Source organism: Centroberyx gerrardi, chromosome 22, assembly GCF_048128805.1.
Source record: "Centroberyx gerrardi isolate f3 chromosome 22, fCenGer3.hap1.cur.20231027, whole genome shotgun sequence".
Taxonomy (NCBI): Eukaryota; Metazoa; Chordata; class Actinopteri; order Beryciformes; family Berycidae; genus Centroberyx; species Centroberyx gerrardi.
Window position 1 is genome coordinate 10,625,859 of NC_136018.1, and position 70,417 is coordinate 10,696,275.

The window sequence follows — 70,417 nt, forward strand, 5'->3', positions numbered from 1 at the left end:
TTACCACACCATACATGTGTTTTTCACTCCAGGGTTTTCATTAAATCCTTATTCTGCAGGTGTCCAAGTTGTATCATCAAATCCTGTCCTTCATTTAGAGTTCAGTCCTAGAGGTTCCAAGTCATTAAATAAGTAATCCAGTTTTAATCCTCCTTACATCAAACGATCAGGTGTCATACTGAGATCTGCTTTGGCCTTCTGTGACCTTTGACCTACACCAATATCACTCAGTATAGTTTCCAACAACATGCACATATCAGCCTCATTCAAAAGTGTTTCAGAAAGACCAGCTATATTGTGGGTTTAGACAGATATCGTTATTCAATATCTCTAATTAAAGCAGTGTGAGTGTGCAGACAGTAAGTCCCAGTAATGGAAATTTATTGCGTAGCAATTCATTCATTTAACAGCAAATACCACGGCGCACTGAATAAATTGGAATATGAATTAAATAAAAGTTTCTAAGATTGTGAATAGATGGGTTTCATTAATGAATCCATCTCTCCCAGGCCATAGTTTTGTACTATGTTATGGTTTGTGCATTATATAAATACTGAGAATATTAAAGCTGTTAAAGAATGGCAATATTAGATAGATTTCTAATACCTTTCAAGTTCATTGTTAAAATTACAAAACAGGATTTCTCGTTAGCAAAGGATTAAGATAGAATTCTTTGAGATTTTGTTTTATTTCTGGACGAGCCCCTGAAGCCCTCCTGTAAATATCAGATGCTTTGCCTTTGTTGCCATTTATAGCCACTAGTTTGCAGATGTTGACATAGTTGTGCCATTAGGTGTAAAGCATGCAGAGTATTTGTCAGCATTTTTATGCCTATCGGGCTTTCAGAAAGGAAATTTAGGGTTGCAACCCAGAGACAATTGCGACATCTCTTTCATTGCTCATTACCATCAGAGCTCTTAGTAACGTAATTAATCCACAGTTCCATCAATCCTGGTACAATGAAAATGAATTAAATGATCAGCCTCAGATGTATTCCTCATTTGCAGGGATTAACCTCTTTTATCCTAATTGGCAGCAGCTCCTGCTGTTGAGAGGCTGCCCTCCCTCCCGTAACAAATAGGCTTAACAGCATGGGTGGTCCTGCTGAAATGTTTATGGACCGTATGTCTCACATTTCTCTCCCTCCTCAGAGAGCCTCCTCTGCTGTTGCATGTTAATAGAACAGCAGCACTGTTGTTATTGACAAATGTATGCCTCACAGCTCGGGGAATTAAATGAATACACAGACATCCATTTTCCCAGATGATGTACAGTAATTCAGCACTCGGTACCATTTCCATTTCTTTATATGAAACCCTGACAGCTCTATAAACTGTATGTGTGAAATTATCATATTGTGAAACTGATGGAATCTCAAGGCACTTTGTAGCCATCAAATGTCATTTTTCAGTGTAAAATGGAGATTGCACATAAATAGGCCTTTTTCAATTCAGTCTCTTTGCTATGTGTTGTTGCTGACTGACAGTTGCTGAGTTACAGGCAGTCATATACTATGACAGCCTGTCTGCATCAACAGCAGTCAAACTCAGCGTAAACATTTGACAGTGATGCTGACCTATGGCTGTTTTACCGGGTCTCATCAGAGTGAGAAAGTTAAGCTGTAGGTTTGACAGTATAGGCTGCTGTGTGATGACAACCTTTTACATAAGGGGTCACAGTCTTCTACGGTTGACCGGAAAATGACTGTAACTGCAGCACAGGCCCACCAACCAGCCATTTCCCAACACATTCAGAATGTCAAAGCTCTTCTCTGGGTGATATTTTAGTGTAATGGCAGGCAGTCTTCAGAGATTCTCTCCAGGACTCTATGAAATTATCCTGAGCTGTGGCTGATTTAATCAAGGTGAGTCACTCTGGCACTGTCAGCCCACTCTTATCTATTTAATCTCTGCCTTGGGTTCAGTGCCCATGCCACACTTTAGCATTTTCCATTAATTTCAAACGCATCATTCATCTATCTTTCCCAGTGCCATGAGTGTGGCAGTCTCTCTGAAGAGGGGTCCAGTATCAAAAAGTGGTGAATTTCCACACAGCAAAGTTTTTTCCTCTCTAATTTTACAGCAGTGTGCCCAAAGTTTTGAACCAGAAAAACATTAGTATTTGATTTAGATGGGCAGTGGACAGCTAATTTTTTATCCAACAACTTAATCCAATAATCAATGCATCATCATAATAGACAACAGAATGTATCTGTACTGAACTTAATTGCACTATGATTAGGTATGGCATTCCTAAATATGGTATGCAGTTTGGCATTCTTGACACTTTAGATGCCTTTTGTGTGCTGCCATAGCTGTGGCATAATAAATGGCAGAGTTTGCACATTCACTTTATGTTCCTATTTTGATGTTTTGATTCCCAGACGACCCCCGGACCTTAAGGCTACGTCCCTTTAAGCTCATTAGGATGTTTAACAATTGATAAGCTTAGGGCCTTTGATGTTCTCTGCTCACTGGCTTGACTGAACCAATGCATGAAATCTCAAAGCCAAGAGAACAGATAAACCGATAAACTACTTAAAAAACTTTTCTTGCCTTCTGCAGTCATCTCTCCACAGCACACCATTGGTTATCTGTGCAGCTCAAAGTGGGCTTGCTGCCGTTCCGAGTTCCTGTCCCTGCATCACTTCTAAAATATGCTTGATGAATAACTCATGTAATAGTGACATTTAAACCTACTTGTGTTCAAAATCAAAGCTATGTAGCTATGTATCCCCGTTTCAAATTAAGAAGAATTTGTATTGGATTTTGATGATGTTGGCTGTTGGAGATGAGTGGCATTTGGAATCAAGTGACCTCATTGATTTTTCTTTTTTTTTTCTTCTTCAGTCATTCAAAGCCAAACAGGCCTCTCATCATTTGACACTTAACCATATAAAGAGATAATAACTAAGGCCAAAGACTATATCATATTGCCATTAATGTCAGCCTATGCTATTTCAATTACTGTATAATTCGGCAACAATAGCATATTGATGGACAGAATAACCACTTTTTTTTTTTTCAAATATGTTTAATATAATTGTTTGTTGAATGTTTCCACTTTCTGAGAGTTAAAAAGTGTCATATATTTAAAGGAATAAACATACAAAACAAGTAGTTGGGCAAAAAGTGGTGCTAAATTTTGATTTGAGCATGGGCCTTTAAATCCATATAAAGCATATGCTCACTTGAATTGTTCTGTTGGACTCTGTTTGATGTTTGTAGTCAAAGCTCAATATATTAAGCTCAATAAAATTCTTCCATAATTGAATTTATGCTTCATTTTCCTTTCATCCAAGTCCGCTGCTGCTATGACATTCAGAGAACATAGAGATAGCCTGAAATTGAGTCTGCTATCAGTCCAGTGCTAACCATTCCTTTGAGAGCTATCTATAAAGCTCCTGTACTGGAGTATTAGTGAGGCAATCAACGGAAAGCAAAGTCAAGGATATTTTCATAAGTCAGTTCAACATCAATACATGATGACTCCATCCTCTCTCTAAAATGGCTAGATTTGAATGAATGGCTAGATTAAATGTTCAATGAAAGTCCAATGGAAGTTTTTGAAAGGAAGTATATCAATATAGAATCTACAGGAACTGCCTTTGGTTGCTAATCATATTAACTCTTAATTGTGACACATTAGCTGTGACACATCTGCTATACATCATTGGTATTAGCTGGTTGGGCTAATGCATAGCTTTACAGGCGACTAATTGAAGGCAACGTTTTACTCTGAAAATCACACACTGGGAGTGTTCTTTGCCAAATTGATTTTCTTTCTGTCATTTTTCTAATGCATAGATATCATTTAGAAAGTAAAACAGATTTTCCACAAGCAGATTGAATATTTGGCCCAAATATAAAGTATTTATAGGAAATAGTTTTGTTATTCAATCTGTGATTAGTCACAGTATGTTGGTCTCATGCAAAATAGATACAGTATTGGTGCAGTAAATGAAGATTAGGTTTTAGACACACCAGCTGCCACACTGGATGTGAGAAAAGAAGCAACATGTAGTATAGTAGACAAGGCAGCTCCTTGTTAAGGCAAAACACAAAAAAACACAGTGACCTAGGCTATTTGCTTCAGTACAATACACATCAGCCCCAAACTCAGTGAGAACTCACCCAGCCAAACCAGACCAGACCTAAATACAATGCAATCACTTAACCCAGACGGGGCGGCATGCTTTAAATACTACATGAGTCATATTTTCCCTAACTGAAAAGAAACGTTGGCTGTGAATTATGTATTTATGTCAAAAGTGAGATCAAGCATCCTGTCATTGTATAAATGTGTGGAACAATTTCCTAAGCCTGTTTACACCAAGGTTAAATATGCATCACCAACATAGCTTTATAACAGCCTCTTACTTAGTGCGTGTTGCATTTGACAGATTACTGTACAGTACATATTACTGTATACACATAGTACTGTACAGTACAGCGCATATGTAATTTGTGTAGGAGACTAGCTTTATCATAAATACTGCATGGGACAATAAAAAAATATATATATAAAGGGAAGCACAGTCAAGTGCAGGTAGAGGATATTGAGGATATATACAGTATATACACTGTATATACTGTATATATATATGTATATATACAGATACTGATGTGGATCACAGGTACAGCATTCTAAAGCATGATTTCTTCCTCGTCCGCTGCAAGGAGGGAAGTGCGATGGTACCTCACCATATTATCAGACAACTGCGGTTAACATCAAGTTAATTTATGCAGTGAAACCCAGGTCGCTGCCACACAGGTGTCCTGAACAGAAACCTCCTTGAAAAAGAGGCAAGATGTGTCCATCCCCTGAGTGCAGTGAGCTCTAAGGAGCACCGGAGGCCTCAGCCCTTTGCTCCTATAAGTCAAAGCCTCCACTATCCAGTGGGAGAGGCACTTATGAGAAATGGGAATTCAGGCTTTGCTCCCGGAGAGGAGAATGCCATCGGCTCTGTAGTATAGCACAGTGTCAGGATGAACTAATCACCTTTGGCACAAATGCAGGTTTAGGCAGGCACAACTTGGAGACCCCAACAGTGATCTGCATGCAGGCAGGATGCACTGAAAGAGCTTGTAATTCATCAGTCCGCATAGCAGAAACTAGAGCTAGGAGCAAGCCTGTCTTTAGAGATAGTAGTGTCAATTCATTGTGCCCCAAGGGGTCAAATGGCTGCCAGAGTCCAACACAACAGACAGAAGCCATAATGGAACCAGGGGTCTTGAGACCGGGAGCATGCAGCACGCTCCCTTCAAGAAACAAAACACAAATAAACAAAAGAGTCTGTCTCATGGAGGTGATGTGAAGAGCGCCAAATGCCACAAATTAATTTCATTTCAGTTCATTTGGTAGCACTAGAACTAACATCAGTGCAACAAGTATCAGTTCTGCAAACATCAACGCACAATGTCATATTGTTGCCACTTCTAGCTGCCTTCAAGTGATGTTGGAAATATTGTAATCATGAGTTGAGTGCACATGGACGATACAAAGCAAGACATTTGAGATTTTCGATGATCCTCAAGTTACTGAGATGTCATGTTTAGGGGGCAGAGCATGGAAGCCTTAAAAATTATGTATCATTTTAAAGATTTTCTAAAAACAATAGGCTATATCTAGTAAGACTTCGCTCTATGTGTCCATATTGTGAGGAGCAGGGCAGTGGATGGAGTGTCTGTGGGTCATTTGTGGTGGGCCAGTTTGGGTTAAAAGTCCAGGGCCATTTTTTTGTTTTATCCCAGTCCGCCCCTGTTGTCAGTAGTGGTTGGCATGCTAATTTGTCGAATGATCATAACCATGAGGTTCAAGGCAAGAGGGTTGCTTTGACATTCTGTATTATATGCAAATGAAGAGATCAGAGCCAGGTAAGCTGTCCTCGCCGTAAGCCTTTGTGTAGAATAGACAGTCAAGCATTCATCATCATTTATTCATTCAAGTAGTCACTGTTGTGAATTGCAACCAGGGAAAATAATGTAAACTCAGTCTGTTCCACAGCATGATCAAAGCGGCTGTTGAAACAGTGATACATGATGACTTATTCCTACAGCTCTGCCTCTGAAAAGCAGGAAATCTTCTGATCTTGATCAGCATGGCCCCGGGCCAGAGCTCAGATCAAATCTGGCAGACAGCCTCTTTTTAAAGCAGGAGTCTGGATCACAACAGTGTGAGGCACTGTGGCCAGTTCAGAATAGACTGTTAGCAGCGTAGTCAGAGCGCTCCAGTTTGTTCAATCGCTGCCTTTCCCAACTTTCCCTTATTGTCGCATGAATGTTTAACCAGTGGCATGAATATTGGAAGATGCTTTAAGGCAAGACACCTGTCTCACATTTTAAGTTCCACCAGGAATCTGAAATAACTTCATTCATTTTCTCTCTAGTCTGCATCTCACTGCCATTCTTATGAATTCTGACAGGTGAAAAGACAGTCTGGGAACATGTAGTTTTAAATTATTTGACACATTTGCAGCATATAGCCAGACAGTATCTATGACGGTAGACGTGCATTTAACAGAACAAACCATATTTGAATATGATACAATATGTGATCAGCATATTTCTACACATGGCCCTTAGGGTTGATCATTTTAATATATGTACACCCAGGCAATTTAATGCGGCAACCTTTGACCCTGAAATTCCCTCTATTTACAATCATTACAATTCCAATGAATGCCTAATCATATAATATGCATCCTCATTTCCACCCCATGGATAGAGCTAATGAAACATTAGACCCAAGGGCAGCTGGGCAGAGAAGCCAGGCACGGCCGAATGTGTTTGCTAATCATTTGTACGGCGCAGGGTGTCTTACTTTCCTTCTTATTCAAGGTGTTCAACACAGCAAGAGGTCAGTGAATGAACTGATGAACCTGAGGGACAACATTAGGATTAAACAGCTAGAGTTTCATTACACCAAAGCAAAACTCAGCTTGTCAGTCATACCTGTTAAATATTGTAATTGAAGTGCATCTAACACTGGGAGAAATCGGAGCGTGGAATGCCTCTAATAATTTCGATCTTCAATTTTTCTGAGTGGTTTTATGTAAATGAGATCTTTCTCAGTAATTTGGTTATATTGAATTTGTCATAGTGAAAATCTGAAGCCCTGAAATAGCAAAGTATTTGCTGAGTTATTCACTTGCAGGAGAACTCACAGACAAGTGGTCATTGCTCTTGTCTAGAAAGGGCATTATGACCTGCAGTAGCACACATTCAAGAGAAACAGTTGGTGGCACATGTTGATTTTTTGGGATGTATTACTTTTTGTGTGAGTTGGAAAGAGTTTTTCCAACCGTTTGAGCTGGTGTCTTTACTATCACAGTTTTTGCTAATTAAAAGAGTATCATGTGCTGTTTTCACTGAGCGTTGGGTTGGCTCGTTTCCACCATTTAGACTACATCTTTGTAAAGGGCTGGCTGTGATGACTGCAGTATGATCATATGGTATCACTTATTCATAATGCCTTGGACAACAAGCTATCTGCTCAGGCATATTGAAAGTGTGGACATTTGAACGAGTCATCCCTCTGTTCTGTGAAATTGTTCAACCAAGCCAGCGAAGACCACAACAGAACGGTACTTTAACGGTATTTCTTGCATGCATTTTGACTCAGATGGGATTACAATTGATAGGGAAATATTCAAAACAAAAATGACCTCCATGGAGCTTGTTGAATTGTGCCACACATCTTTTTCTAAAACAGACACCAGCAGATTCGCATGAACACACTCAAGTCTGAAGCTTCCCTAAATGAGCAACTTTGGGCCGTGAGCTTGCCAAGTGACAAAGAGCACTTATGAATAGAGACTCCAATTAGGCAACCATATGTAATGTATTAGTTAGGGATGACATACTACGTGTTTTCATACTCACTTCTCACTCCAGTTTTCATCTTCTCTTTATCTTTTCATCTAATGGTGAAATCATGAGTTTCCCCTTAAGAAAATGTATAAACATTTCATCAAGGACATCGTTGCAAAATATGAAAGGGGGGCTTGATCTCCATAGCACACTTTCCACTGAATGTTTGAAAACATTTAAACATTCAAACATTTAAACATTCTTAAATCAACAGCATATTTTTCAAGTCACTCGGTATTTTTAAATAATTTATTTCATATGCTTTGAGTGGAACACTGCAAAACCTTTATGGCAAATGAAATTTCCTGCAAAGATAACAAACAATTTCCATACACTATACAACAAAATGAAGAACAAATTAATTGAAAGATATAATATAAAACTAAGAAGTGGATTTGTGTGTGCACAAATGTGAACTTAAGTTAATAAACACTTATAGCACATTTGTAGTTTCACGATGGTATGCATTGTACTAGTGCTACACGCATCACACCAACAAATTTAACAAACCAACTCAAACCTCAATATATACACAACACAATATCCAGTTTGAACATAAATTGAATATTGCAAATAAACTCATCAAAATTACACATACTTTAATATTGAACAGTTACGTGTGCATTTATAATGCTTGTTGAATCAATATCCCTTTGGGCACTTTAATATTATTTCACTGATACACAATAACCATGCCAGGAGACAGTCACTAAAATACTATAAATAATTTGGAGCAACACTTGTGACTGAAAACATTGTATATTTAGGTTGGTTATTTCTATGAACCAAACAATGCACATTCATCATTATGACGCTGCATGAGAGGTACTTTGGCAGATTCACGATTACATTATACTCTACTGACAACAAAAGACAGGCACCAAACAGTGAGGGATAATGAATTGAGGCTTTAAGCTTTTGTTACCATCAAAACATCCAATGTGAAAGCATTTCAGTATCATCCTTTTCTTTAGCATCTATATAAGATCAGCATGAGTATGGATTGTTCTTTAGCCTTTGCCTGGTGCTCTTGGAGGTCCAACTCTTCAAACCAGCAGTGGATTGAGATGACGGCTTTTTTCAAGTGAGGCTGGACTTTCTGGATTATCTTTCTCAGAAGAACATGCAAGTGACTTTAAAGTCTAACCTTGTAAGCTGAAAAGCACGACGACAGCATCATTGTGACAGGGCTATTCACCCTTGTCACTTTGCTTTGCTTTACACGGCTCCAGCAGTCTCGCCTGACTTGGCAGGTTCAAAAGCTAACTCCTCCATTGTACAAACAGATGTACTGCCATTGTGCTAAAGCAACATCATGAAAGTTGCTTCTCATATCTAAACATGAATTACTCTTAATCCTGATGGCTGCTGTAAGGTCAAGTGCAATGCCGGCCTTCTTCTTAGCAATTCTGCTTAACAATGAGCCACAGACTGCTTAGTAAACTTAGTAAAAGAACGGTATGTTCTTGCCGACGCTGTAAATTCCACGCATTGCACTTACTTGAACAAATACATTTTACAATTACACATTACTGATACTGTAACCCCAATGCAATCAGTATGGCACAGAGATCCATTGAATTACACAATATTAGAAGATCCTGTCTTTACTGTGTTAAATGACTGCTCCCGAGTGAATGTAAACATTCAAGGAATGAATTGTTTAAAGGCATTTCCTCCTCATACTTGCTCTAAAGCCTGGCAGCCAGTAAAGATGAATGCCTTCTAAACACTGAAACCAGGCACTCTTCAGTTATTGTTACATAATGGCCAGAGTGCCTGAAATGAAAAAAAAAGTCTAGCATATGCTCAAAATCACACAATACAAGAGGGAAAGCTGCATTGATAAAAGAGAAGGCAAGGGCAATGGTCTCCTATGAGATTGATAGTGCAGAGAAGGGCATTTGTACTCCAAACCCATCATTTTGAGTCAGCATCACACTGGCTGCCCAGTCTGAAGCCTCATCCCTATGGCATTTATATAAATAAAGTGTCCTGTTGGGTATCATTCAGTCTTTCTTTTTCTGTCTTCCCACACACTGATTGTGCCAGGCAAACGTAATTGTACACAGTTTTATTCTTTTTGGTTATCTGAAAATATGCTTTAAACACATTTCCTATCACCATTCACAATTAGCACTCAAACAAATTCCCATGATGCACATCTGATACGTCTCTTATGTGATTTCCTGTTACGAAATCACAGTTCCTTGTCTTCCTACGGCTGTGTCTTGGCACCAGACTTATTCATTTGAGTGTTCAAGCAGTAGCAATCCACTAAGTGATTTTAAATCAGTTCATAAATCAAATTGCATGGCTGGTGATGCACTTCACAAATGGATCCCCAACCAGAACCCATTAATATGTGACATCTTGCTTTGCCCAGTGTCTGAGCATTTGAAGGAACTTAATAGCGACTGATCAGAAGATCCATTATAATATGACTAACACAGCTACCTGTACATAAGGAAAAAAGTGAATGGTCCAGGTTTTGACCATCAACTCAAATGTGCAAGAGGTGTGCTTGTGAAACAATGCACTGATGTCTTTGTCAATAACCCTATTTGAGCTTGAAGAAGTGCTGAAGTCGCTCATTAAAGCATGGAGATGAAGAGTTGAAGTCCTTCCCTACATGTGATTTTTTCTTCTTCTCTGCCCTCTCATCGCTCCAAAGATTGTCCAAGTCGCATTCCAGCAGCACGTCCTTCAAGAGCGCGTGTGCTCATGTGCGAGTGTGTATTTGTTTGAATTTGAGAGCTTACATGTACTGTGTATATTAATGCCAAATGTTTTGCATGAACGCATGTATTTTAGTATAGGATGTGTGTTTGTATCTCTGTTTATGCGGTGTGTGTTTGTGTGGGCGTTTATCAAAGTCATATGCTGGACAAGTCCTCGTGGCAGGAGGACGAGGCTCGGCGGGTCTTGGGGCTGCACTGTGTCAGCATGGAGATCTGGGTGCTGAAATTGTTGCCGTTGCTGCCCATAGACGGGTGCTGGTACTTGGTGTCGGAGCCCATGTATCGCTGCAGGTGCCACCTCCGCCACTTCCTCTTGATCTCCCCCTGCACCTGGGATGCATTAGAGAGGTTAAAGTAGTACCTTTTCATATAAATACATTTCCTCAATCACTGACTGATATAACACAACAGTAATTCAACCTATACCCAGTTCATGAAAGCTTTGAGATTTGCTGTTCTACACACCTGTGAGCGGGTCCCTCTTTCCCGGGAATGAGTTTTATATTTACGGAAGCAACAATAGTTTGTTTGGAATAAACAGAAGAACTTGGTACCTACACTGCAAAAATGACAAGCTGTCCAGTGATTTTAACTCGTTTCAGACCCATCAAGCTTATTTTGTGATATTTTTAGTCAAATTATCTCACTGCACTGGCAGATAATCTTGCTGGTTTTGACTTGATTTCACTTGATACATGTCAATATGACAATAAGACAGTTACACTCTTACAAAGTAAATGTCCTGCAACAAGTTGCATTATCCTGAAAGTCAAATTTGTTGAAACTGGTAAAATTATTATTAAGATGATGTCACTAAAAAAATCCTAAAATAAGCTTGATAAGTCTGGATACAAGATAAAAAAACTTAACAAGTTTGTTAGTTTTTGCAGTGTAGCTTGACCACCACTAGCCACCAAGTCTAAACAGACAAAGAAAAAGCGGCACCTGCAGAAACTGCATCAACAGAGAATTTGTGGAAAAAAATTATTGCCTCTCATTGAGATTGCACGTCTTAACACTAAATAACCCATGTATAAAAGACTACAAATCACAAGTGATTAAAATTCAGCTTGCATCGAGCCTCGCCTCGCCTTGCAGCCCACCTCTGTGATTTAATAATCTGGCTCAGCACTGGGAACATAACTAAGCTCCCCACAGAGAGCCTCTGCAGACATCGCTGAATGGTTCCCTGCCAAGGAGGCTGTGCTTTTTACTGCCCTCCCACCCTGCAGGCAGAGGAGACAGAGTATGCTGAGACGAGGTCCAAGGGAGGAGACGGTAGCCACGGCCAGCGCCGGTGACTCATACTCACGGCTCCCACCGCCCTCCAACTTTCAGGATCCTGTGTGTGTGTGTGTGTGTGTGTGTGTGTGTGTGTGTGTGCATGTGCGTCTGCCTGTGCTTATGCGTGTATGTAAATGTTGCGCCAAGGGAGCCATGGACAAACTGCAGACAAACCACATTTTCTGAGAATCGCCAGAGCACTGTGCTTTCTTTTAACTGTGTGTTTGTACAAACAGTGTTTACATCATGGCGAGGTGGTACCTACCTCTCCGTTGAGGAAGCAGTACAGGACCGCAACCACAAAGCCCTGCAGGGAAGAAAATAAGAGATAAGAGTGTAATAACAGTTTGTGTTGTGGTCAAATATCCAACTTGTCTTGTCTATTCAAAGGAACGCTATGTTAATATGAGCATCAAATGTGTGTGGCATTTAGAGATTATAAACTGATTACACAAAGGCCAAACAGTGGTAAAAAAAAAAAAAAAAGATAGATGGATGCATGCTGTAAGATGGCTAACTCTTTAGGAATGTTGAGAAAGAGGGATGAGAAGAATGATAAGAAAGAATGCGATGGGAAGGTTTTCTTGGTGTCCAAGCTGTTTGTGATGCAGCTGTGCTGCCTGGCTGCTTTCTCCATCATTTCTCATGATGAGATGGACTGAAATAACACCAGGGTTTAAGACTGTAACACTGCGGGTGAATCAGCCAGCAAAAGTGCCTGGAGAGCTGCCACAGTTTCTTCCTAAATAGAAACACTCCCTGGTCGCCGCTGACAGTGGGTGCTAAATTATCACTTCAGACCTTGAATAAACCCCAATATAAGAATTAATCAAGTTCACCTTGGTGTTCTGGAAAAAACAATTTTACATAATGCATCAAGTGCAAATAAATAAATAAATAAGAGTTCTGTACGTATGTAAAATGTAGATTGTTTGATTTTGTTCCATATAGTTGATTACTGCCATGTGTGCAAACATGTTTTACCTGAAATGACCCCAGAATCAAGTCAAAAACTAGCCGTAGCTCTGTCTTCACTTGCTCTGGGATGAATGCAAATACGATGAAATTGATTCCAAACAGCGGAATCAAAAGCAGCGTCGATTTTGCCAATCTCCTGGAATGAGAAAGCAAAAATGGCTTCAATTTCCCTATATATGGCAATAAGGAAATGCAACTCCACAGTACTTCCATTTTATAGTTGAGCTTTGGGGGTCAGAGATGGAAAAAAAAACACCATCAAAAGTGTCATTGGGAAAAAATGGCTCACACTAAAGCATTACGGCAGGCTTATGAGCTGCTCTCCATCTTCAGAAAATCACTTACACTCACAGAGCGCTGAATGACAGTGTAAAATAAAGTTTGCCAAGGAAAGACTGTGCGGAGCATCATATGTTATGGTGATGATTTCCTTATCTGTGGCCCAAAGGGACTGCTCATCCTACTGTAGCATTGTTTGGGGCATAAAAGCTTTTGCATAAAGTGCAGTTGCTTGGAGCCAGAGGAGGAGCAGAATTCAAAGCACCAATTTTACTTACAGGACAGATATACAGTATATTGCTTACTCTTCGCTTTCTGAGCTCAACGTAAATAACCTGTACTCACGCTGGTAAATGTAGTTAACCAAATTTAGCCCAGGACAGAAGCTACGAAAATAGTGCAGCTTTTTCACACGTTCCTCATGGGGATCATTAAAGTTTCATCTTAGCTTATGAATAGTAAGAATTTACAACATGATAAAGACATTGCATCATACTCACGAGTACTGGTTGGACTCATTTCTTCCAATGTCTGGGCAGTTGATCTTCTGACGAAGTATTCGAATGATGCAGATGAATAGAATGAAGTTCATCTGTAGGGGGTTTAAAGAGGCTTTAGTTTTTTTTAAGATTTAGTGCTAGTGCTTTAGTGCAATATTCATTGAAAAATATCTTAAGTTTTGAGTATGTATGCAATATGAAGTTCCAAGATGGAGAAAATCTTGTTCTAAAGAAAGGTCTTGCATTATTAGTTTATTAGTTTACTTCCACACTGTTTCATGTGTTTGACTCATGGAGGGGCTTTTTAGAAATGCATCTCATAATGAAAGTGTGAAGATGAATTTCCTCATGCTCTGGTCAGATCATCCTGTTGCCCTGTGGGAAAATCAACGTCTCTAAACTGTGTGGTATTGAACCTCTGAGCCAGCAAGTCACAGAGATCCTGCCCCACTTAAGCCCGTTGATCCCGATCCTAGGTGGCAGGGGAAACGTGAAATAACACAACGAAAGCTGCTTTGTCAACACCTGCTGCCAAGTAATGAATGAGCGCTGAAATGATGCTGCCAGGACATCAACAGACATCAATAATGAAGGAGAGTTTTATCTCAAACACTGCCGGTTTTGTGCACACCATACTGTTTATATAAAATCTGATGCTAGTGCCGAGACTGAATAAAGTGCAAAAATGCCAAGATGAAAGCATTTCCTTTACTTTTAACAATTTTCCCTACCTCTTAACAGACTCTACCTTCTGTCATGCTTGTTGAACTCATCCTTACCCTCTTTACTCTCTTTTCACGCCTCTCTAAATGTCTTCGTTCCTGCCTCACACACCCACAAATTAGCTTTTTCTCACTTTCATCCTGAAAACTTCACACTCACACACACACATAACCCAAATGACTGTTTTTCTCTCACTTGCCCTGTACATAAGAGGTTGAAGCTGTGTGTCAGCTGTGAAAGTGTTCTTCACACCTTTGCTTTTATTGATATGTGGTGTTTGATCCATGCCCTGGAGAGAAAGATTCATTTTTAATACATAGGGCAGGTCAAATGTCTGCCTTTCTTTCTGGAGCAGGCCCAGCGCATCTGGACACTATGAACCACTACAGAAACACACGTACACATGCATGCACACACACACACACGCACAACTCACACCTCACACAGATCCGATACAAAGCCATCTCTGAACAAGAAACTACTGCTGCTGCTGAAAGGATGTTCCTGTATGCTTCTGTATATAGATGCTTCTGTATATGGCAATAGTCTGCTCAGCTGAAATGGAAGAAGAAAAAAAAACAGCCATATAAAAGTGGCTGGATGGCAATATAAAGTGGATGATAACCTGCCAATCAAGGAAGGCAAATTGATAGTGAGTATCAACCATTCCTGTCAACTTGAAACACTCAAATGAGAACTTGAAGGTCATACTGACCTATTATACTGACATACAGTATATACTGACATACTGACATACAGAAATCTTCACACAAATTACATTGGCACAGAAGCCACACTGCTTGAGGTGGACTGATGATAACTGACAAATGGTGGTAGAAGTTTCCTCTTTCAATGGCAATTACCATAGAAAAAATGATCAGGCTACATCATGGTGTTAATATGGCTTTAGTTAGGCGGAATCAGACTTAGGAGTGTCAACAGCTTAGTGTGTAATGTTGATGTAATGAAATATGAATGATGGAAAGTGCATAAGGCCTGGGAACCTACCAGGATCGATGCCAATATGGGAGTTTTGATGATCCACCAGAACACATCAGTGTTCTCAATGATATCCCAGCACCTGGTGAGGCATAAATCAGCATTAATGTAAATTGCAAATCAGTGCAGTCCAACAATAGCACCTGTCAAGGACTTAGGTTTTATGCTGGATTCTAGTCTAGCACTTTCCGTGTTTTTCTTACCCCACATCATTATAGTAGGCTTTAGCTGTGCTCCAAGCTGTGATGAAAATCGTCGGACCTCCTGAGGACAAACAACATAAAAGTGCACAACAAAGTTGACACTGTATCCCTGTCAAGCAGCAACTGTCACAGCCTGTTCTTCCTCCGAAATTGAAGTTGCACCCCAGGTCAGCAGACTTTCATAAAGGCATAAAGGAAGACATACTCACCCCAACCGATCAGAATGTAAGCCCAGAAGTACTTCCTCTCGGAGAAGAAAGAGACAGCCAGAAGTGCGTGAAGATAGAGGCCCTCCACCAGCAGCCAGAAGAAGCTGGCCATTATACAGTACTGGAAAAATACAATCACTGCCTTGCAGCCAATCTGGTAATGGACACAGAACACAAAAACACATTCTTACAATGATGTTCTGAGATAGACAAGTGGATACATATTGGACAGGGACAAGCGGAGACATTATTTTGTCATTTCTTTGCCACAGTGGGATACCATTACATACAGGACAAAGAAGAAGAAGCACACATAGATTTTTATTTTCTTTCAGGAACAGGCTGGCTCGGTTCAGACATACAATGAGCATCGAATTTTTAAACAAATCTCTATCAAATTGTTTACTGCATGCGGCAATCACATTATGTTTCAACTTTGATTCCAGAAGTTTTCATAAAGAGGACAAAAAGTGCCATGAACCATGATGTCTCATGTAGCAAACTGAGGCAGCTCTGTGCTTTTGGGTACATCCACCTCTAAGCCCTCGGTGACTCAGAACTGATGATAGGCTAATGGTATCAGATGATAAGAAGGTTGTTCTGAATTGCAAAAAGTAGTCATTTTACAGTCTACTATTAGCAGCTCCATTGCCTTAAAATATACCTAATAAAGATACTCCTCCTGGGAACCATTTAGGTGAGGCAGGGGATGACAAATATAAAGGCACACCACAGGAGTTTTAGTCTTTCTTTGGCATGTTTGTCTTTAAAACACATTTGACATTTACTATTCTTGCACTGGTTCTCCATGGCTACAATAGGCTAGAAAATAATTTTTAGTTATCAGAGAATTTGATCATTTATAAGTGCAGAATTTCAGATCCTTGCAGTCTGTGTCCTCTCCATCATACATTTTGCATTGATATTAGGCACCACAGGATCATAACAAGATATATTGCCAGCTTGTAAGGTCCGTCTCTCTGCAACTGGAGGTGACTTGTTAGGAAATTGCAGCCAGCAAAGTGCCGATATGATGCCTGTGATGCTGAATGAACACTGTTTCAGCGGATGTGTTCCAGTAAGCAAGGGAGAGGAAAGGACACAGGAGCGCTGAGCACTGAAACAGCCAAGCAGCATAACAACACAACAACACTTCCATCAGGGAGGCTGAATTCATTCAAAACTCAGTTTGCTCCTGCTGAAAGCTGAGCAGAGAGGCTGCTATTGACCTCATCGCACACAGGCACGTAAAAGGTTCATTTTCCTAATGGTGTGGGTGGTTTGAACTAATCTGTGCAGTGCAGCTCTTTTACATGCTGCTCAATTCATGGAAACACATATTCACACTGTGGGTCAGAGGCTGATACACACTGTTTTTGAGATGAGCAACCCCAAGAACCAGCACAGAGCCTAAAAACCTCAATATGTTGTACCCATTTAGTAACAACCCCATGACAGAGTGAAAGCTTTGGGCACTCACAGATGTAGTAGATGTGAGACGTGGGATGAATGACATGAAAAAAACATACAGGGTGTGATTGGGAATGGACTGAACCACATTATGGACAGAGGAGCACAGATAGAGAGTAAGGCAGCAGGGTAAAGAGAGCAGGAGGGAGGACTGCAAACGTTTTTTTTCTTTTCAGAGACACAGCTCAAGCCATGGTCATTAGAGCAGAAACAGACACCCCCCACCCCAAAACAAGCACAAACAAGATATGATGTAATGCTGAAAATGCCATGCCTCTCACATAACAACCTCAGTTGCTATGAATGATGAATGAGTTTGGAAGTTTCACATTAAATATTAACAGAACTGTAATGTCTGAACCCCTGCAGAAGAGCCATACTCCTCTCTTGGATACCTGAGCATCCTTAATCATCATCAAAGACTTCCCCAGAGTCTCAGCTCACAAAGTGAAGGCCAAACAGCTCCTTATTAATAGTTAACAGGCTCATTCTGATTGATTTGAACTACTATGGGATTTAGTACGGGATTTTGGTGCTGGGATACACTTCCTCTTTTAGATGGAGGTAAAGTTTCAGACAGCTCATCAAAGCAGGTATCTGCCTGGCAGTGAAACTGACAGGGATTTGGTATACAAATTGATTCCCGCTTGGCGCATTGAGGAGAGCAAAATGGATCCAGATGGTCCGTCTGAATCTTTGTACTAGTCCTAAGGTGTGCAAATTGGTACAAATTGCTTGCTGGCGCTCCATATTAAAAATCGAGGATGAATGGGATATATGCTACTGGACAAACACAGGAAAGAGATGGTGCTGACTTATCAAACATGCAGAGACACACACACACACACACACACACACACACACTCACACACACACATATGTAGTTACATACAAAGTAACCCAGTGATTAATTAATGGATATGCTACAAGCCTCCTTATTGAATCATCAAGTTACAAATATCAGACAGTAGAAGAGTATTGTACCAAGCATGCATAACACATACGAATGTACATACACACACACACACACACATACGCACAGGCAAAGCTGAGAGCCAACAGTTTTAATCAGAGTGGTACCAGGGTCCCGATGTGCACTGCAGCACCAAGCCCACGGCAGCAGCTGGCTCCTGTCAACCCAGTGCTTCCATTAACACACTGGAGCCAGAGAGCATATTAAACCAATAAATAGGCAAACCAAAAGCTCCAAGGCTCCTCTCGTAGTGTGGCCGCATCATGTAACATAAACGTCACGTTCGCAGGCCTAACTCCGGCCTCAGCGGGCCCTGGTCTCTGTCTGGCTCTGCGGTATGTGGTGGAAAGCGGGTGTTAGAGAGCTGGGGGAAGAGATCCAAATATTATGGTTTGATGTGACTCTAAAGCATAAATGGCCAGTAAGCGTGACATTATTTAAAGCCAGTCTTGTGCCATAGCATGCAGTGATATAGAACATTTACTAGTCTACTGTGTGATGTGTTTTGTGTTTTGTCCAGTGTTTTAATATTTTGCCGTTTGAGAGGATATTCAAAGTCAAGTTTATTTTAAGGGCAATTCACAGTCAGATTGTCTTTTAGAGTAGAAAACATTACATTTTACTCATGTTTGATGCTGACATAAAAGCTGCTTTGACTTGGTTATGTGCTGGGGATAATGGGAGTGGACTTTTGACAGAACCACTTAAGTTCCCTCCCTGATTTCTGCCAAAAGTCTGCACTAGTGAAATCTATCTTTGCATCCCCGTTCGGGCTCAGGAGATCTCTCATTAAGTGCTTTAATGTGGGTAATTAGCCAACCAACGCTGCATCAGTGCAGAGCAGAGCGCCATGAGCACCATGAGTGTCACGTTCACCTGCTGAGCTCCATTTAGAATTTGGCTTTTTAAAGACCTAAGGACATCAAATATCCCTCCTCCCTTGAAACCTGGAGCCGTTCAGCCGCTCACACTCACAGTCCACACCGCTGCCTCGGACAATTAGCACGACTTACGGATCCCGAGGAGCAGTTGTCCACCTCTCCAACCTCGTAGAGGACCACATCCTTGATGAACACAGCGATGGCCTTCAGGATGAACGACACAAACAGATGCATGTGGATGTAGTTCCTGGTGCAGTGGAGCTTCCTAGGGTGCAGAGAAAGAGATACAAGAATACAGATTGATGCAAACACAGACACCACACACACACACACACACACACACACACATAAATTTAATAAAGGGGCCTCCATGCTAATTATCCAATGTCCTTGGAGTTAATTGGTAAAAATGGCTGCAAATCACAGAGTGAATCAACTCTTAATTAAGCTGTCTAGGTCCTTTTGTGGGTGTGGGTGGATCTACTTTGGAGTACAATTAATATATTTTCAGTGGGCTTTCACACTCCTCAGTAATAAAGGCAAGAGAGGCGGATTTCAAAAAGGCTAATCCAGAACATTGTGAAATTCAGTTTATAAATCAGTGTAATTCTTGACTTCCTAATTACATTATGAGACTTCTGAAGATGAAATGATTAGGGAGTAAGTCAGTCAGGCACAAATGTCTGTGGTGGAGGGAAGGCTGCAACAAGCTCCAGTCTATAAAGTCATTTGGTTATGCCTACGGTGCCTGTTCAGCTGTGAGGCGGCACATGACCAATCACCCAATTTCAATCATTAAAGTCTCATCTTACCTTATCTCATAGCCAGGAGATGTTTTTTTTATCATTCTGTCATAGCTGTTTAAACCTTGAGTTGTTAGATACAGTGTTTTCCTCATGTTGGATCACTGCAAAATGCCAACTTTAATTCAACTTTAAATGTATGCTAGTTTTCTTCAGTTTAAACTACTGTAAACACCACATGTGAGTGGTTGTGACCAGTTTCAGACTGGTATCATTCAGATAATTTATGTGCCTGAGTGTAATTCTAATCTGACTGGTTGGGCACATATTAATCTCAACACATGAGTGGGAAATGCCCAGCAATATGAAAGTGATGAAATGCCAGACGCATAATCACTTGATTTTGTGTTTCAAATTGTGAGATCTAATTTCCATCACTGTTGTGTCAAGAGGCCACAATCAATATTTATTAGCATAGACTGTAATATTCAGTACAAAAGAAACTGTTCTCGATTTTGATACATCATAATTTCTTCCAAAAAGACAGAGCACTTGAAGTATTCATGGTTCCTTTTATGTATAGAATAAACTATTTTCTTCAAAGGCAGCATCGCTGAAAGCTCAGACATGGTGGTTATTGTCTTTTTGCTCAGTACCTGTGATCTCTTTCAGGAACAGGTGTGACACACACACACACACACACACACAGGACACCCCTCCCTACACCCCTCAACCACAGCCACCCACTGCCCGTTCATAACATTCCTTCTGGTTCAACACTCTTGGTTACCATGATCTCACACTTTCACGCTTTCTCAGACAGCAGCACCCTGTTGTACGCTGTCTTGACCATGGCCTGTCTCGTGGCAGTAGATGCCAACAGGGTCCCACAAAACCCTCAGGTGGAAACACTTTCACACCTAGTGCAGGTCTTTGTGAAAAATACAAAAAGTATCTGTCATCGGTAACTAACTCAATAATAGCAAGGACCTGCCAGGAAAATGCTGCATAACAGACTCTATAGCGAAAAAGCACTTCCCCTCCACAAGAAAAAGCTGCGAAAAAAATACAGTATACAAAAATGAATTTGTATTTCATTGTGAACCATCCATCTACTTTTTTTTAATTTCCTTGTAACATTCTTGGATGTTAAATGTTTACATCTCATACATGTGAGGTCAAATGCCAAACAATAAATAGGACTTTAGGGATCTATTATGTCATTTGAACATATATATTGTCAATTCATTGCCCTCTTGGATGAAAACTCTGTCATCTAGAGCTGTGATCTGAGGCATCTTTGATATTGGACTGCAATTGTATTTGAGAAGCTTACAATCAATCCCTGAGTCGTCAGGAGGGAGATATATCACTGTCTTTTTAAATCCCTCCATACTTCAACCATATCATCCATAACCCTGGAGACACAAGATGTATGCCATTAAAAGGCCAAGGAACTGAAATGCTGAAGACCAACATGAAGCACTCACGTTTTGAGTGATAATTCATTTCATCCAGCAAGTATTTGTATCCCTTTCCTCCTCTCCTATAGTTTAACATAAGCCTTCCGTTTCTGCGTCAAGCGGCATTGATCAGAGATGATTAAAGCGTTTACTTGTTTGATGTTTTCCTTTGACAGTGGAATGGTATAAACTGCTCCCCTCCCTCCATCATATCTGCCAGCAGGCTCCATGGGGATGATCACATGAGAGGTCAACGTGCTTTATGGTAAATTGCTCTTACTAATGCTCTGCCCAGGGGTCCTGCAAAGCTAATTGTTTTTTTTTATTCTCAAAGATTTGGCCATGTGAGATTAGAAAACAGTAGCTCAGTCAGATTCATCTATTCTGGAATAATGCAAATTCTGGAATAATGGGAATGATGGCAAGGGTAAATATCTTTTTTTTCAGTTTTTCTCTTCACCAGTGAAGAGTGGCTCTTGATGAAGAGAACAGTGAGACTCTACTAAGAAGGGCAACATTCAGATGTGTATTCTGAGTCGTTAGTGTGTGTGCTGTATGGCTGAGGCCGTATATCTACCTGAAGATGCAGAGGATCACGATGGCTGTGATAAGGGAGATAAGGGAAACACTGTGGCCAATGGTGTAGCCAATCTTCACTTGCCAAAAGAACTTCCCCTGCAGAAAAAAACAACAGCATGAAATCAAGTCAGAATTGATATAAAATGTCATTGATGAGGGGCAACAAACTACAGACATAAAAGAAATTTGGGCATTTGAAATACTTTGTACTTAAATCAATACCTGAAATCAGAGGGGTTTTTCAAATGTCTTATATACTACTATAATTTAGAGCATCCTGAGAGCTGCAGCGGGAAACACTTCCTCTTTCTGAAGCTCCATAAAACATCATTGTAACTGAGAGACATCTGCCTGCAAATCCATAAACACTGTTCTACAAATAGCACTGACAACAGCAGGGACCAGTGGGATTTACCTGTCACACTGAGCTTAATTTATGATTCCAGCGTTGGAGAGAACAAAGGTGCGTGTCCACAAGTCAAAGACAAGCAAAAGTGTCAAATGATTGACCTTTTGAGTGTTTAAGAATAGATTTCCGCAATCTTGAACCACAATCTTGTGCCTCTTTCCTTGTCTGGGAGACACTGACTTGCGGTCGCTGTCTAATAAAGTAGCATACCGTATTTTACGAAGCGTCAGCCTCTGGCATATATAGTATTCCTCGAACATTTAGAGCCTTTCACAGTAGGTTTTCACAATGTTACTGCCATGGCATTGAATGTTTTTTGCTTGATGAAAATGAGATTAAGAGCTCTGTGTCCTGTGACATACGGAGGTATCAAGTATGCAGAAAGATGGACATCAAATTCCTTTTAGAGTCCTTTTAGCCAGGTCCCTCCTGAGTTTCCTATGTGGCATACTAATGAGGCAGCCTCTGTGACTCAGAGAGGAGAGCACCCACTGAGAAAGCTTTTACCACCCTGTAGTGCACATTCACTCTTCACCCAGCTGCACCCTTGTCAACATTGGCAAGATGAGCTCTCTCCTACAGTATGCAAAGCCTCCGATGTGTTTAAACTAAACTCAAAGGGGAAAACTAGGTAAAACCAACAAGCAATGTATTCATTCCCATCCTGACCCTAAAGACAACATGAGTAATTTCTAATGATTCATAATGCCTGACAATAGAGGCAGAAATGACTAATTGACCTGGCCTAGTCAATGAAGATCAAATGTGTTCTGCATGTTCAGCATGCATTTGCTTCAACAAACAAAAATGGATGTTGACATACTGGTATATTTAGTTTCTATGTAGTCAGAATATTTCTGCTATTTGTTTCAGTCATTAATATTTTATAAGAGCTTAATAAAACTCAGCAGCGGGAAAACAAACATTTATGGAAATACTGAGTTCCCCTCATTTGACCCCTTCCTGGAATTTCTGAAGATGTCCAGAGAAGTCAGATTGGGAAATTGACTCATATTCCACCAATGATACAACAATTTAATTTTCATCCTTATCCATTGTCACCACGGCAATACAATTCTAAAAAAAAATGTCTCCGAAAATCAGCCCAGAGATAGACATTTGAGTCGTTTTAGAGCTATTTTCCAACTAAGATATAACCTTTACACATTCAGCCAGTGTTGCCTGTGAGTCTGTGAGGGCGAATCATAACAAAGTCACCATGTATAGCATTGAATAAAGGCATAGAACAAAGACAGGGAAAACACTGGAGTCGTGACACCAACATCATCATTGCCATTTACCCACCCACAGAGAAAAGAAAAAAAGTATTCTCATTCGAGTCTCTCTGCCCACTGACTTTTGAGATTATTTCCTACTGTGCTGCTGAGTTCATTCACACTGGGATCATTGGATATTTGCACTTGTGTCTCTAAGTTATAGATTGGTTATACATTGGTTTACTCACATCATCACCAGTGCTGTTGAGATTGTACCCACAGTTCAGAGCAATGTCAATAGGATGCATCTCCGTCCAGCCATCTGCTGTGCAGGTTTTGGAGAGGTTACCTGCCATGGAATAAGACATCAATAGGTCACAGCCACCCAGTCACTATATGTCTCTCCCTATCTGACCAAGTTAGTTTAAAATCGATCCAACAATCAAAGGCACTGTTATCAGACCTTCTGTCATTAACTCATAATAGATTGTGCTGAAGGACAGATCACTGTACAGATCACCGCAATCAAGTCTCCAGGCAGGGCAAGACCTGGAGTGCTGCACTTGCTATATGTGATGCTCCCAATAATGTGTGGCATTATTGACTTGTGCATTATCAGCGGATACAGAAATGCAGTTTGCTGTTACAGCTATTGACATTGTGATCCTACTTGTCAATCATCTGAAACCAAATGCGAATAAGCATACTGGATATGGATCTAATGGCATCAATGCTGATTTTATATGCACAGAGAATTCTGTTTTTAACCCGGTTAGTTAAGTAACCTGGTTATGGGTTGATGCATGTAAATGTCATACACAGGTAAACTCATACTAAAATTATGAGAAACACGGTTAAGATGCCTGGCTTACTCCCATATTAATCACTATGGTTACTGTGGCAGGTAATTCTTACTCCTTTCACTTTTGGTTTTCGCCCTCAGTGCAAACTCTGACTCACACAGCATTATGGGTACATTTTGATATCAACCTGGAAGGGTATAATTTCTTGTGACATCAGGTTATTTGTCAGGAGCGTTAAGAAGATTGCGCAGGTCATCATTTCTTTCCCATGTAGAGGGAGGTGAGGAAGAGGAAGGTGGTAGCTGGCATGCACATCTTTTCATACTTTTTTGCAGGCAGACTATGTTCTATCTGTGGGCAGGAATACTCTGTTGGAATAGTTTAATGTTTATTGATGGCAACAGGGATCAATCTCAATCTCGATCATAGTGTATCAAAGGTTCATGTAAAGAACTTAAATGAGACTTTAAGAGGAATAAGGCCAATAGCCAGGTTACAGCATGATGTTGTCATATGAAGGAAATGAGCTGCGATGGAATGCATGTGCAGTGGAAGGTTGGTATCTCGAAATGCTGTTTATTCAGAGGGAGGTCATGTGATTGAATGGCGCATTTTACATTGTTGGTAGCGATATGGTGCTGTATCAGCACAACGCTGGGCTCATGCTTCAACTGTCTCTGTTTTCTCTCTTTCTTGTACTCAATCTATTCTTCTATTAAGTCATGAGCAAAAACATTTGCATGGATGTGTGAGTTCCCCGTGTGACTGCATAGACACACACACATGCACAAAGACGCAGACACGCACACACACACACACACACACACACACACACACAGTGCAGCAGCAGCAGCAGTCTCCTCACAGCAACATCCTCCATCCCTCCTTTTTGAGGGTTTTTTAAAAATGGTAGGAAGGCGCAGGCTCAATCCTCTTGAGGATCCTGAATACAAAGTCTAAGAAAACACTGACTAAAATAGATGTGAAGTCCTCTTTCAGGCAGATGGAATCAAACCAGGCATTCGTAGTCTGTGCAGACGGCTTCCAGTCTTTTCAACAGATTTATTGCTGCATTGCAGATCATTGAGAATGGTCCATGTCACGGCTGGGAAGGACAGAAAAGCACCAGGAGGAAAAGCCTTTACAAAGCAACTTCACCTGGACTCAAGGCCATTTCACAGAAAGACAGACCATGACAATATTGCCTTGCTAGGATATTGTAACAATTTTAGCAGTTTTGCAGGTACTGATTGTAAAAACCTGAAATGCCTTTTTCCATCCATCCATCCATTTGCCATACCCATTTATTCCTATTCAGGGAAACGCCTTGGACAGGTCGACAGTCCATCACAGACATAGAAATGCCTTTTTCCATTATGAAATATACTATTACTTTTTCCTCATATGCCATTGAGGGAAAAAGATGAGTCAAGCCTGCCAGGGAAATTGGTGTTATTGGAAGGGTTACAGCACAAATTAACATTTGGCCATTATACTGATAACATCTGCCTCAATACACTGATTAGTGCCAGTGTCTGTATTTGTATTACACAGATATTGTAGACAGGGCGAACAAGTTAATCCTGTTTTTCAACAGGTTTGACAAAAAATGATCCCCATATCTCATGTCCCATTTCAGGTCCAGTCATGAAGATGTGTTCATCTCCTGAAGTGAAACAAGTTGGTAATGGGGCATGGAAGAAATTAACTTTTTAAACTTTTGAAAATCTGACATGTGGAACTGGCATATCTTGACAGTTGCACAGCGTTGGCGGAGGTATGTGCTCTACTGAGTGCCATCTATTTATCTTTTGCTTCCAGTCAAGGATTTGCTGTCTGGATTTTTTATTTTTTATTTTTTTTTTTTAACAATTTTTGGACCAACAACTTTCTAGACGTCCTTATTTTGGTCTCAGGCAACTCATAACTCTACGGAAGCGTAATGCATTCACTTGAGAAAAAAAAATTTGCCCTGTTTTTCTGAATTAACGAGATAATTATCTCAGAAAAACAGAGCAGAATGTTTTGTTTTTTTTTAAATGCTGTTTTTCTGAATTAACGAGATAATTATCTTGTAAATTCAGAAAAACAGAGCAGAATTTTTTTTTTCCATGAAAACTTTTCTCAGAATATTATCTCGTTAATTCAGAAAAACAGAGCATTTAAAATTTTATTTCTCAAGTGAATGCATTACGCTTCCGTATAACTCTAACCTATGTTTTGTGTAATTTTGCTCTGCTAATTTACAGTAATGCACTAAACAGCTAATTTGTTAATGTGAAAATGTGAAAATACAAATTCTATTTCAAACACCACATTTCCCTCTAGGACACAAAAAATTGTGACAGCTGGTGACAGAGGAAGACCTTGGCACTGTCCATCAATCACTGTCCAAACTGCAACAACAGCTTAATCCTGCTAACAAATGCTATGCATAGAAGGCGCCTTTGTTTATGTTTGTAGCCTGAAAACCCTGAAAACAATGTATGTCAATCACTGTAGCAGCTACTTTCCTGTTAAACTACGTGCAACAACAGTACAAACAACACACACACACACACACACACACACACAGATTGACTTGCATCTCCTTCAGGGAACTCATCCCCAACCCTGCCTTAGGAAAGAACCAATCCACCCCTCCACCATTCCCCTTGTTTAATTAGTGACAAACAAAACAAAAATAACGACTGACTTTAACAATATCGCAGCAATAATCTCAATAGCTTCAGTCATTATCTTGTGGGCATCCTGTGCTGATTTCACATTAACTGTTGCTGCTTGGTCTTTTGCCCACACACTGTTCCAAATCATTTTTCACAGCCAGCGAGAGAGACACACGTAATATTGGATCCACAGAGCCATTTTTCTGTCAAATGCCAGAGAAGTAGAGAACCGCACCATTATCGCCACCACCGAACAGCCTATTACCACTTCTAATAGCATAATCTGTGGATTCTCATTCAGCGGGAACATTTCATCAGGGCAACCTACGTAGGAACCTGACGTAAGCTGTCAGAGCGTTTCCTTGTGTGTGACAGAACAAAGCATTAGCAGAGCGCCGGCGTCAGTCACAAAAAGAGGAGCCTACGTTGGGTCATGGTCACCTTAGATAAAACATCTTTTCACACAGGCGGCGCCTTCCATTGACATTTCCAACAAAACTGTGGTTAAATGACAGTCGTCATTCCTAGCTGTGAATTGTTATGTTTCCTTCGAGAAGAGGCGGGAAAGAAAACACCAAGGTGATCGTGTTTCTTTCCAACTCAAATGCGCTTATTGGACACGAACAATGGCGGCAATGTCACTGACTGTCACCAATGACGTGTGATGCAAGGATAATAGGCAAAAGATCAAGAGGAGGAGGACGTGTGGGGAGAGAATAGGGATCATCTCCGACTGTAAATGTTCCAGTTTGCTTTTCCTGCTGTGGACAAATAGAGTGAAACATATCCATTAGCGCCCACAGACACAGACCGCCCCAAAGGCTTGTATGATTCAAGGGGAGAGGAGAACAGAACAGACACATGCAGCCATACTGTAGCATGAGTGATGATAGGATGCTTGGTTTTCTTAATCTTATTTGGTATTTCTGGAAGATTTGTATTTGTGAAAAAAAAAATGCAGGATACAAATTTTGTCCTCATACCACATCAGTATGTTTTTCCACAAAGGTATGCTTTGGTCTCTTTTTCTAAAAAGGTGCTACTATATTTTGAGGAGTGGAAGTAGCATTAAATAATAAAAAAATGTGCCGAAAACGGCTGTGAATTGACAGCAAGAGCGTGAAAATGCATTATGCATGAATTGAAAAATTGACTGATAAACTGTCAAGAGATTTGATAGATGACAGGATCAGACTACAACTTCCCACCTCCACACCTGTGGATCCACTTGTCTCCACATCTAAAAAAACACAGCTTTTTTTTCCTTAAAGCTGTCCTTGGTGAGAGGGCAAAGGTTGTTCTTGCTGTGAGAGAGGAATGCACAGCAGCTGAAGCCGTGACCCTACTGAGTGATAGATAGATAGATAGATAGATAGATAGATAGATAGATAGATAGATAGATAGATAGATCATATGACTGACCAGCACAACTCTTAGTCACTAATCCCCTCACTCCTCTGCCCTTCCCCAGCTTGTATTACTCAGAGTTTGCCTGTGTCCTCTTAACCTGGAAATGTCATCACATTTCAACCTGCCAACATGGCCAGTGTGTCTGGAGATGGGCTGAGAAAGTCAGAAGGCAATAATGAAAGTAAGAAAGCAATAAAGAAAACTAGAAAGCAATAAAGCAAGCAAGAAAGCATGAAAGCAAGAAAGCAAGAAAGAAAGAAAGAAAGAAGGAAAGAAAGAGAGAGCTGAGCCCAAAGTGAGAAAGGGTTTTACTGTTGTTTTTGAAGTGGGATTCAGAGAAATGTATCCTTGGACTGGGCTTAATCCATGTTATGAGATATCAGCCCAGAGAAGTTTATCTCAAGATGTTTTCCTTTCATGTTTTTGCCTTGAGGTTTGAGGTTTGTAATTCCCACACTATTTGCATGTACTGTAGGTTACTGCCTTCATGGGACATACCTCAGAACCTTTATTCAGTCTCTTTTTCCATTTCCATATTGAGATTTTTACTAACCAGTTCCTTACTGCCGTAGGCCCTGTAATGCTATGCATCCACACAGCTCATCCAGGTACTCGTTGGATCCATCTAACTGGCTAGTGCTGCTGCCGATCTCTCTTCATGCCTTTAGTGTTATTCAGAATTTTAGTAAAGATGCCATGAAAATATACGTATGTTCTCTGGACCCATAGAAACGCATTTTCATTTTCACATGTAGGTGTTGTGAAATGACTGAGAGGAATCTGTCACAAAGCCTCCATGAACTCCATGAAGCCGTAAGACTTAATAAACTGAAACCACTCTACTAAAAAGACAGAGGGTTTTAAACTCTCAGAAAATATCACTTAAACTTCACAAGGAGATGGAAAAAGAACGCTTCAAACTGCACTGACCACTTTCTCCTCAGCCACCATGTAGCGTGAATATTTTGTACACTGATGTACAAAATATTAGGGGACATCTTTCTCATATTGAGTTGCAGCCCCTTTTTTCACAATTTACGTCTCAATTGTCTCAAAGCTTAAAAATCCTTCTCTAACTCGTCTGCTTCTCTTATCTACATCTCCTCCTTTGTGATTAGTATAGATTCAGTAAGGGAAATCAATAAGGGACAATGACTTTTACTTTGATTCACCTCAACAGTGTACTTTATTAAAAGAGTAAGAGAATATTTTGTACATTCAGAGTAATGATGACTAATACTGTTTTTTTTTCCTTCCCATTTTCTTTAAAGTAAAATAACAATAGATATATAGCAATACAACAGTCCAAGCCAGCAGAGAGGAACAGCATCCTTTGATGCACAGGCTTGTGTCACTTTTTGGCTCCGTCCCCTGGATTTATATCACTGCAGGACAAAATAGCCAACGCCCTGTCCTGTGGCACAGCTGTCTGTGGTTGTTGAAAGAACAGCAAGAAAGCTGCTAACCAAAAGAATTGGGGCCACTTTGGCTGCTGATCATATTGACAGATTTATCATGAAGACAGCTGCTATGTCAATTTCTGGAAATATAAACACCTATACAGTAAAGAGCAGGTGCAGAGTGACCTTAGAATTTGCCACTAAGCTCCAACCATTTACTTTCCTGTCTCTTCAAATCCTTCTGCTGCCACATCTGTGGTTGTGAGGGACTCCACCAAAGCTGTTCTACGTGAGATAGCCTCAGAGTTAATAATATGACCAGACAAGCACAACCTCCTGCAAGGCTGTCGCTGAGCACCCCTTCACATCCTCTTGGCACTAAGCAGATTGACAAAATAAGCAAGGTTTAATCGGACGTCCCACCTTTGCCTCAGAGGTTGATTCTTAGCAGACTGCAAAAACAGCCCAAAAAGCTAGAGCACAACTTCTCACCTCTGCTCATCTGGCTTCTCCTGTCGCCACATTTCTGATGCCAAATGAGGATTCCACAACTTCCAAAGCCAAGTTTGACCAACGCGATCTCATAAATGAGCACAAAGTCTAAAACAACTTCGGTTAGGGTTTGGGGAAAGGCTTTGGTCATGGTTAAATAAGAAAAACCTCAGCTAAAAACTTACACTCACACTAGAAATCTTGTTGGTATGAGTTGGGAACCGAAGAGTTGAAGGCCTGACCTTCACAACTTTACTTTCTACCGCGTTATTCCAATGTCACTCTACCTGTTTCTAGTCATGTCTCCTTTACGTAATCCTTTCAAAAAACGTATTGGGAAAACGTATTTCTGTCACTTTTTGTGCACGGAGCAGGTATTTGCATTTTAAGACATTGTGCTCAAGTGACCAGGCTGATTTTGACCAAGTCACTTCAAAGTTTGCTACTAAGATGTTTGCCACAGCAAGTCAGGAGCACACTGCACGACTCTGACAGCACAGGGGGGGGGGGGGGGGGGGCACACCTAAAGATAGTGAGCCGGCGTCCAGTGCTTGCCAGCAGGCGAGCCATAAAACTCGACCCATGCGCCATTGCAAAATTTCCCACCTGTGAAAGTTAGAGAGGTTTCCACAGCTGCATGGTGTGATTTCATTTGGCCACTGAGGTGACAAACAAGCATGCAGCCACAGCAGAACAGGATCAGACCAGGCGACAACCTCCTATCTCTGTAGTTGTGGGTCTGCTTGTCTCCAAACATGATTCTTTCAAAACTATTGAAACAGAATTCACACCAGTTGCACTGGGTGGAATATACATGTTGCTAATGTGATCACTTATATTTGATAACAGCAAAAACTGATTAACGTAATGGTTTTAACAGCAGAGAATGAATGATTCGATTTGACAAAAGCAAAAAAAAGAACCAAATAAGAGGAATATTACATAATTATATCTTTTTACTTTGTTTCTTCTTCTACAATGGATGGTGTAGAGGCAGCAAATGGTTCTGCATTGGATCTTTTGTGGCTGTAAAGTGTATCATCACTCAGAGGAGCAGCCAGGCAGCTCTCAAAATGAAAGATTAATTGCTGTGGTGTCTACTCAGTCTAACACAAAGTAAGACTAGCAGGTGAAACTTCCACTTGAGTTGCAAATATTCAATGTTTCACAATTTCCATTTATATATTTCAGTGGGTAGGAGTTGCCCTATTTATTCAGTAGTAAGACCTTCTGTATGTCAATTGGCAAATATTTGACTGAGCAATTGCTTAAATATTTGTAGTCTGGAGTCGGTTTAATAGTATTTCAGTTCCACCTGAAATCCATAATATGACAGTCAGCGAGGTTCAGAGGACAAACATTACAAAGCAATTAATTCTTATGATTTTGATGTAAAAGCCAACATAGTTAGGGTCATAACAAACAAAACAAAAATACAAAATCCATTTGGTTTGGTGATTTAAAAATATGTCATTTGGATGGGAATCTGCTGACATTTTAGGCCGACTGTATGTGTGTGTATATGTATATGAGTGTGTGTGTGTGTGTGTGTGTGTGTGTGTGTGTGTGTGTATCTATGCGTGGTTTGGACATGTGGGTGGACGGAGTGAGTCAGTGGTGTGGAACAGGCCCCCTGAGTGTAACGGCTGTGACAGTCTGGGCAGGCAGGGAGGCGGGCAGGGAGGCGGGCAGGGAGGCGGGCAGGGAGGCAGCCAGGCGGCGGCCCGGCCCTAATCCCTGGGGGCAGAGGCAGCCGGTGAACGGGCTACAGGGCCACGCTTACCAGTTGATCTGACCGCGGTGCTGTGAAGTGTGAAAAAAGAGAGAGTCTGGATGGATGGTATGGCATGGTGGCGTATCTGAGATGACATCACACCGACTACTGGGCTGAAAGATGGCTTCAACTGGTTAAACCACATGTGTTTGGAGCCAGGATTGGTAATACTTACTGCTCTTTTCATTTCTGGTGCATATGAATGTTATTGAGGAGGAAGTGTAAACCTTCAGGCGGAGTATACCAGTGTCCAAAGTCAAACCCTATATTTGATTTTCTATTTCAAAGCAAGGTCAAATTACATGTAAATTACATCTCAGAAATAACTGACTTCATGTGAAGTGACGAAGGGAGGCGTGAATTAGACTGGAACAGGACTTTTGACTTTGAACTGAGAGCAAATCAAACAGGAAGTGTAAGTTGAGTTTGAATTACACTGAACTGAAGGAAGTATAGCGCTGAAATTCAAATGATTCATTCGCATACAACACCCTGACTTTAATTCCAAACTGAATGAAACCCTGCCAGAGACAAAAGAAAAAACATCTAATATAATTTTCCATTAACTGCCATTACATAAACAGCCTCCTGTCACCCTGTGGCCTTCCCTACCTCCGGAAACATCTGTTATCTTACGCTCTCTGACCTTGCCTATCTAGCTTTGCCAGCCTGCTAAATTAACTAGTGATGTTTTTTCTCCCACAGTCAAATTATATGAATCAACTGCCACCATTCAGCTAGGAGTTTCAGAGCTGTTGAATCTGTTCAATAAAACAAGTGGAAATAAGCTTAGTGCTAATTATGTGCTTGCCAGCTGTGAGCATCTTGGCAAATAATGAAATAAAGTCAAATCACCAACTACTGCAAATTATTGGGGGATTTTTTCACATTGAAATAATAATAAATAAACAGGACACATTATACATTATGAGTCTGTGTCTGTCTGTTACCCCGTGTGTAAATGCTTAAATCCTATAGGCTATCAAGGTGAGGTTAGCAACCACAATGCAGGGAAGGCATAGCAACAACAACAGTGGTGTAAAGCAGATAGAAAAGACAGTAGAGTGAAGCTAAACATGCAGCAGACAAGGTCCGTTCAAAAACACAGAGAACATGGGCTTTGCTTTTCCACAGCTTGTCTAATGCTGGACAGAACGCTAGCCAATTAGCCAGAACCTGCAATACTCTTCTCTGCCTCAAGGCAAGTTGCATATTGTAGCTTTGACAAGTAGCATTACAGCTAACAAACACTGAGCAATATGCTGGCATAAAAACGATGTTACTAACTTGCTAAATTCTCTCACTACAGGTCAAACACTCTGAGGTGTTCATGAACATGAATTTGAGCCATTCAGACCACAACACAATGCATTTTGGTATTTCTACTGTGCATGGCCTATTAGCTGTAGTAAAATGCATGATACAAATACTTTTTTTTTTACTTAGGGTTTAGATGACAATTCTTTCAAGTCTTAGATGTAGAGAAAGAAGTTACAATTTGCATTCTGTGAAAAAGAAAGGGGTTAGGGCGTGGTGTAATTGATTTTTCTTGCCATCACTTTTGGACCTGCCAGACTCCCCGGCCATCTCAGTGTATTTTCATCTCAACTCACTCTCTTCCATTCTCAGTGTCTCCTGCGCTCTGCCCTTTTTCTTTTCACGGAGAACACAGTTAGCAAGTAGAAAACAATTTAGTCAATAGTTTTCTCTCTCATGACAGCCAAACAAGTGTAAGTGTAAAAGATTAATGTGACAACAGGGGGTAATACTTGAAGCAGGACTACTCAGCATAACTGAAAGAATTGTTTGTAATTATTTATATTTTGAATAATTTGGCAAACAAATGCAGAAAAAGGTCCGGTAATGGTTCTGTGGAAAGCATTATTTGCTGAAATGCTAAAGCACGGTTTTCTATTAATAAAAGATTACATGAATGACAAATTTGAATGTTTTGTTTGGACCTTTATCCATTGTCGGAACACAAAATGCTGCCAAAGATGCAAAATGAAGAAGTGTCATGGCCTGTTCCACTGTGAATGGACAATTTGACTAGTTAATGATATATGAAAATGCAAGGTAGTTGTAATCTTTCATTTATAGATTCTGCCTGTGAGGAACATTTCATTAAAGTCAAATAAACATGTCTGGACTATGAATATTAATTCAAGTATTCATTCTCAGGCAGACGGGTAATAGAAAACAAATTGCTCCAATAACAGAATAAAGCAAGACTGTTTACTTCAATCAACAGCACAATTTTTAGATGCTTACATGACTCATAATTACTCTAAGCATGACTTTGTTGATGCCATACACAAATCACTAATCCAAAAAATGGACTAAAAACTCATGCAGGAATACATTGTTGGATTGTAGAATGCTGCATATCAGTGGATAAAAGATATTACCTGTGATGGCTTGCCTTTACCTCACACGCCTGCTCAAAGCATTACTAGACTTTTTTTTTTTTTTTACATCCAGCTTTTAACTAAACCCCTTTCATGCTGTCATCAATACATGTGGGGTTTAAAGTGCATCCTCCATCTTTTGAAGTGCCACATTTCCCTGCTTTCTGACTCTCTGAGGTGCTAATGCCTGTATGAGTGCACCTTTCCCAGCGACTCCCCCAGAGAAAAGAGTTCACATGTTAGCATGCATAGAGGGTAACCACATGGGTAATTTCACTGTTTAAGTGGTGGGGTGGAATGGCTGTCTTCACATCTACAAAATATGCAAATATGTTAGAGTACGCCTACACTTTATAGAGGTTTAGGGGTATTAATAAACACAATATATGAGAAGGGGTTGTGGTAAAGACTTTAGACACTAATGAGAACATAATGAATATGAAAAATGACAGTTTTACCTCCAAGTAATGGAGGTAAATGTTTTTCCTCACAGCCATTCAAGTATTAGTCCTCTGTTGCCATTCTCTCAGTAAATATGCAGTGGGAATTATTTATTCAAATGAGAGAACGAAGAACTCTACACATGAGGATGCACTCTCAGGCCTGTTGGGCCTTTGGTATTCACGACTCTTTTAGATTATTATGAGTATGAGTATGATTACAAATGCATCCAGATTTACACTCCACCATCCTTTGTAAGAAATACAATTAGTATTCATAGTCCAGAGACGTTTATTTCACTTGAAATGATTCAAGTGTTGACCTCAAGATGTTAACAGAGAGATGTAAACAAAGGCAATGAACCCGAAGAGGAAAGGAGAAGCATTTCTGCAACACAACCAATTGTGATATTTTAGATCAATTGCAGATGGTCATGCAGTGGGGGCTTGTGTGTGGAAAAATTCGTCTAGTTTGACCAGCAAGCCTGTGCATGCTGTGGAGTCTGAAGCCAAATGCGGGTCTTTGTTTTTTCCACAAAGATGTCCTTTTCTCCATAAGAACCTGACAAAATCCTTTTTCTGCAGCAAGTATACTGCGCTTAAGTGTTTTATCCATCACAATTAGAGGTCTTCTTTCATTTAAAGGCCTACTTCACTGCTGTGAATATGATGATTTATTAAAACTAGGTCACCCATGTAGTAGAAATGTGCAATTATTTTTGAAATTGGAGCCCTATGACCAGAGAAAACTGAGAAAATGGCTGTAGATTCCCCATATCGCTCTTAAGGGGGAATCCTACAACAACCAGAATGCATTGCGCGCATCACTGACTGACAGTGTGTTCACGGCCAATGTAGCACCAAAGACAAAGTTAGCAGAAACAAAGTAGCATTATATCTCTTTATTGAGGCTTATTTTCATTTACAAAACGTTTTTCCTCATCGAGTCTGGATAAATCGTGGAGTCAGTTACGTTATGTGGATCAACTTACCGAGTGCTGAACGGTGCCGCTGGATGTAGCCGCATGTTACAGGTAAAGTTAACACAGTCGCTGTTCGCTGTTGTTCTGTATTCAGAGTTGGCAAAGTCCGATATAATATTCTGTCAGAAAACAAAGTCAGGTTCACCAAAGCACCGTGAAGTTTGTTGCAGCGCGGAGTTTTCTGTCTGTCCCCCTGACGATCAGCACCGGGTGTTCACAGGTGTTCAGCCTCCCCCGGCTCTCTCAGGCGCGTCTCTCTCGCCTGATGCTGTTACAGCTCCTGTGGTCGCCCTCTCCTCCACACTCTGTTTTGTCTGATTCCACAGCACTATATTCGGCCTCATAAGTTGTAATAGTGGCGCCACATCTCTGCTCCAACATTATATTGTAAAGCTAGTTGTTTTTTTGTGTTAGATTCAGCTCTTCTGGATGAATCATGGAGAAATTTAGCAGCTTAGCTTAGCTTAGCTGCGGCTGAAACGTCGCTCCGGTCCGGTGGTCGCTTCCTCTTCCAGACTCTGTTGTGTCTGATTCAACAGCGTGATATTCGGCCTCGTATCATGAAACTAGTTTTCTTCCAAATATACTGATATTTTAAAGTATTTAGTAGTATGATATTTTAGTGTCCGCTTTTCCCTATCGCTAGCGTAGCATGGGACGGGAGTGTTTTGGGAGACCCACATTTTACCGTCCTTGAAGGCACCACTACAGAAAATGCGAAAACGTAGTTTGTAGTCTAAGGCCGATCTCCAAAGTCCGCCGGATGACGCGTTTTGCGTCACCTGGCGGACTTTTGCTGGAAAATGAGCGGGGAGCTCTGGGTGCAGGCAACATGGAGGGAAGTTAAACATTGTTCATTTGCATATACTACCCATATTGTAATGATACAATGCTGGTTGAAAATCGGCGAAGTTGCCCTTTAACTAGTCTATAGATATTTACAGACTAGTTATATATATATATATATATATATATATATATATATATATATATATATATATCCATATATATATACTTCACAGGTGGAGAAGGTAACATTTCTTGGTTTGAGTACAAGCCCCATCATCATGTATCTATTGGTGATGGATATTAGCACACCTGTCACTCAGGAGGCAGGCATGAGCATTGAATTGCTGGGTTTTACAGGCAGGAGAAAAAGATGAGCAGGTAAAAAGCTAGAGTGAAATAGCCCAGAGGCAATGAAAAGAAGGAATGGGAATCCATCAGCGCAGATTTGAAAATGGCACTCAGTAGACTAAGAGGAATGGTGTGGAATAAGGTAGAGAAAATGGGGGCATTATCTGTGACTCTGAAGCAGAGGTTGGGGCCCGGAAACAACATAGAAAACATTCTAACTGGTCTGCAACACAATCTCCCCTGCTGTGATGTGTGTTTAATTTGGTGGTATCTGCATCAAAGTAAGATGTACAATCTCCTCTTTAGTATGCACAATTACATGGAATTAGGGCATCAAAATGGGTTGCAACTGGAGTTGATCAAAGTGCTGCATAAAGTCAGCAAATATAAAATCCCACAAAATATATAAGCATAGTACTGCCAGAAAAAAACAACACACACACATACATCTGGACAGATCAAGAGAGTTTAAAAGCTAGAGCATAAAAGTGTGTTTTGAGCTGCGTCTTTAAAGAGTTAACAGGCAGATGTAATGGAGAGGGGAAGGCTGTTCTGCAGTCTAGGGACCACAACAGCGAAGGCACGGTCAACCTTGAGCTTATACCTTGAGCTCGGAAAAGCTCGGAAGATGGAAGACCTGAGAGGTCTGGAGGTAGTAAGGGCTTAAGAGGTCTGATGTATAAGTGGGAGCCAGCCAATTCAGGGCTTTAAAAACTAATAATAAAACCTTAAAATCAATTCTAAAATGTACTGGAAGGAAGCCAGGGGAGGGAGGCCAGAATAGGGCTGATGCAGTCCCTGTTCCTGACGACTGGCTAATACCAGTATACAGGGAATTGCAATAATCTAAGCAGGAGGAGATGAAGGCATGTATAAGGCCTAGAGTAAGGACTTGATTTTAGAAATGATTCTAAGTTGAAAGAAACTGGATGATTTTACTGCTGCATTGACTTGTTTATCAAACCTAAGTGTCAAAAATATTAGGCTCTTGGCATAACGTTTACATAGTTGGACAGCTGGCCCAAGCAATTGGTAATCAATTTTATGGAGTCAAGAGGTCCAGAGACTTCAGTTGTGCTCTCATTCGGCAAGAGAAAATTGTGTGCCATGCAACATTTGTTATCTGCAAGACAATCCCTGAGGCTGTTCAAGTTGCACTGGCCGTTTGCTTTTAGAGGGAGATAACGTTGTGTATTCTGTGTAACACTGGAAGAAGATATTATACATCTGAATGAATTGACCCAGTGGGAGCATATAGATAGAGAAGAGGATATGACTGAGGATGGAACCTTGTGGGACCCCACAGGAGAGACCGGCCAGGGAGGAAAAACAATTGCCTATATTGCCTCAGAACGATCTACTGCTGAGATAGGTAAAGTGCCTGCAACACCAACCTCATGCTTGTGATGGTCAATCAGACTGGCCTGATCGACTGTGTCAAAGGCGGCACCGAGCTCCAGTAGGACCAGGATAGCACAATCACCAGAATCTACTGTGAGGAGCAGGTCATTAATCACTCAGTCAGGCGGACTCAGTATTATGAGAAGCCCTAAACACTGACTGGAATGTTTCCAATATGTGGTTTTGGAAAGAAAGTTGCAGTTGGCAAAAAACAATCTTTTCAAGGACCTTAGGCAGGAATGGTAGTTTAGATATGGGTCTGAAGTTGTTATAGACACTGAGGGGGAATTTTAATTGCTCACACCTGATGTGGACACATTGATGCTGGATCCAAGAGAGATCCTAGAGTTTATCCCTGTTTGTCCCAGGACCTTGGGATTATGGGACTTTCTAGAAATCAGTTCAGAGAAATATTTTGCATCTTTTAACTGCTTTCTTATAGTTTGCTAGATATGGTCTCTCAAAATTTCAAAGGAAATATAGTTCCTCTGTGCTAAGTTGGGGAGCCTCAATAATGCAGGTAATGGGAGCAGATTTGTAAGCCTCAGAGAACTTACTGGCAGTGGAAGAGTTAATGTAGCGAGAGCAACAAACAGAAAGTGAGAGGGGCAGAGAAGCATCAAACACAATGGGCCTTATGATCAGACAGGCAAACATAATACATTTCCAGATTGCAAATAGAAAAACCAGAGATAAGACAAGGCCAAGTGTACGCCCAGCTTATGACTGTTAACAAGCTGAGCAAGATCAAAAGATTCTCGATAACCTAAAATGGAGTCAGGATGAAAATAAAGGCACGTAAATCAGGAAGCATCTCTGAAAGGAGCTGATTGATGAAGAGGCAATTTCAGGAATATCAGAGACACCTGCCAAAAGTTGGTATGCAGGGAAAAGTAGAAGCCCCAAAGACAAAGAGAGAGATTTAGGTGTTGGACATACTGTATTTATATACACATTCTTACATCTGTATCAGAGGATATGAACAGCTTATGATGCACATGTGAAAATCAACTTTGTAAATCTAATGATGTGGAGAGCCAAGAATACACATTTGCCCACCCTGCGCTGCAAATATGTAGATCTACAAACTGCAAACATCTATTAAGCTGTAAATCTGTCAATAGTCAACATATTGAGAATTATTTCAAGCCAATAGGAGCTCTGTATTTGCATGACTAAGCCGATGTATCTTTATCTACAGAATGTCCTTTTCAATTCAACTCAATTCAACTCATGTAAGAAAAGTTTCTGTGTGAGCATTTCATCCTAGATTGGTATAAGGTCCTGTCCACCAGATCATGTCTACTGGTAATAAACAGTAAAAACAATCCATAGTGCCAACAACAGCATCAAAGAGATAAGAATGAATAACATAAAATGGCATCAAAGTCTCAATGCAAAGAGCTTCTACCGGCAAACAATTCTGTACAAATACAAAATCTGTCTCTATCTCTCTGTTTGTTTGTCTGCTCTCTCTCTGTCTCTCTCTCTTCCTCTCTCTCTGTCTCTCTTTTTGTCTCTCTGTCTCGCTTTCTCTCTCTTCTCACTCTTGAAAACACAAAAATAAGCCATATCTTTGAACGACATATTGACTCCTGTTTCACATACCACATCATTGCTACATATTGCTCATCCATTTTGGTTAACAAGAATTAGACAAGAACTACAAGAACGCCAGGTTTATCACAAATACTAAATCTTGATTAAATAGTGCATGTTAAAGATCGAGAGTTTTGAAGAATAGGATGTGTATATGTTTGTAGGACTTGCAGAAGCTTTATATGCCCTTCCCACCCCATTGTAACTCAGATCCGTGCATTTTAAAGCAAACCAAGAGTGATTAAAATAGTTGGCAAATACATTTTTCCCCCGGCCTGTTTTACATACAACAGAAATTGAGGCTTAATGTGCTCAATTCAAAAACCAAATAAAGACAAAGTGAAGTGCAAAAGGTTAAAAACTTGCAAAAACATGATTGATTGCCAATACAAGTGAATGAGCTTTGTCTTTATACATTCAGCTGCTGATGAAGGCTGTATAGCTAAAATATGTTCATTGTGCCTGCTGAATAAACACACAACTCATTCACTTTCCAAGAATGTGGGCTATTCTTCCAGCTTTGAAAAACAACAAAGACATAAAAAAACGGTTAGAGCTTTGAAATTCTAAGGATTGGACTTTTAAATAAAGACATTGTATGTTACAGTCACAGTAATGATGGTCTTTATGAGGTCCATGAATCCATATCCAGTATGTGCTTAGTACAGAGGATCCTGTGAGAGTTGTTTGCCTTGGGCTTTCTGTAATGTTTTCCAATCCCATTTTCATGAGTGCTCAGGAGGTTGCGGTGAAACTACCAGTTTTATGAATCTAAATCTCCATTTTCACACAAACAACACACTTCCTCTTCAGGTGCACCCACAGGCTTTTGTTGTACGCAAGATACATTTTGAAATATCAAAATATTCACTTGGTTCAAAAGAAATTAATTAGGTTTGATTGACCCCAATATTGCCTGCGTATATTACACAAATATGAAAATAAATACAAATCTGTCACTCAGCCCTAAAGTAATGAACAGAGTAACAGCACAAGGTTCTGTTTTGGCACCTGTGGGTTTGTTTGTTCACAAATAAATTATTCCATTAGAGTACAGCTAGACTAAATTACTGATATTTAAATTAACCTTAAAATGTATTACATTTTCTTGTTCTAAAGCTAAGGAGCAAAGCAAACAGAGTGTCTGCTTAATTAATCACTTTAGTGGTGCAAGTTTATCCAGATTCAGGACCGAGTAGCAGTGCATTATCATATTATTAGTGATATGATTCAGCCAAAATGTGATAGATAGGAGATAGGGATAGATAGAGAAGATATTTGTCATGCACACTGTATTGTGAAAGATGTTTACCTTTGTGCTCACTGAAGTAACTGAAGTAATTGGGGCAGGTTATTGTCACCACCTCTCCAACTCTGGCTGAAGGCCAACAGGCCACGATATCCCACATCCCTTGGCAACCTGCCAGGAGAATACATTACCATTAAAGATAGTATCACACACACACACACACGCGGTGTGTGCGCGGTGTAACATGATTGCAAGGTACAGTACTGTATAACACTATAGTAATTGATGAAAGTGAATATGGTAGCAACATTAAACGTTTTTTTCAACTCAAAAACCCATTTTGCCATAAAACTTCCAGTGATCATGAGGCAAAGTTCACTTACTGGAATGAATATTCCATACAATATACCCAGTGGGAAATAATATGTGTTGATTAGGGAAAGTTTACCTCAAATAAAAGTATCATAGTACATAATACTGACTTTAATCATCCTGCATCAACTTCATCAAATGACATTTCTCACATCATATTCCTTCAATAAACATCTTAACAGTCAAAACAAGTACTGGACTCAATAATCTCAGTCCACCCTCCACTTTGAGGACATTTAGAGTCTGGTATTCATAATGCTGAGTCAAATATTGCAAATGTCAAATATTGCAATTGCATACATGTCAACATGGAGGCGCTACAGAATGCATTAGTCCTTACGTGGAAAGATATGGAAAGATCTAATGCAAGGTTCAATATTCAATCAAGTAGTTTGACATTTATATGAACCCTGTTCCTAACAACCCCAAAGGAAACTATGATGAACTCATCCAACACACTCTATAAGTTTTATCTATAAGAATTTAAAAAGAAGGGAGGGGTTTTTCTTGTTCCTCAAACACCCACAGCCTCATCCAGTGTGTCGGAGCATGGGCCGGTGGGGGTAAACACACCGAGAGTCTGGAACATGACTGATCATGCTGCTCTGAAATGAACATGCTCCAGTGATAAGCTCAACAATGTCAGACGGGACATCATGAATATGGAGCTGTGTTACTTGGTAATATATACGCCCATGCCCTTCAACACACACACACACACACACACACGACATGAGGAGAAATTATTCATAAGTTTCTACTCTGAAACACTGAAGTATCTGGTTTTGGCCTCCTTACAGGAACACAGGGACAAAACACATTTCTATTAACTTCATGTCACTGCAATCACCAGTTGGTCCTTCTGTGGGTCAAACTGAGCACATCCCAATTATTTTAGCACACAGACATAATGATAATGCCCTCAAAGACTGACTGAGAAATCACATTTCAATGACAATAGACGTATACTACTTACATACTGCGTCCATCCTGCATAATGCATAAAGTGAACATACATGAACTGCTTGTGTGCGCGCTGCTTTCCTCCTTATCTCTTCAATGACCCTCATTTCTCCAGTTCCCTATCTGCTTCCTCAACAGGAAGGTACTGGAAGCCGCTTGCAAAAGGTCATATCCCTAATAACTGGATTAGCAGTGTTGTGTAGCACATGTGTGAGAAACCATATGTTCACAGTTTACAGCTGTGCAACATACATATAGACTGTCCTGGTGTTCCACGGCCTCCTAGAAACAAACAGAGACCAGCTATAAAACTGAAGAATATCTCTTGACAGTTTGTATATTCTGGCATGCAGCGTTAATGACGGTAGTGCTATACACACACTGCTACAAAATGGCTGTTGAGGCCCTCCGCCGCCAAATACAGAGGCTTAGAAAGAAGAAGAAGTTGGTGATACACTTTAAAGGATCTGATTCAAATTCAGATTGTCTTAAGTTTTCAACAGAGCCTCAACTTCTTTTTGAGCTCACGGCACTTTTCCAAGAAATCTCAGAAGTTCTCACTTTGCAATGCATTATATTGCTTGTGTGTGTGTGTGTGTTTTTTTTTTTTTTTTATTATTACAGTCCTTTCACAGTCTTCTGAAGCTTCACTCAGGTTTCATAGGTCTCTGCATGGTGCTGACCTTCATTGTCAAAGCAAAGTATGAGGCCTTCATTTCCAAAACACAAAAAGGGTTCAAAACAGTTTCAAAGAAAGTGCATGATTACAAAATACAGGCAAAATGATGTATGATTGCATATTTAGGCAGTTATGATAGACATCAGTGCACATGTGCCTTTTTCTGTACATATGGTACCTCCAACTGGAGTTTTGACAATGTGGACAGCTAGTAATGCATATAGGCAAGTCTGCAAGTTCTGCACGTTATGTACAGTACATCTGTAAAGTGAATGTATTTGGAAGATGTATAGCTTTTCACAACGCCCTCTATAGATCCATTAATATGAATGCCAGCACATTTTTACACACACTGTATGCTGTCATTTTCATATATTGTTTTTCTCCATATTCTTATAGTCCTCTTATTTCTTATATATTACATATATATTGATATTTTGAAAATATTGACCTGTTTTTTGTATTCTGGCTGGCTTGACATTGGAAGATCATGACGATTGGCTCAGTCTCAGCCCTGAGACTGGTGGATAGATTTAATCTTAGTGTAGTTTATTGATGAAAAAACAAGTGCTCTAAACTAGTTCAAAGCACAATCTGAAGGGATTAACAGTCTTGTAAATATGTGTGCAATGTTTTGTGACAAAATTAGATTTTTTAAAACGTTAACCAGCTTTATTTCATTGTTGATGAGGAGCTGGCTCAGACTTCAGCTCTAGAGTGGGAGGTGTTGAATGTTCACTATCTAGCTAACAAAAATAAATGGCTTGAGGCATTTCTAGCAGCTAATGTTGAAATGTGACATTTTTTTAAAGATTTGGGGCCGGAACTAAATGTTAGATCACTGGTGTGCCAACTTTTTTGATTTTACATTGTGATACTGGTCGGCCCCAAGGCGTTGTGTGTGTGTCATATTTTTTTGCACAAGCACAAATCAGATGATGCTTGCAGCGGCCACTTAACCACTTATGCAAATTGTGTTCCCAGTTGCCGTGATAATTTACAGAAGCAGGACATGGAAATAAAATCTTTTTTCTTTTTTTGGTACATGAATCTCCAATATTTTCAGTTACTGAAACCACCACAGTTTTGCTTCTAGATTTTGTCTATGTGAAATGCAGTGAACGTATATCATTTTAAAATGGATGGCCATTTTAAACTGCTTCACATTTAGGGATTGGTTCTGTTTGGCTCTTGGTTCTGTTGTGCTCCTGATTTTTTGAAACACCACAAAATGAAATGCTGTTTCTGTTTGTAGTATTTACTTACACTGTAAACCATAAACTTTACTTTGTAACCCTGCAGAGAATAAATGACAATGACATAAGTTTATCTTGATTGCATGGAAAAACGCAATAATAATGTGTAGCACAGGTTGTCTGGATTGTATGGAAGAGGACATAACCAATTATAAAGGTGATGGTAAGAATCTAGTGATACCATGGAAAAAAATTATGCTTACTTTTACAGCACAATTTCAATGTTCTTACTGTGTAAATTGAAATGTGTTATTTAGTACCTTTGCTGAACATACACAGTATATGTTGGCCTTGAATTAAAATGGAAATAATGAATTAGAAAGGATAAGAAACTGGGAATTCCATGGGAACCTTAATAATACGCTTAGTAATGAGCTCAGTCGAGCACAGACCTCTGCCATGTGTGACAAACACTTTTTGGTGATATGCCACGCCCAAAACCACGCCCCCTTTGGCCAATCGAATGAAAAGTTAATCAGTTCTTCCTTGACCTATGACCAACCTTCATACCAAGCTTTGTGCAAATCCGTGCCCAACCTTTTGAGATATCCTGCTAACAGACGGACGGTCGGACACACAGATGCAGCCGAAAACATTACCTCCTTGGCGGAGGTAATTATAAAGAAAAGCTCATTTCTATGAAAATATTACCCCAATTCCTAGTAAGTATGAAATTAAACTATGTAATATAAACATTCAGTACTTAAAAGATTATTCCTTGAATTGATGGTTAAAAGAGGAGGTTTTTCTAAGAAAATGTAGCCTACTTGGGAATTATGCTAACAAACCCGGACTGTTACCATCTTAAATCTGTGACAACTACAATATACAGAAGTTTCATGAACTGAGAGGTAATTCAGCTGTGATTTCTAGTATTTAGTGTACCTACTTAGTTACAGCTGGGTGTCACTGGGTTAAAGTCGGGCTACGCCATTTGTGAGTGAACAGCGGTCTCTGAGAAAACGCTGTATCCTTCATTTCTGCCTGCTATGGCCTCCCACACACAGTATTACCGTATCTGCCTATTTATTTACTCACGCTGTTTCCCATTTTCTCCAAATGGCTTCCTGCAAACCCTAAACAGTGTAATAGTAGCAGAGGGAAATGTGCTTGGAGAATGACCTGAAGTGACGTTCCCGGAGGTGCTATTCTCGCAGCGCTCTTTCTCCAGTTCGACCTCATTCACCACATCACACATCTGCACGGATAACACCTGCAGAAAAGACAGAAAACAAATTTGGTTATTAAGAATAGCATACACTTCCATCTCAGTGCAATGAAGTACTGTAAGAATTCATCTTACATTAGTGAGGCCAGTGATACGCTAATGAATATGTCTTTTTTCCTTTGTCACATGACATGTCACATTTGTTACAATGACCTTTGCACTGTTTTTGTTAATATAATGAACCTCCCACCAATAAATGCAGTAAATGCACATATGTATTGTAACTGTTTATGTGTCCTTTGCATGTTTATAATGGCTGCAGGCTTCGGGGACAATAAAGGTTTACTCTGTACTCTAGTTCTCTATGTCTGAAATCAAAACAGAGCTCCCTCTCGCCCTGCATATAGATGGTATCATGCAAATGGATTAGGAAGTGGAGAGTGGGCCAATGAGTAATCTACTGCGATTGTTCATCTGTGTCAACAAGGGCTGACAAACTCAGGCTGACAGCCGCTGGCGGAGAGCCGGTGGGTCAATGAAAATGTGTAAGACGAGCAGCGAGCAGCTTGAGAAGGTCAGTGGAGATGGAGAGAGGGAGAGGGAGAGAGAGAGGGAGAGGGAGAGAGAGAGAGAGAGAGAGAGAGAGAGATGTGACCAGTCTGCATGTGGCAGAGCATATTCATGGACTCCCAGGGAAGATGGCTATAATAGAAGAGGATTCAGATGCATTGCCATTACCAGAGCTGCACACAAGCCAGTAAAGGGCATGGTAAGAAGAGTGTGCAGGGAATCACATGGAGCAAAACACATCATGTATTCACAATAGTACAATGCATGTGCTCCACTTAGATGTCATCTTCGGTATACCTATAGTGACTATAGGACCACTATAGAGCGCCTCCACCATCCTATTACGTAATACCAAACATGAAGTGATCCTCATCAGTCCAGAAATGCCAGTGTTGCTCCCAGTGGATCTGACCCTGTGCTGCTTCACAGCAGCTCTTATTAGCCTACAGTAGGGTGCTCACCTCAGACAAGAAACACAAAAAACCCCATCAAAGAAAAGGACGGCAGCACTCTTGTTCTTAACGTCGTTCACGGCCAGACAGCTTGTAAAGCATATTCATTGTAGTGTAATGACTTAATGTGATCAGGTAAGCTGTGTTCATCCCTTTAACAGGCAGAGGGCATTTGTGATATCTAGATGCAATGAAGAATGTTTATTTTCTGACCATCTACCTGAATGTGACAGTGACACTAAAGACACTACAAACAGGAGGCTTATAAAATGGAACAATATTTAGAGAACATTGCAAACAATAGCACACAAGATTGGCCAACTCAAAACGGGTCAAAATAAATGTAAAAGCCCCATAAAAAGCAATCTACGTGCAACCTCTATTTTAAGAGCTGCATAAAGTACATTTAAAAGTTGGATTCAAAGTACATTTGAAAGAAGTGCTGCTGAATTACCCGAATACTACAGGTAGTATAGTTTATTGTTCACAGCCAAGGGAGATAATGTCAACACAACACTGCATTATGGGCAATAAGGGCAATAATGTGCATCATGTGATAGTAAAGACACTTTAGCGGCCTTTAGGTAAACAACATTAATGGAAAGTGCGACACAAAAATGCAGTTTATACAACCCATACCACACATACTGCGCTATCTGGGCCTGAGTCATTACCTAACGTGTTCTTCCCTTCCTGGATGAGGTCGTCCTGACACACTATCATAATCCCCACAACTTTGCTCACAGGAACCGCTGCGCTGCAACCGATTACAGCAGAGAATCCCACATATCCTAAAGTAATAGCAAGGCACCGGCTGGGAGGCAAGAGATTAATCTGCTGACATTATCTGAGCAGAGCAAGATGGACAGAGGCGGAACACTCGTGGTGGTCAGACCCTTTCGTAACCCTTTTTTTTTGATGAGCATGAAATTGATTGTTGAGCAATATAAGGATGGGGCACTTAAGAGAGGATTTGAGTGCAAAGGCCCCTGAGGGCAGAGGGGAAGTGAAATCTTGTGCTCTCTGTGAGCTGTAAACACACAATATTGTGTCCCGAAGAGCAATTTGCAGCCTGCACTGCTTTATCTGTTTGTCTACACAAGCAATAAAAAGTTTCATTGATGAAACTGTGCAACATAAATTAACATCTATCAACAGAAGAAGAAGAGCACCACTGTTCTCTTCCCCTGCAAAGTTTCAATTCACAAAGATATCTCAGACTTACGGCACAAGCTGTGGGTTTTCTAACTACTGAAAATAAATCCAAATTAGGGTAAAAAAAAAATTCAGGGTACTAACCCAAACGTTCAACATGAGATCAAAGTGAAGAACATGTTCTAACTCCACTGGTATGATGTCTTAGCTCTTCTGGGAAGAGCGACCCAGTGGCAACAAACCTGAAGATTTCAAAACGCCACTAATGCTGCATAAACACTAGAAAAAAAAAGATAATAGAGTCCCTCATCGGGGGGGAAAATAGACATGATAGTGGAATGTGTGGATGGACTTGGACTGTAGGCTGATGGGATCAAGCGCTCTTCATTGCATGGAGGTAGTTTATTAGTTCATGTACTATCCTATATTGTGAATAGAGCCAGAATACACAGAGAGAGACCAGAAATAACAAAACAATTGTGAGTTCAGAGTATGAGTAAGCATATTTGATTTCGGGGGTGGTTGAAATGGAGGTACATTTACAGATACAAGAGGAGAGGGGAAGGGTCTGGACAGTGATTTATGCTGCTGCTCAAACACTGAAGACAATTATTAAGTGCCAGCCAGTTACAGATGCTGAAAACCTATCTATAATATCTACTCTGTGGACGCAACTCAACCCAGCCATAGAGGCTGTTGTATTGTGCAATGCATCAAAATGACAATCTCACACTATGCAGATGATAAGTGGGCCTCTCCAAGCCTTAGGGACAGACAGACACACACACACAAAAACACACACAGGCAGCGTCTCTGTGGGCAATGCAACACATAAATACCTGCCAGCCTGGATAGTTTGTTAGCACAGATCTCATCACGAGGGCTGCCAGGCCGCTGCTTTAAGTTTTTAGTGATTGTTGTCATTTCAATGACCGCTAGTCTGGCCTTGTTTGAGTACAAGATAACAATCAAATAAAACACGGGGTGAGCGGATAGGAAAAAGAAAAGAAAGGCTGATGTGTGTGTGTGTGTGTGTGTGTGTGTGTGTGTGTGTGTGTGTGGCCAGACAAAGCAAACTACTGTGTTTATTCCCATCCCACACTTCAATGGATAGCAAGTTCTAAATCATGCATACCTCCTAAGCAATGGCTTTAGGCTGTCACAGCCAGGGTTAGCACAGTGTGTGCACTGGGCATGATTTAAAGATAGGACACTTTATCCTGCAAGTCAAACGTAAATACAGGAGATGTGTCTGGATCATGCTGAAAAAATGCTGGAGGTGACATCAGTCTATGCATTAAAAGTATCTCTGATAATTCATCCAACAAGTTGCTTTTGGCTTCTGCCTTGATACTGTTCCCCTGTCTCCTCCTGCCTGTCCCGTCTGCATTGTGTCACACAAATAACACTGACATCCAGACACTTTTTAACCACTTACGGGATTTTCTGCACCCTCCTCGACACTATATATCCTAACCAGATATACTGATGAAACACGTCAGCGTGTGTTATTGTAAGGCAGCTGCCTATAGGACTGTGGAAAGGACGCAAAAGTACAGAGAGCGCACCGGCAAACGTTTAAATGTTTTCCACACTAGAGCCTATAAGAGCCACTAAAATATGTCAACAGATGACGTCTCTGGTTGAACTGCTGCAGCCTCATGGTGGGCCAGACATCCGAGAGTTGTCAGGGGCAAGCAGGAGGAAATTTTCACACAGTCACTTAGATCTTCACAGTCCGTTCTGCCTGACCCAAAGAGCAAAGAGCTGACCTGACAGGCATCCAAAGAAACCATGGTGAGTGTCTAAAAGCCGCCAAACATTAACATAATCAGAAACCTGCATATTTCCGTAATTGTAACAAAGCACATTGCTATTAATTATCACTCGAAATACATTGACAGGACAGTTTGAGATAACTTGTACATGTAAAATCGCTGTCAGTAGTTGTGTGTCATGAGAAGAGCCGGCCTATCAGCACAACACTTTTTGACATTTCTAAACAGAGCTGAAAACAATTCTGCTACATAAAACGTAATTGCAGGTGACACTGGAGGTTTGGTCTTGCACACGAGTCAGTGGGCTTAATGAAAATATCAAAATCCTGCAGCAAACTAGGACACACTTGCTGATTTTCCTATCTTGAGCAATCCTAAGCTGTCTGGTGGATGATTTCAGCTTTAGGCACAGGTTGGCCTGAACTTGAAATGCCCTGAAGGGTGTTGGTTTAATTCCCCAGTACCGAAGTGTGCTGACAGTATTTATGAGCTACTAAAAGGAGGCTGGAAGTAGTGCACATTTAGAGAGCCCACTTAACAGTACCAAAACTCCCATGAGCAAAGCACCATGGCACTGCACTGTCACATATTAGCCTGTTTAAAGTGGCAATGGAGCTCTAACAAACTATCCATGCCAAACACACAGAGAGATTACAGCTAACTATTTACTGTGGTCCAATGTTTAAAAAAATTGTGTCCCATTAATTTAGTCTATACTTACATTTACTCTTCCAAATAATGGCGTACCATGTGTATGGTTGGAATATCAAAACAATTGATTGGGCCAAACAGGTTAATAGATGACATATGTGCTCTAATGTATTCATTAGATACTTATTTAGCAACTGCTACATTAAAATTTGAGGGGTGAAATATTTCAATGTGAAGGAGGTGTAGTTAATAACAGTTAAACAAGATAATCTTATTTTAACAGTCTGTCTGACTTAAGTGTCATCATCATCATCATCATCATTCTCATCATTAATAATCATAATATATATCCTTACCAACTGGGAAGGCTTATTATCAACCAATTATCAAACGATCTGTAAGAAATTGAGGTCTTAGCTGGCTGTTATTGAGTAAAATAACCTGAATGAACTTTAAAATGAAGGATTTTCAGTAATTACATAGCACAGATAGTCAAAAAAGGCATCAGGAGATTAATCTACGGTCTTTGATGTAAAGGGCTTGAGTGAATGAGTGACTTCATGTATTAGAAGAATGCTGAAGTCACTCACAATAGCTGAAGGGGAAATTAAGCAGATCACTGGATTTGCTTAAAGGGCAGTGCCACTGAATTTCAGTGTTCTGTATACTGTATGTTTCTTATGCCTTTATCATGCAAGAGGCTCAGTTTTAGTAGTGCATTTTCACTAATGCACCATATTTCCAGAACAGAGAGAGAAAAGTGTGTGTGAGATTCAGCTCCACTGAAAAAACTGATAGAGATGGAAGAGGCATGACAGGTAGTTTTCTGGGGATATGTGAACATTTTCCCTTTTTGTTTTATTTTTTAACCTGTATTTATCTAGTTAAGAGCCTTACTGAGCATATATGTTCTTTTTCTGCATCTCCCTGCTTCATGACACCGTTACACACAAACATATGTGGACGCTGCCCACTGCAGCCACAGTCTTCTACTAAGTCTTCCCACGGAGCAGCTGCTCTGGAGAAATGGGGGTGTGTTGCCCACTGTCACTACAGCAGTAGTTGTTGAGGTAAGGCAGAGTGTTCCTCTCTCATGCTCTTTCCCTCAGAGATTTGCTCAGGTTTCGGACCAACAACCTTCAGATCACAAGTCTGCTCTCTTTAGGCTACGAAATGTTGCAAGACAAAGTTCATGTCATGAAAAAGAACAACCAGTGTCCCAGTAGGTCTCACATTTGCTTTCAGTGCAGCAGTTTCAGGCTTTAAGTCTGAATGACAGATTAGTCTTGGTTATTGGAGAAAGTTCATCTTTACAAGTATTGGTAGAGTTATAGACATAAAGCAATGGTATAGGCATGTGGATTCTTACAAAGAGCAGTATTTTCTGTTGACTTTCTGTTGACTAAAATAGCTGTCTTGAAGAAAAGTGAATTCTTTATTCCAAGATGTGCATTGTGGTGTGATGCACATTGACCAGCAAATGCATTGTAGGACCTGGGATAAAATTATCAGTGTATTCAAATTTACTAGTAAAAAAAAAACGTAAGTTGAGGTAGTCAAGAAGCCTAACTAAAAGACAAATATTTTTTCAAATATTTAATAATCCCCTTCAGAAACAGACAATATGTCTGAATATATGAAAACAAATGTGAAATCGTTTTATTTATTGACTTTGCCAATGGTGAAAATATATAGCCAATATAGGAAAAAACGAGACATTTTTTAACAGCAACCTGTGCGAACCTGCGCGAAAATTCAAGATTTTAGTCCAAATATTATATAGGCCCATTTGGAGAGAGAGAGAGAGATACATACATAGATAGATAGATGGATAGATAGATAGATAGATAGATAGATAGATAGATAGATAGATAGATAGATTTTGGTTGTTTCTTCAGACTAGTTTGTAGGACATTCAAACACTAAGATATCTACAATCAAATAAAATGAACTTTTCTTTGAAATGTAGTTAAACCATGGTCAATTCATCCCAAAGTCTGAGACTTTTTGAACAAGCAAAGTCGTTGCCGATTGCTGTGGGAAACACTGACTGGCTTACAGAAACCTAAACATCAGCGCGACTAACAAGCTGAATCATGAATTTCAATTCCCAACTCATCTAGCCTAAATGTTTTGCTTATGCAGAACATTTTAAGCCCCCAATGTTAGTAACGGTAGGCTACTAACGTTTATGTTATAGCCTATTTATTCTAAAATTTTAAATCAAAAATAATCTCCGCCTCTGTCAAGGAGGGATATTTTGTCTGATTCTCAAGTAGGCTACAAAAGACTTTTTTTTTTTCTTTTTTTTTTCTTCTAAAATTTGAAAGAAAGAGTAAGAAACACTTACTTTTGGTAGATAACGGCAGAGCACCAGCAGAAATAACATGTTTGAAGCATCCATCCTCCTTAGTTTTGAAATGATTTCTTTCAGGACTCCTTGCCAAACTCGTTTGTAAAATGTGAAGGAAGGTGTGTACAGGAACGGTGTGTGTGTGTGTGTGTGCGCGCGCGTGTATGTGTGTGTGTTCAGATGTGTGAAGCAAAATGCTGCTTCTGCTCCATCGGACTGGAGTGGCTGTGCTCCGCTCTGTGCGCTGGCTGCATCTGTTTAACTGTACCCGCCCATTAGCCATTCACAAGTCTGGATGGCTTGTCCCGGGAGACAGTTTGTTAACACTGCACGGTGTCTGTGAAAGGCTGCTGGCGGTGGACTAATGCGGTTTGAGAGGGATCTGGTAAGTAAAAGGCCATCGCGTTAATTCTTGGCAGAAGTGAGAGTGTGTTATTGGAGCAGCAGCAAGGATGCTTGTGTGTTGTTGTGTGACCCGTCAGTCCGCCAGCTCAGGACCCCGAAATAGACCTGGGACCTGTGGTTGGTGAGATTTTGTCCCATTTGAGTAGTTTTATTATTACAAATCATTTAGTATGTTAGTTATAGTCTACTGTAGGTGGGGAGAGTGCAACCTCTCATCAGAAAAGTCCTTCATTCTGTCCTCTCAACTTCTAGTGAATGAAATTCAAATCAAATCAAAGTATTCCTTATTTTACCTGAGGACCCTCTGGAGCCCCCTCAAGGACCCCTGGGGATCCCCGGCCCCCCACTTTGAGAACCGTTGCTCTAGCCAGCAGTTGTCCATGAGGTCTATGAGGCATCAATACAGTTATGAGCTTTCCTTCATAATCATCATCAGTGGAAGTGCAATATTGTAGCAATGGCAGACAGGAGAGGGGGCATCTTGCTTGCCAACAGCTCTCTACTGTGGTAGCAAGGCAGCATGATAAGTGGAACATGGGCAGGTAATATATAGATTAAACTGCTTGATTTCTACAATAAGGGTAGCCCATTACTCAAATTGCATTGGTGTGTATCTTCACACAATCACTAATACATAATGACAGCCAACTGGGAATGTAAGCACAAAATGTTATACAAATTCTTATCAAACGTCACTAATACACCACAACCATGCTGGGAAACACTACTCAACAAGAGAAGGGGGTGAAAGACTGAAAGACAGACATTTGTGTTGACCTAAAACTTCACAAACTTCAGTTGAGGCTTCCTAGTGAGTGACTTTTACACAAAGCAAGTCACCATGGCCAGAGAGGAGAAACCCAACATCTTTACTCAAGGGCAGTGACGGGACAAGTGGGCCCAACTGCTTTTTGAGTGAAAGGAAGGGATACAAAAGTGAACAGCTTGGTCCTTGCAGCAGCACCAGTGTCCCCCAGTCCCCCCAGATGTTCAACAAAGTGTCACTTGCCTATTTAGTGCATCTCCACAGATGTAAGTTACCCCAACCCTGACCTTAGCCTAACCCCAACCTTGACCTGACCATATTCCTAACATTAACCCTATTTCCAAAATTAACCCTAGCCCAGACAATGAATATCTAATTTTCACACAATTATCACTTTAGTATCACTTTAAACTCGGTAGGCTTTTTAGTGACACATATAGTCACTTGATAGGACATCATGTATCAACACTGGACTATCCGAATAAAGTGTGATCACACCATCTATTGCTGTCTGGAACTTAAGAGCACTCACAGTTGACTGGACAACGCAGCACCGCCCCATGTTCAACCTCTGTGATGGGCTGCATCCTTCCTTCAAGGCTGCTCAGTGCATTTTCTGAAAGCATATATACACACACAGTATATATTGTTAGATAGTACACTTCCTACCCGTTTCTCAAGCTTAACACAAAGAATGTGAAACGTGGATTTATTTGACCCCAGTGTTTCTTTTTCTTCTCTTTTCCCTTATATGTTTTTTTTTTCTTTTTTTCTTATCTTTTCTTTTCTTTCTGTGTTGTATATTAGGCTGCTTGCTGTGTGGCCATACTTTACCTATTCCAAGTGTAATTTGAGCAGTGGGGATATAATGTTCCATTCCATTTTGCCATAATGCCTTGAATCACCATTGGAGGCCTGCACCATATAGTGGTTATTATACTGAAGGTCGCTTGGTCAGATGTGCTGACCTAAAGCATGTTTGTGTGTGCATAGTAGTACCTTGTAGCAACTGATGATGCAATAACTGCTGAATAATGTAATAACTTGTCCAAATGTAATAAAAATGTTGCTCTAAATGCTTCAAAAATTTAATAAAACCTATTCATGTAATAAATTGCCAGATAATGTAATAACATCACATTATTACATTAATCAATTACATTAGTCAATTATTACTTTATAAGGGCAGTGACATAGTTTTGTCTGATGATGTAATAAAAATACTGATTAGCATTCTTGCAAGATAGTCGCTACTATTATTACATCATCAGTTAAACATTTGTTACACCCCTTATGAAGTAATAATCACCAGGTAATATAATAATGTGATGTAATTACATTATATGGCAATTTATGACATTTTCAACCCATTTAGAGGGACATTTCTTTACATTTTAAGTTATTACATTATCCAGCAGTTATTACATTATCAGACTTCATGTTGCTACTGAAGCACATGTGTGTATTTTTTGCTGTAAGCTGGACATTAATATTGATATCACAGAAATCTAATTTTCCTGGCTTCTATCATTACCACAAAGATGTTTATACATACTGAATGGTCTGTCCTAGGCCATAAGCATAACGTACATTTTTTAACTAAGCAGTATGTCCTTTTAGCCACATGGCGGAGGGGATTCAGATCTCATTACTAGAGAGTTTTGATTTGTTGTTCAGCTCCTCTGTTCACCAACTGGGAGGTTCAGCTTTCAGAAACCCCATATACAAACCCTAGTCCTTGGATCAAATATGATTTGGGCAGAATGACAGATTAAACCCCTCCATGCTAGATCTCGCTATAATCTTGATCTTGATCCTTAGAGCCCATGCTGTTAAAAATCTAGATATTGTCCACTTGATTACACAAACTGATAAACCCATTTAAACTCTCATTAAAGCCTATGAAATTGATATCAAAGAGCAGCCTTTGTGGTGAGGAGGTGATTTTGTAAGTCATTAGATAGAAGAAATCTATAGTTTCCCCTATGGAGATGCATTTCAAATAGATGTGACCTTTACTGTACATCCCAAGGGATGACATATTAGACCACAGAAGACTAAAGGACCCTCACAAAGGATTTCTATCTCGATAAGGTCAAGAGTGTTTCTCTACTGAATTAAGCTCAGGGTATTAAGACACAGGAGAAAGCAGACATTTGAATTGTATCAGGCTGGGTCCATATTGGAGAGGCAATGGGTGATAATAAATTAGCTGAATTATTCACAAGTGGGTGTAAACTGTTATTATTCTGGGTCCCAGAGGAAGCGTGAATAAGATATAGGAAAGATAGGAAGCTGAAAGAGGGAGAAAGGGACAGTGAGAGAAAACGAGACAGTTGATGTGGTTTATATAAATCCTTTTCATCAGTGTTAATCTTGATGTTCATCTGTTTCAATTTAGAGTTTTGATGATTATCAGTGAAATCCCTATCAAATATTAACCCACCATCTTCATCTTTTCATTTCACCTTCCTACTTCTGCCAGTCACTCTGTTACCATGTCAGCCATATCATTGTATGGGGCTGATCTGTAGGTGGACCAGCATACATACAGCATAGAACATATTAACAGAATGTAATATAAAATGTAGACAAAGGTGTTTAGGGTATGACTGTTTTTTGATGCTCTCAAAGTGTGTCCACATTTCACGTTTGTACATTTCAAACAATAGTGCAGGACAATTAACAGTGTGAAACCGGGGTTGCAATCTGACCGTCATCATCATAACCCCAGCTATTATGCCCGCACAATAGTTTTGCAGTAGTCCTCCCACCACCGTAGCCCTTGTTCAGCAAGGCAGCATCTCTCCCCTGCATCCATATAAGACCTTCACCCAGGGGTGCAGGTGAGGGTGAGAGGATTAGTATTATGTGTCCCATTGTCGCCTTGTGATTCAAACACATGCAGGCAGGACGTTAGCCAGCTGAGCCTGGCCAGAGTGAATAGAGCAAGAGGAAATTGGAAGTGAGTTTCTACACCTGCGTTTTTTGTTCAACACAAAGATCTATTACATAAGTAACATCCCTTTATCTGTGAAAAATTGAAAATAATGAATAGTACATTGTGAATTCAGATCAAGTACATGATAGTCAATCATGGGGTCTCGCATTGAATTGAGAACAAATAGCCTTAAATTAAAAACAAATGAATGGGCAGTCCACAGCCCACAATTTGGGTATTAGCTGTTGAGCTACGCTGCAGAGAGACACGGAGGATGACAGAGACAGGAGGGATAGCGCAGCGTGAGCCGAGGCTCAGATCGCTGCAGTTTGAAGCGAGCAGCATGCGCACTAGCAACACCAAGCTATGCCTCATGACTGCCTTTCAAGTTTTCCTAACATGATGTATATCAAGCTTGATACTTCTCCACGTTGTGACAAATTGTGAATATTGTCTAGATGACTGTTGCTGTCAGTCACATCTCCATTCATCTTGGACTCTCTTGTTCTTCTAATTTGGACCCCAGGCACTTTTGCTGGCTGGGAATCTAAAAGCTTATTGAAGGCGGGAAAAAAGGAGGAAGTGAGCAGTGAAGGCAATAGTGATGAGTATAATTTTGCACCAGGCTGGCCAGGCTGCGGTTGATTCACATGATCCGAAGAACCAGGCTGTTGCATTCTGGGATGCACTCAGTAACCAGTTCTAACTGGATCCCAGCTTTTCCAGGAGACAAATAAATAAAAGCCTCTCTTCCCTGCTGTAGAGATAACATTTCATATTATTTTGTGGCTGTATTAGAGGAGAGGAACTTGTGAACCACAGAAACAATGAAAGCAACCATGTACCTTTTTTTTTTTTCATCTCTTTTTATCCCTTTTATCTCAGGATTTGTTGAGCTTATAAGTGGAACATGTTGCATGTCCATACACAAAACTATGGGCAGAGTTGGATAGTGGACCTAACTGTAGAAATTGGTAGAAATTGTTTACTATAGGAGACCTTCTGAATGTCAGTAATGGTTGCATGTGTTTATGTCTGGGTGCCAAACCTCAATCTCCAGTGTTCAGCATGGCCTGGCAGCTTAGATCAGCCCTGTTTGCTCTAATCCTCCCTCATGTCTTAAATGGTAGTCTGCAGTTTGGCTTGGCTGCCGTGCAATGGTGATATGCTGAACACTGCTGCTAACATTTGGCAGCAGTGAGAGTTGGGAACATATGGTATGCAGCCAGTTTACACATATATGGAGAATCACAGAGGGTACAGTGTTGTTACAATAATCACATTGACAGGTGACTTTATTTTCTCTGTGGCGAGGTGGAAGATTAGTCTGCCAGCTGCAGTACAGCCACTATTGTTGAATTCTGCTCTGTCTGTCTGTCTGTGCAGCCACTTGTCACTGTGCTGCCTGAACCAACCTGGCACGAAGCACACTCTCCCTTCTTCACAGATGGTTCATATGTTTGACCAGCACAGATAAACGCACACAAACACAATCAGCAACTACTGATGAGCAATTTGAGCCGGGGTGGCGGAATGAATGCCGCCTTCTCTAGCATCCCTCCAAGGACAAACAGCAAGCCTGTTTAGACCTGGTTCATTTACTCTGAGAGTGCACAATTTTGCACTTAACAGTCATGAAACCGTAATAAGGTGTGTTTATTTATGTGTGGTAAAAGCAGACTGTTGATGCTGGAAGGAAGGAACTGCACGCTCTCGTTGCTACTGAGGTGCTGTTGACACTGGAGAGCCTAGTAGACTCTTGTCCTGCAGTAGAAACAAACCATGAGACTGATCTGCAATCAGCACAGGTTTTTTTAAATGGTATTATCGTAATTGTCCTGCTAAGCTGAGTGTGCTGAGACACAATAGGATTGGTGGTTGAGACAGTATCTGTGACTTGGTCATGGTTGACTGTTGTGAAAATGATGCCTGGACCCAACGGAGAGCGAAATGATTGCAACAAAGTCAGTGTCACTGTATCCTCTTCCAGCAAATTCATCAATGCCTCTAGGTATGTGGATTAGTGTCCCAGTCGTATTTCAGAGAAAAGCTGTGTCAGATTCTGACAGAGTACTGGTCCTCACTCGCACCTCCCAGAGGGAAATTGGCTTGGCAGAATGCTATTTCACACTGAGACCTCACCTTTACACCCAATATAATGATTAAGTTTTTGGAGTGCAAAATGGCATTGCCTTCAAACATAATCGAAGTGCTTCAGGTTTCACACTGTCTGGCATAGAAGTAATGTGGAGCAAAAGAACTTTGAAACTTCAATTTCAGTGACATGGCTCTTGATTTCTTGCTAGATGTTAAGTTTTGGGTTTTTTTACCACTTTATTTTCGATGTAGAAATGATGGTACTAATGCTTGTAAGTGCTTGACACTGTGTGTGTGGTTTGATTTATTAAAGCAGGAACAAGTAACAAGTAGTCCAGATGGAACTGCAGAGGAGAAAGATATAGCAAAAAAACCTTTTAAACAGTTTCAGTGACTTTCTTGCCGGTGTTCAGGGGTTTCATCTTACCATTAAAAATAATGTTACTAATGCTTGCAACTGTCTGTGTGTGTGTGTGCGTGTGTGTGTGTGTGTGTGTGTGTTTGTTTGATTTATCGAACAGGAATTAACAAGTAAACATTTTATTTCCCCACGAATGTTGCAGGCGACCCCAAGATACATCATTAACAAAATCAGTGGTGTAGCAGTTATCGCCTTTGAAAGTTTTAAATTTTGACCTTTATATATACTGTAGCATCTCCATCAGGCCAATCAGTTCAATTTTCACATCGGAACACTGTGCTAAATGTATCATCCCAAGTTTCACCAAAATCACCCTCCTACACATGTATACAGTAAAACAGGCTAGACGTTTTTATATATTTATATATATATTTCCTGCGCTTCACATGGCCTCTCCATTTTAATATCCCAATAATCTCTTATTCAGATACAGTGGAGTGTGTCTTTTTGTTAAACTGTCCTTTGAAGATGCTCTGAAAGGACATCTGGACAGTCGCCCTGGGGATCAAACTGAAATTGGTACATTTCGACATTTTGACACTAGCAAGTAGGAGTCATTTTGCTGAAAGTCTTTGTCCTTGAGCCTTCATTTGTCAGAGCAGTGATCAAATCTGGTGTGTGACAGGTGAAATATATAACATTATTGCCCAATGTCCAGTTATGCCACATCTCCTATCTGAGAAGCTTTTGATTTTCCCAACCACCTGCCAGATGAAAACTTACTAAAATTATATAGCTTCATAATCCTTTACTACATAATAAAATCAGACAGTGTCAGTAGCCCTTAGGAGAAGTAGAGTAGATATGTTTCAGAGATTCAGAGAATTAAAGTTGTAGATCCATCCCCCCCAAAAAATGCATAATTTAAAGCAGACTCACAATTTGCCAAGTTTGGTGAAATAATACAATGGGATATTGTCTCAACTACAATGTGACACCTGTTTGCTTGGGTCAGGTCCGCCGGTGAAGGAGATTTTTTAAAACTGCAGAGTGTCAACAAAGTTGTCCAGGAGCTGCAGACCATCAGGAGAAATCTGAGAGGGGAAGGAAGAGAAATGGCTCAAGAGGGGATTCATAAAACATAAAGTGAAAGGATTTTTGAACTTAAACAATAAATCTGAAACCGCCCACGCTGAACCTTTGGCCTGACACATACAACACCTGAAGATGGACTGCCGACTTAGACGCAGCTTTGAGACAGAGTGTTTAGACACAGGTATTGGTATTTCGAGACCGCCTCAATAAATCAATGCTGGTCTATTTTAGTCTACTTAGACAACGGCTCTACCTCTCTCGACCTTGTATTGCAGTGACTGTTTCAAACGGAATGCTTTTGAGCCGAAATGACAGGCTACTGCAATCAGAAAACCCATGTGAGAGGTTGAAAAGACAGTTCTGAGTCATTCATGGTCCAAGGTGACACATGTCAATAGCAATAAAAATGTTGATCACCATAATACACTTGCTATGCCACATTTCATAGCAGCTACAAGAATCACACATTCATATGATAGTCCACTTAAACTGTTCTATTATGTATGCATCAGCATTGCAATTACTGTGAACCTGCAGTATGCGGCATCGACATGACTCATGTTGGAAGAACAGTACAGCACCACTGGTATAAAGTGTGATTGACTTTTATTGAGATTACATTTTAATTTGTTTTGTGTACTAGTGTTCCCTCTTTTTCAGTTGATGTAAAATGTTTATGAAAATATATGATTGATTGATTATTTTTCTCCTTAAAACAAAGGAGGCATGTATTTGAGTCAACTTCTGACTATTAACAGATTCCTACTCACCATGATTTTGGGTTGCAGCTGCATCAGTGCCCTTAAAGATTATGTTGAAAAGAGCTAAATCTTGAAATGATCCAGTCATTCCTTGTTTCTTTCTCTCAGTCCAGAGGCAGCAGCCCAGTCATCAGTCACACACAGGCCCTATAGAGGCAACTCATCTGCATAAACATTGGTTTTCTCATGGAGCGATCGTGTCCAGCCTGTAATGGAAAAGGATGATGTTTTCTGTGGGTGAATCTGAGGACGAGTGGAAATATTTTTGTGCAAGCAAGCTTAAAATGGGAGCACAGGACTTGTTACTGTTGGTGAGTCTTTGTTTGCTGCATCTTTGCTGCCACTTCAGTGTCAAACCAACAGACGGACTTACCACTTACTGTATGCAAGCCGTCTGCATTTTTAAGTGTAGCATGAGTAGAGCAGCTGTGTTACGTAGGACCAAACGATATTCCAACATTTTCAAAATAAGACTGCTTTGCTGTTTTGCACAGCGATGACACAATATACTTATGGGATTGTCTAGTATAATTACATCACTGCTGGGAGCAGTGGGTCAGAGCAGCCGATCCGGGGAAATGAAAAGAAACATTTACAATTTTGACTGCAGGCATGTTTCAGCCCCCGCCACAGACAGCAGTTGGAACCACAGCTGGTGCGAGCCAAAGGCTCAGTAAAGAGATATGTTTGCAGAGAGACATTTGTACTTTCTGAACTGAATATGAACTCTGCCTGCCCGAGCCTATAGCTGCAGCGCTGCCTGTCATACTTTTGATACGGAGAACCAATGCAGCTCCCAGGCAGTGTCTGTTTAATTAAAAAAAAACTCTAATCTCTTTACAGCCCAATAACTTAGGTCAAGCAAATATACAGAGTATGATTAAAAATAAAGGAGGCACTAATATAAAGACTTTGCTTATTACTGATAACTCTGGCTCCGTGAGTGTGTTTGTCTGTGAGCGTGAGTGTGTTTGAAATGTGATGGACTGGCAACCTGTCCAGGATGTTTCCCTGCCTTCCACCCAGTGCATGCTGGGATAGGCTCCAGCTTCCTTGCGACCCTGAATGTAAATAAGCAGGTATGGAAAATGAATGAATGAATGAATGAATGAAAGATAGCTTGGTAATAAAACTGGGGTGTTTTTTGTGTTTGTTTTTTTCAAGCATGATTTTGGTGAGTAATAATCAACAGTAACACAAAGTTTTTGAGTGATCACTTGCACCCTTTAACTTCATGATGTTGGTGAAATAACATCCAGCCATTATTTCATAACCTGCAGCTCTTTAATTGGGATCATATTTAATTATGAAGAAGTCCTTAACAAATGGCTAAAACCAGCACAGATTACTGGACCCAAACTATTCCAGGAAATGCATCACACAGCAATGCACAACCACCCTACATTCAAGTTATTTCTTTTATTTTGACCATACATTGTACATGTTAAGTTTGGGAGGCATTCAGCTGGATCAAAGGGCTGAGATTCAAGTGCTAATTTGGATTTGTACAACAATTTTGCTGCATCTAACTGCAAAAGTTAGCTAATTAGGTTAGTAGAACAATTTTCATGACGTCAAGCTCTCCCGATATCCGTCTCAGTCAAGTGAATTGAATTAGTGTCTGCAAAGGCTTGTGACTGGCTGCATCAACAGTAAGTGCTTAATTAGGGATACTGGATTAAATGAGTTCATCTGGACCAGTGCATAAACAAACCACTAAATTGCTTCACCACAGCCCAAGAACAGTATGCCTCATTAACTCCAGCTCTGAAAATCAATGCCAAAAATGGATCCATTTCAATATTAGGACACTGAGCATTGCCTACTAGGTTCTCTACATTCAAATGCAGCACTGCACAGTTCAGGGGAAAAGATGAGGTGTGTAAACAGAAAATAAAAGTACTATCTGACTCACCTACTATGAACACTGCAACAGGCGCCCATAAGGAGGCATCTTAATCGTTTAAGAAATAAATGTTTTATCACTTTGTGTACAGTCAAGTGTACCTTTATCACTTCTGTGAATATATTGTTCAGTGCTGGGTATCTGTAACTGGCTTCCTACCCCAGTGATCACACCTACTGCTCTTTGATCTTCACACCAACAGGATTAGCCGGATTACATCCAGGATCGATTTTGTTCTGCTGCCAAAGAACAGACTGAGGAGACGGAGGCCTGCTAGAATATTTAAACATCCTTCTGGCTTTGTCCAGACAGAGAAAGACTGTTGGTCCCTGGTCTTTTTCTCTCCACATGCATCAAACTTTTTGTTTTTCTTTTCTTCAGTAAAGCCCTTTATTTCTTTTCCTCAGTATAAAACTCTATTGAAATACTTGGTTTTATTCCAGCAGTCCTTTCTGTTTCCAACACTCTGCAAGCCATATTATTTCACTGAAATTCAGAGGTGTCCGTCAGGATGTGCATTTCTGTCAAAAAGCCACAGCAGGAGGAGCATCTGAGGAAAAAGCATCAACAATGTGGCTTTACCATAAGAAGCATGAAATAGAGAGTTAATCCAACTCTAAGCTTGATTTGAGAGGCTGCTGAAGTCACATCATGTGGCAAGCAATCAGCTTCTCAGCACTAGTTCAGTCCCTATCCCTCTATTTCTCTGCTCTTCATGTCAAGTACTCCCATCATATTGTAGCTTACATGTGTTCAATCACAAACAATTTACAATTCACATTGAACTTTCACTCTTGGATCAAAGTCCAACAAATATAATTAGTTCATAACACTTTAAAAGATTGTTGGAAAATTGCTCAGTGTGTATGTATGCTTTTACTTTACTATTTTGTTTCTCTGAAAAAATCCAACTGAAATAACACTGCTTCTTTTGACTGAAATATGTCAATACTCTTTCCACATCTGAACAATGCCTTTGATTAACATGTGCTGTATATCAGATACAGTTTGAGAAAAGAATAATGATTTAAAATGAAGGCCAGAGCAATTGAAATTTTAGTTTGGCACACTCAATCCCTTTTCTTCGATTTTTGGCTCATCTGTGAGTGCAGTGGCGGTTTCATTGAAACATCTTTCCATTCATGGAAAGATGTTCCATTCACGGAGGCTTTGTATTTAAAACCAGGGGAGGCTTTTAGATTAACTGTCTTTCTGGATAACTAGCCATCCAAATATATTTTTTTGAATTTATTCAATATGTCTTCTTGTTCCTGTAACATTGACTTGGAGGTCAAGTCAAAAGATTTAAATTGGCAGACAACATTTTGCTGGTAATAACATAACATACCCACACTCATCTTCACTAAATTGAATGGAACAAATCAAGACAAAAAATAACCCTGAGAACATGATTTACTGATGTAACAAAAATCTGATTTAACAAAATACCATTCTGAACATAATCATGAACCAAAGAAGAGTTTGTCCCACCCTGTGACGCCATGTTCACCAGTGCATCGCTCCACAGTGAGTCAGATGGGAGAATGAGAAGTTTACTGTGGCAGCAGCCAAGATGAATTTCTGGGTTTGGTTCAGAGCTGATAATACTACAATATGATAAACCTCACTAGGACCTAAAAGCTAAAAAAATAAAAAAAATAAAAAATGAGACTGCGGTTCTGTTATCTCTCTGTATGGATGGGTACAAAGCCTATAGGCATAATATCTATGCAAATTGATGATGCCATGAAAATGAATTTACCAGGTAATGAATATTGTTGGCATAAATAATTTATCTTTTACAACATTATCTCCCCCCCCCTTCATCCATTATTTAATTTAGATTGTCACTCCACAGTACATGGCAGAGCAGACAGAGCGGGACAGAATACTATAACTTGCATAGCCTCTGTATGAAACGACTATTCCTCAACACCAGAGACAGTGTCGCTCTAAAACATAATGATCACAATCTACCCATCATTCTCTCAGCACATTGAAGACCTTGAGATAAACTCCAGCCAACTGCTGCATCTTTTCACAACCTCCTGCTTAGACAACAGGTTTCCAGCAGGATCCAGTTTTTCAAAGAACTCGCAAGAATTGATTTAACAGCATCTCAAATCAAAATGCGTCAAGGACAATGATTCATTCGTTTTTCACACACACACACACACACACACAGAGAGAGACATATACATACGTATACATAGACACACACAAGCCCTGGGCATGCAGCAACAAGAGAGAGCGATCACCAGGCCATTGAATTACCGCTCTTGCACAGCTGAATGCCTGCCACTCTTCAACCATCATCACCATCAGTGACCGAGCCCCTAGCTTGACCCGAGGGCTGGAAGATTGCTTGAGCTACCTGTCACTTCAATTGTGTCACACCAGTAGATGTGCACCTACTGGCTTTACAGTCCCTTGCTCCTGGACTATGTGTCTAATTGTGGCAATCATTGCTTCTTTACTTTGTTGGATGCAAAGGGTGATCACACAAAACTTACAGGGTTTGATACAACTAAACTTAAAGCTTAAAATGCTGAAAACGATCGCAGATGGGTTTTTTTAGGCGTGCGTCTTCATGCAATGTACAGTACAGAACTAATTCAACGTCAGCTACCTTTTTGGCAAGCATCTGCATGTGCTGATGAAGAGACTGTAGGATTTTCAAGGTCCTTGTTAAACAGCGCACCTCTGAAATGCCTGTGCTACAAACCTGATTTTGTTTTTGTTTTTCTTTCTGTAGTGATTTCATTTCAAGCGAACAAACGGGAACTAAAACACGTTGACAGGCAGACAGTCAGCTGAGGCGAATTCCTTGTCACATCACTGGCACCGCAGCAGAGCAGATTCAGCTGTGTACGTTAGTGATTTGGAATGATGCAGTCTGAATCAATTATTTTAGTGCCAACCTAATTGTAGACAAAGTAATGCGTCAGCTACGTTTGTTTTGTCTTTACTATAAAAGGGGAATCCTTTCCTGAATAGCCCTTTTTTATATTTTTTTCATCGGTTTTCAGAGGGAAGATTAGTTTGTCCATGTATTATTGAAATATATCTTGAAAAGCTGAAAAGAAAGATATATTGGTTTGTATACTTGCAATGAATAGATTTGATAATCCTAGATATCCTGTAGCATGAAATTTCCATTTTTGAGTACAGGCAGTAGTGGAATTGTATAATCTTTGCTTGAATATGGAAAGATATAATCATTCATAACTTCTGAAATATAAATGATACAAACATGGGGATTGGAGCATTGTTTTTCAAGTTAAACCCTCTATCATTAAAATATGTTTTATTGACCCTTGCATGAAATAAGGGATATGTAGATGGACAAACTATATATTATTTGTTGCATTTCAATCACTATTATTAGTGATTTGATTTTTCATTTTTATATTTTCATTGCCCAAGACTCTCACAGCTGGCAAGCACGTAACTAGTGCTAAGCTAATTTTCAGGCAATGATTTGATGAAAATGACAGCAGTCAATTATCCAATGCTGATCATTCCTATCATTTTCTCACATGTACTGAGCAATTTATATTCTGTGCAGCCAACAATATCACTTATATAAATAATTACCATCATTTCAAAGGTCATCATTTCTTCTCATAGCAACACTTAGTAATAGTCTTCTAAAGACAAGTTAGTCTTTTCAGCCACTATTTTCCTGTTGTCATACCCTTTCATTCTGCTTTTCTAACAATAAACTGTGAATTTAACTGCCAATTGGAATTCAAATGTCTTAATGTTACTGTGAAAGCCACTTAGATCTTTTAGGACTGACATCATCTGGAAGACTCAAACTGAAACTTGTCTTAGGACTAATTGGTGTCACAAATCAACAAGTGGTCAACTTGAACAGAACTGTTTCTGAGTCAAAGTCTCTTTCATCTCATGTAAGGTCATGTTACTCCCTATAACCTCATGAAATGAAAGTCGAGATCCACCAAGCACACCCACAAGCTGAAGAGCTCAATTTCATAACCTCTTACAGAGGAGCTGCCTGCTTCTTTTCTGCACCTTTTCCATTTCAGTCAGTCACAGTATTTCTGAGGGATCCTCTGGTGTCTGTCCTCAGATAAATTCAATGATACTGAATCATGTTCCATTCAAACTTGCTTCATTCATAGCATTCTTTGTGTTTTTTGGTAGAGGATACATGTAGTACTTGATGTCCTGGTTGACCGTCCTTACAGTGAGAATTATGCGAGAGATATACAATCCAAATGCCACCTGACATATTCACACAAGACATGTGCTCAGGTAGAAAATTAGATTAGATTAGATTAGATTAGATTAGATTAATTTCTACATAAAATGACCAAATCAAAATGGATGCAATGAGGGGCTGCAACCAGAGCTAAAGAGTGGCCTGTGAATAGAGTTAGTGTAGATAGACAGATAGATAGATAGATAGATAGATAGATAGATAGATAGATAGATAGATAGATAGATAGTTGGTCCTTTCAGAAATTCATCATGTGTGCGCAGCAAAACAATCTTCACAATAGTGAAGGGTGGAACCAACAAGGGGAAAGTTAAGGAGGGAATTTAAAAAGTACAATGACAAAGTACAATGTGATTGCAGTAACCGGGTTACAATTGACTAAAGTGCAAAACAGCGGCTGGCAGCTTCAGTCACAGCAATGATTTCTTATAGCACGACAGACTACACAAAGAAAATGTGCATTTACCTTGGGCAATGCCTTACAATACACACTAACAATATACAGTATATATACCATGGGCTCGTACATCGCTCCTGTTGCAGCACCTCAGGGAGAAAACTCCCCTGCAATTACTGCTAACCGTGCAATTTACCTTTCACGCACGACACACCACAGGCAACCACAGCTCAGTATGTTCAGTATGTTAGACGGACCTAGAGATCATGTACGGTTCAGTCATTTGGACTTAAGAAAACAAACTAATCTTTTGTAGCAAGAAAAACCCCATACCCATAGGTTCTTATATTATTTCATATCTTCAAAGCCATGCATGTGTGAAAAACTGTGGGAGGCCATAACACAAACATGACCAATGACACAAGTAACACATTGAAGTCAGAATACCAGCTATAAACATTTCATTGAAAGGAAAAATCCACCCCTTTAACACAAACCAGCTATTGACGATGTATCTTACATTTCTGGGCACTTTTGCTGTTTGGTGGTGTATTTTTCTTATTCCCACAGATAACTGGCCAAGCATAGATGACAGGATGTCATGTTGAGATATTTCCATCACAGCTACAATGGAGTTTGATAGCAGAAATATTTTCAGCTGTCTAAAACATCAATGGTAAATGTCAGGTTTTGGTGTCAGTCCCTCAGAATCAAAGAGCGAGGGCTTCTTTCTAGATTTACCTTTTTGTACTGATGTTCAACAATCACACAGGGAGAAATCCATCATAGAAGAGGCAGATAGACAAATTTCTCCACTGACAGAAGCCTCAATAGACCAGAATGCAGTGCAGCCACAAGACAGGTTGTACAGCTGAAGGCAACAAATTCAGGCCCGTTCTCTGGAGGTTGTCGAAAGTAACTCTGGGAAATGTAGGAAACCACTACCTGAAGTAAATGTAGACAAGGCAGGTTGAAGAAAAGTAGGTGCACCAAACAAATAACTTGCAATTTGCAACACTGCATCACAAAATCACACCTGGAATGCATTGAACATCACAAATTGATGATATATAACAGTGTAAGAGTATCCGAAGGTGGACTTCTTGTGTCTTCTAAAGCATTGTCTCTCTTAAACGCACACATTATTAAACCCTGAAAACCAGTGGAGCAATTACTTTCTCGCTCTTTCACAGCACATGGGTCTTCAGATACTCACATTTATTGTAATCTCAAACTGTTGGATCAGTGTGACATACGGTAGACGCCCCTCAGTGTGCTGAGTCAGCAGATACTGTAGACGAACTTATCCATTCAGACCACAGATGGAGTTCTGAGGCCATTGGCTGCTGTTCAACACCATTAGAGCTGGCTCCAAATGTCACATTTGCAAGGTGAGAGAGAGAAGATCCCGGGAGCTTTTACACTAATTGGTCACTTTATGATTGAGACAGACGGGGGGGGGGTTGTTGGGGGGGGGCTGGTCCCCTTTAACAGCCTCTAAAGAGTTTCCTGACAGAACATCCCTCCTCAGGTTGCCAGCTGGTAACTTTGATTGTGGTCAGAAATAAATCCTTCCTTGATTGTCTCATCTCGAAACACAGGTGGGATTGTCAAGAGGAGACAATAAATATGTTGAGCAGTGCTTAATTTGTGCCGGATCCTGCCGGAACAAGATCTTGCACCTCGCGGTTTTGGACTACCGGCACCTCTGGTGGCATGAAAGTTTTTTGGGGTTTTTTTGTCTGCCATGTAATACTCTCAACAGTTGACTCTTCCTTTCCTCTCCCTTCCAAAAACCGAATTGGGTCATTTCCATATGAAGACAGGTAATTACCCTATTAGAAAGTAGCAACAAGCGCATAGTAATCACATCACATGAGTGAGCTGCTCTGCAGAGTGTGTTATGGTAAACTTCAGACATCGTCAAGGCTAAAAGACAGTTGAATTTGCTGTCCATATGTCCGCTGTGTGGACTATTTTTGGAAATTTAGACAACGTAAGCATGTTTTTTTTGTTTGTAAACGTGTTACAGTTCTCTGCTCGGACAATAACATCTAAATTCATATTTGCATAGATTAAAACAGAAATTATTTGGAGTGCGGACCTGTAAGTCCCACAGTTAAATATGTGGGCAATTGCGCATGTTATGTTGAGTGTCCAGAAATAATTGGTAATATAATTGCCTGATGTGAAGGGCTGTAAGCCCCACATCAATGTGGGCATTTCAAAAAGCTGAGTGTCGCATTTAGGTCTGCTTCTAGCTGCATGGCATGACCATGACACGTTTTATTGCTGTCATTTCATTATTCGCTGACATTGTTTCCTACGTTCAAAATAGATATCCTATGAAAGTATTTGTGTTGAATATTAATGCGTAACTACTCGAGCCAGAATTTGTCTGGTAAATGGTTGAAGCCATTGCAGTTTCCTTATGTGTTTATGTATGATTAGGATGTCTCACAGCCAAGTATGCGGGCATTTTTATGTCGCGCAGTTATATCTTTAGTCCACTACTTGAAGGGCAGGTTTGTAAAAACCCATCGTTTTGGACAAAATGAGCATTATGTAGCCTATGCAATAATCAAATATTGTTATAGGTCCCCAGTAGTCAGAGCTCTAAGGTCATATAGTCGGTCATTTAGTAATGTTTAGGCTGTTGGTCTACAGTAAGCTATATGGCTGCACTGAGCACCACCGTGTCTCCAATGCGCTTGTTGTCTTGATATGTTCCGGAACATTTTCCCTCCACACCGACCATGGT

General features: G+C 40.2%; 1 protein-coding gene across 1 annotated transcript; it reads right to left on the bottom strand.

Moving 5' to 3' along the window:
- Positions 1 to 10,747: 10,747 nt before the first annotated feature.
- Positions 10,748 to 52,732, bottom strand: vipr1b (vasoactive intestinal peptide receptor 1b). The gene is made up of 13 exons (XM_071913740.1): positions 52,679 to 52,732; positions 45,677 to 45,767; positions 41,348 to 41,455; positions 23,771 to 23,871; positions 21,895 to 21,992; positions 19,244 to 19,376; positions 15,788 to 15,941; positions 15,579 to 15,639; positions 15,385 to 15,457; positions 13,654 to 13,745; positions 12,881 to 13,010; positions 12,162 to 12,203; positions 10,748 to 10,942 (listed from the first exon to the last, which is right to left on the bottom strand). Exons 1-13 carry the CDS (start codon positions 52,730 to 52,732, stop codon positions 10,748 to 10,750), a joined length of 1,332 nt encoding a protein of 443 aa, XP_071769841.1.
- Positions 52,733 to 70,417: the final 17,685 nt, after the last annotated feature.

Coding starts and splice junctions, on each gene's coding strand:
- vipr1b (XM_071913740.1), bottom strand. CDS start 52,732: ATGGATGCTTCAAACATGTTATTTCTGCTGGTGCTCTGCCGTTATCTA. Junction 41,456..45,676: donor CTCCGGGAACGTCACTTCAG/GTCATTCTCCAA, acceptor TTCTCCTGGCAG/GTTGCCAAGGGATGTGGGAT. Junction 13,011..13,653: donor AATGAGTCCAACCAGTACTC/GTGAGTATGATG, acceptor TTCTCATTCCAG/GAGATTGGCAAAATCGACGC.